This window comes from Oryza sativa, chromosome 9, assembly GCF_034140825.1.
Source record: "Oryza sativa Japonica Group chromosome 9, ASM3414082v1".
NCBI classification, from domain to species: Eukaryota; Viridiplantae; Streptophyta; class Magnoliopsida; order Poales; family Poaceae; genus Oryza; species Oryza sativa.
The window spans coordinates 15,060,265-15,119,317 of record NC_089043.1 but is presented as its reverse complement, the minus strand read 5'-3'; the positions used below and the strand labels follow the sequence as shown (position 1 = coordinate 15,119,317).

General features: G+C 41.4%; 7 protein-coding genes and 1 long non-coding RNA gene across 10 annotated transcripts; 3 read left to right on the top strand and 5 right to left on the bottom strand.

The window, feature by feature from the left end:
• The first annotated feature begins 7,848 nt into the window (after positions 1 to 7,848).
• LOC4346799 (uncharacterized) lies at positions 7,849 to 10,563 on the top strand. The gene is made up of 4 exons (XM_015795756.3): positions 7,849 to 7,998; positions 9,683 to 9,805; positions 9,901 to 10,020; positions 10,100 to 10,563. The coding sequence occupies exons 1-4, from the start codon at positions 7,956 to 7,958 to the stop codon at positions 10,162 to 10,164; spliced, it is 351 nt and encodes a 116-aa protein (XP_015651242.1). The 5' UTR covers positions 7,849 to 7,955; the 3' UTR covers positions 10,165 to 10,563.
• On the bottom strand, positions 10,405 to 12,174 carry LOC4346798 (E3 ubiquitin-protein ligase SIRP1-like). The gene is made up of 3 exons (XM_015795755.3): positions 11,643 to 12,174; positions 11,414 to 11,475; positions 10,405 to 11,244 (listed from the first exon to the last, which is right to left on the bottom strand). Exons 1-3 carry the CDS (start codon positions 11,769 to 11,771, stop codon positions 10,752 to 10,754), a joined length of 684 nt encoding a protein of 227 aa, XP_015651241.1. The 5' UTR covers positions 11,772 to 12,174; the 3' UTR covers positions 10,405 to 10,751.
• Positions 12,175 to 12,536: 362 nt separating this feature from the next.
• Positions 12,537 to 17,453, bottom strand: LOC4346797 (sulfite exporter TauE/SafE family protein 3). 2 transcript variants are annotated; one of them, XM_015757046.3, is made up of 13 exons: positions 17,288 to 17,453; positions 16,855 to 17,128; positions 16,331 to 16,490; positions 15,381 to 15,581; positions 15,230 to 15,294; positions 15,091 to 15,118; positions 14,935 to 15,011; positions 14,749 to 14,835; positions 14,236 to 14,286; positions 13,512 to 13,733; positions 13,341 to 13,434; positions 13,110 to 13,250; positions 12,537 to 13,024 (listed from the first exon to the last, which is right to left on the bottom strand). In XM_015757046.3, the coding sequence occupies exons 2-13, from the start codon at positions 17,086 to 17,088 to the stop codon at positions 12,939 to 12,941; spliced, it is 1,446 nt and encodes a 481-aa protein (XP_015612532.1). In that variant the 5' UTR covers positions 17,089 to 17,128; positions 17,288 to 17,453; the 3' UTR covers positions 12,537 to 12,938. The 2 variants fall into 2 exon arrangements, with proteins under 2 accessions (XP_015612532.1, XP_015612533.1); XM_015757047.3 differs by having other exon boundaries at positions 16,855 to 17,125.
• A 4,478-nt stretch (positions 17,454 to 21,931) lies between these two features.
• LOC107278892 (uncharacterized) lies at positions 21,932 to 25,302 on the bottom strand. Its single transcript, XR_010734991.1, has 4 exons — positions 24,915 to 25,302; positions 24,703 to 24,823; positions 24,005 to 24,240; positions 21,932 to 23,881 (listed from the first exon to the last, which is right to left on the bottom strand). It is a non-coding gene; the product is annotated as an uncharacterized lncRNA (long non-coding RNA).
• Positions 25,303 to 28,306: 3,004 nt separating this feature from the next.
• On the bottom strand, positions 28,307 to 29,197 carry LOC4346796 (uncharacterized). The gene has a single exon (XM_015755413.3). The coding sequence runs from the start codon at positions 29,146 to 29,148 to the stop codon at positions 28,564 to 28,566; it is 585 nt and encodes a 194-aa protein (XP_015610899.1). The 5' UTR covers positions 29,149 to 29,197; the 3' UTR covers positions 28,307 to 28,563.
• A 9,508-nt stretch (positions 29,198 to 38,705) lies between these two features.
• LOC4346795 (acetylserotonin O-methyltransferase 1-like) lies at positions 38,706 to 40,369 on the top strand. 2 transcript variants are annotated; one of them, XM_015755512.3, is made up of 3 exons: positions 38,706 to 39,630; positions 39,732 to 40,042; positions 40,162 to 40,369. In XM_015755512.3, exons 1-2 carry the CDS (start codon positions 38,836 to 38,838, stop codon positions 40,029 to 40,031), a joined length of 1,095 nt encoding a protein of 364 aa, XP_015610998.1. In that variant the 5' UTR covers positions 38,706 to 38,835; the 3' UTR covers positions 40,032 to 40,042; positions 40,162 to 40,369. The 2 variants fall into 2 exon arrangements, with proteins under 2 accessions (XP_015610998.1, NP_001409660.1); NM_001422731.1 differs by having other exon boundaries at positions 38,801 to 39,630; positions 39,732 to 40,366.
• A 5,023-nt stretch (positions 40,370 to 45,392) lies between these two features.
• Positions 45,393 to 46,901, bottom strand: LOC4346794 (uncharacterized). Its single transcript, XM_015755971.3, has one exon. The coding sequence runs from the start codon at positions 46,800 to 46,802 to the stop codon at positions 45,450 to 45,452; it is 1,353 nt and encodes a 450-aa protein (XP_015611457.1). The 5' UTR covers positions 46,803 to 46,901; the 3' UTR covers positions 45,393 to 45,449.
• A 418-nt stretch (positions 46,902 to 47,319) lies between these two features.
• Positions 47,320 to 48,703, top strand: LOC107278907 (uncharacterized). Its single transcript, XM_015755951.3, has one exon. The coding sequence runs from the start codon at positions 47,356 to 47,358 to the stop codon at positions 48,424 to 48,426; it is 1,071 nt and encodes a 356-aa protein (XP_015611437.1). The 5' UTR covers positions 47,320 to 47,355; the 3' UTR covers positions 48,427 to 48,703.
• Positions 48,704 to 59,053: the final 10,350 nt, after the last annotated feature.

Sequence of the window (59,053 nt, the reverse complement as noted above, 5' to 3'; positions counted from 1 at the left end):
CGGATAACCATGCCGTGTGGGTATGGGGTACCCATAATCTCCACAGTAGCCCCTGAGACCTTCACAGTCGAAAAGATAATCTTCTCTCGAACTAGATTACTCCAAATCCGAGTGCTTCAATCATCTTTGCCATGGTCTCCCGAGTACTTTTATCAAATCTGAAGACTGTGGAGGGCTGAAAAATAAAGTCAGGTGCATCGACTAGATGCACCTAACAGGTGTAGCCCTCGACTATATGGTTAATTGAACAAACCAAGCATATAGTCAAGGAATAAATAATCCAACCAACCGAGTGGCTTCGATAATTATAGTCAACCGAGCGACTTGATATTAATATGTAGCATATGCGGTGTGAATCCCTGAATAACATGATCCGAGTGATATACCGACTGCTTTGTAAAATATGATGTAACCTAAAGTTGGCTACATCATTGAAAATTCACATAGCAAAACAGCTATAAAGAAGCTTGTATGTTGTGAATAAAGAAATTTCCAAAGTATTGGGCATACGTCATACGCACACTGTTTTAACATATGTGCTTAAGTCCCTAGAAGATACATGGTTCTACCACACCTAGAAATATATGGCATATGTGGTATAAAATCCGAGTAAATAAACTCATAAAGGATTTACCAACAGCCTGGAAAATGACCAAAATATATAATTAGCCTAAGCCATAATATTGGTCAATAAAAGTGCACACTTACGTGGCAAAAAGCAATGATATTGTATCCAATCAATTGCTTTATGAACCCAAACATCGCCTTGACTTATATAAAAAAGTTAGCGGGGAGCTATATAAAGCATTACTGTTTGGCACCTTTTAAAATGTATTGTACCAACTCCTAAAAAGTTGAGTAACTGTGGTATAAAAGGATTTTAAGGTATTGGGCACATAATCACGCGCACTTTTGCCTAAGCAAAAAGATGCCTAAGTCCCTAAAAGAACGTGACTGGTCACACCTGAAAATATGGGCTGCAGACATATTAGGCCTAGGCCAAAAAATATGCCTTCGACACCCTTTAAAGGATGACGCATGTAACATGCTCCCGAGTAATAAATCTTTCGGGTAATATAGACCAAGTGTAGCTCATATGAATAGCTTCTGATCTGAGTGATTATCCTTTATGGGATACTCCAAAATAGATATAACAATTGAATTCTGACTGGCGCAAGCATTCGGTTGATAACCCATACGGGGAATAATAAATAGTCCAGTCTTTGAGCATAGAAAATAGACCCATGATCATCAAATTCATGTTGAATGTATCCGGAACAAGTCCAAATTGAAGGTATGACACTGGTGTTTGAGGTAGTAAGCCCCTGAGTATATAGCTTGTCCTTCTGTCGTAGTCACAATTGTCCACTGATGGTAGCTGACGCAGTTGGCATAGAGACAAGACGACCAATATAGAGATAATATTGCCCACCAGAGGTGGCAAAAATATTGGTAGTAGTGAAGATAGTGATACCAATCAAAAGTGATGAAGTTGCATAGCCGTGGAGGCGAAGAAACCAGTCGGCAACAGTCAGGTCAGCCAGCAATGAATATGAAGGCGCCCAGCGATAAAGTTGTGTAGCCACAGCAGCGAAATAATCAGTCGGTGACAGACGATGCAGCTGGTGAAGAAGATGAAGATGCCCATTAGTGGCGACATAATAAGCCATCCATGAAGGCGAGGATACCGGTCGGTGGTGACGAAAGCAAGCCAACGGTGAAGATGTAGACACGCATCAAAGGCGATGACGAAATCCACCAATCATGAAGATGAAGAAAATAGTCGGCGACGACAAACGCAACCGACAGTAATGATGATAAGCAGCAATCATAGATGATCAAATATAATGACGAAGTTGCCCATCAATAGCAGTAGAGTGGGCTATATTGAAGAGGCTTGACAGGATGTTGATGAAGATAACGATGTCGGTGATCCAGTCGATAGCAACCGTGAAAGTGAAATAATAAGTCGGCGAAGACATTCATCCATTAGCAACAGAGTTAATGTCAGGGCCAATGAAGCAGAGGTGCTGGTGATGATGTCAGTGACAATAATCCATCAAATTGGTGTTATAGCTGTTGCAGATGCTTCACTTGGAGGAAAGTAGATGATGTTGTCCAACTCGTCGAAACTGAGCTGATTGGTTGATAACTCTGCTCTAAAGTAAAGACGAAGATAATGACTCCTGGAATTGACTCGTTGGCTGATTAATTGATTGCTTCAGCTTGTCGAATTTTGAGAGTCTTGTATTTGTGTAGCCCCCGACTCTTTGGTTAGTTGGGAAACAACTGAACATAGAGTCGAGAACTGTAACTTCTTGTCATCGAGTAGTCATTGCTTGAGTGAAGATAAATATTGAAGATTGGAACACCACTTGTTATAATAAAATAACACGGCATCATATTTGGTGACGTATGCCGAGGTGTCGAAACTCTTATAGTCGTCATGGTTGGTGAAGTAGAGGCAATAGAGTTTGCCGATGCCGAAGATAATAAAAATGAAGTTGCTCCACCATGGTGATAAAATTGCATAGCCGTGATGAAGTGAACACGAGTCGGCGGCAACAGAAGAAAACCGGTAGTGAAGACGCGCAGTTGTGAAGATAAAAGCACCAGTCGGCGGCGGCATAACCAGTCGGCAACGGAAGACGATGATGTCCATCAGTAGTGGTAGCTGTATAAACCAGACGTAGAGGCGAGGGCACTAGTCAGCAGCAGACGAGACGACCGGCGATGAAGACGATAAGGCCAATCAACACTAGCAGAATCATGCAGCCATGGAAGTGAAGAAACCAGTCGGCAGCAGACGTAGGCAACTTGTGTTGAAGATGCTGACGCCTATTAGCGGTGACGGCGATGTAGCCAGCCGTGAAGAAGATAGCATCAGTTGGCGTCATAACAGACCAGCCGTGCAGGCGGTGCACCAGTCGGCGGCGGATGAGGCGGCCGGTCGATGAAGCGGCCGGTCGGTGAAGACGTAGACGCCCAACAACGGCGGCATAATAGGCCAGCCGTGCAGGCGGAAACACCAGTCGGCGGCGGACGAGGCGGCCGGTCGGTGAAGACGTAGACGCCCAACAACTGTGACATAATAGGCCAGCCGTGCAGGCGGAAACACCAGTCGGTGGTGGAGGAGGCGGCCGGTCGGTGAAGATGTAGACGCCCAACAACGGCGGCATAATAGGCCAGCCGTGCAGGCGGAAACACCAGTCGGCGGCGGACGAGGCGGCCGTTTGGTGAAGACGTAGACGCCCAACAACGATGACATAATAGGCCAGCCGTGCAGGCGGAAACACCAGTTGGCGGCGGATGAGGCGGCCGGTCGGTGAAGACGTAGACGCCCAACAACGGTAACATAATAGGCCAGCCGTGCAGGCGGAAACATCAGTCGGCGGCGGACGAGGCAAGCCGGTGGTGATGTTCTGACTGATCCATTCCTGGAGCGTAAGAGATAAGCTTAAAGCCATGAATCCCTTTTATGCATATCTGGATCTGGATCCTGCAGAACAAACATACAGGATGAGTAGTATCTGACATAAATATAATACTCGAGAAAAATTCAAGTATTTTAAAATATTTATAAATATGTATTTCTTCTCTTGTCAATTTTGATTTCCCCGAGCAGATGACTCATTACGTTTAAACACTCTGCCCGACTAGTCATAGCCACCAAGCACCGGGAGTCGGCCTAAGCACTTCCCAAACATGCATATGAGTGACATGAGTTCGTCATTAATGGAACAAAGTTTCACGGGTCGGAGTTTACTACTCAGGTACTTTTGCAATTATTAAGAGCAGAAAATAAATTATCTTATCTCTATGCTTTTGATTTATTCCGAATAATACTTAGCACCTTGCGTTATTCAGTCCATCCAACAAGCCCAGGGTGCTAGGAATCGGCCCAAAGGCAACTATCCATTGGCAAACCAAACGGAAAGCATAGGAAGATGGAACTCCATAACTCGATAGGTACTTTTGTACTCAGAATATGTCTCAAGCAATCAAGATAAATATTATGAAAATTGTTTAAAAAATATGATATAACATCTGTAGCCCCCGACTCACTAGTCAATGGCGAACCAGTTGATGTAGTGAGGCAAAGGAAAAGGCAAAATATCATATAAAGAATAAAATAAATGATGACTTAGCTTTGTCGTATTCCCTCGGTGACAGCAAAAGTAGCCGATGTGGGAACGAAGCAGTCCATCAATGGTGACAAAAACACCAGTCGGCGCTAGTGGAACCAAGCCAGTGGTGTAGATGATGAAGCTCATTAACGGCGGCGAAGTCCGCCAACCGTATAGGCGAAAACACCAGTCAGTGGCAACAGAGGCAGGCCGGTGATGAAGTCGTAGACGTCCAACAGCGGCGGCATAATAGGCCAGCCGTGCAGGCGGAAACACCAGTCGGCGGCGGCGAAGGCCAGCCTGTCGGTGAAGACGTAGACGCCCATGTACGGTGGTGTGACCAACCAACCGTATAGGTGAGGACACCAGTCGACGGACGCCCAACAACGGCAGCATATAATAGGCCAGCCGTGCAGGCGGAAACACTAGTCGGCGGCGACGAAGGCAAGCCGGTCAGTGAAGACGTGGATGCCCAACAACGGCGGCATAATAGGCCAGCCATGTAGGCGGAGACACTAGTCGGCGGCGGCAAAGGCAGGCCGGCGGTGAAGTCGTAGATGCCCAATAGCAGCGGCATAATAGGCCAGCCGTGCAGGCGAAAACACCAGTCGGCGACGGCGAAGGCCAGCCGGTCGGTGAAGACGTAGACTCCCAACAGCGGCGGCATAATAGGCCAGCCGTGCAGGCGGAACCACCAGTCGGCGGCGGCGAAGGTCAGCCGGTCGGTGAAGACGTGGACTCCCATGAACGGTGGTGTGACCAACCAACCGTATAGGCGGAGACACCAGTCGGCAGCAACGGAGGCAGGCCAGTCGGTGAAGATGTTATCTCCATCAGCAATTGTAGCGGCACACACCGACCGTGGAGGCGAAGAAATCAGTCGGCAACGATGAAGGCGGCCGGCGGTACATGTAAAGAGACAGAAGAAATCTCTAATTGGAATCAAGAAAACTAATCTTGCGGATTTATGTCTGCATATACCAATGCATATATGACGCATGCATATATTGTTAATTAGCCAATTAATCTCCTGTGGTATGAACACTTAGATGCATTCACACATGCACATCGTTAGACTGATCCGTGGTCCTGCACATAGATCGCAGGTCGAGTCCGGGTCGAATCCAAGTCGGAGAGAATCAGACTCGGGGCAGCCAGGTACATGCAAAATAAGAAACCACAGATTGAATAGAGATTAGTAGCAGAAACAAATAAAAAAGTGTAGATGATTATGGATATTAATTGATGCACGTATGTATGCATGAAGATCGGTCCCATGTTTGGACTGTGCAGCTCCGGGAGTAGTACGTATGCAAACAAAATCATGGTTAACACCAATGATCCAGATCAGGTAATTTGCAGACGTGGTTTAAGGGCTGCCGGGAGGGTGCACAACGCGATCTGTAGCACGGTGTCCCAACATGCGGCTCTGCATGCACAATGCGCAGCCGCGCCGTAGCATCTCGACGAATTCGCATTGCGAGATCTAGCCATATCGTTGGAACATGAAAATCAGAAATAACAACACGTACATCAATCAGCAATTAGGAATCAACCAAATAATAAAAGCAGATTGGAGCGACAAACTCGTGGGGTCGAAGATTGATTTGATCAGAAGACGGCGCCAACAGCGGCGATGATATATTCCATCACACTTGTCGATAGAAAACTCAGCGCACCCCTACCTGGCACGCCAACTGTCGAAACATGAATTCGGCAATAATAAAAGGGGGTAGCGCACGAGACCTAAAAGTGGATGGATGCGGAGACAAAGAATTTAGACAGGTTCAAGCCATCTCAATGAGAAGTAATACCCTACTCCTGTTTGGGGATTTGAATACCCTACTCCTGTTTGGGGATTTGAATCCGCCGGGTGAATTATAGATCTGACGATCTAGTTGTCTCATGCCCCCTAGAGGGCCTCCTGCCCACCTTATATAGGATGGGGGGCAGGATTACAAGATAAAAACATTATCCAATACGGTATCGGTTTCCTAAATCTACTTTACAATCTTATCAAACCAGGACTTTAGGCCGTTCCGTAATATACAAGGAAACGTAATACCCAAGTCATAATCTGTTACATATTCCATATATATAAGTTATCCCTATAACTAGTCGGATAACCATACCGTGTGGGTATGGGGTACCCATAATCTCCACAATGCCTAGATTCATTAACATCTATATGAATGTGAGCAATACTAGAAAGTCTTACGATATGAAACGGGGGGAGTAGTAATCAGTTAACTACTGAACAACATGTCTAAAAACCAAGTTTGCAGATAAACTATTACCCAATAGAAAATGTAGAAGGGAGCACTATATGCTCTCAGAACTGCAGATCTTCGCTCAATTTGTTCAGCAAGAAGACATTGATATTTCAGAGGAGGCAAATCGGCATGAACAATGCAGAATGGGCAGCCTCAGTCTGTCCTTTGATTTAAATATCAAGAATGCCATTTATTTCCAAACTTTTCAGAAACTTCCCCACCAAATTTCACAAGTTTTCGGGCAAGCACTAAAAGTGTCCATTAGGATTTTTAATCAGGTTAGAAACAGAATTTATCACTAGCATATGGTATGTTTGAGAGTATGTTAGAAGGGCATGCTCGTAAGTGCTTACATGTGGCGTGCATGTGTAACAGTGATGTGTGCGCTTACACGTTTTTTATGTAAAAAAGTTCCAATGTTTTTATGCTTAGCTTTGCATACAATCTATGGTTTCACCTCCCACACGGTGAGCATATAACCACAGGTCCTACAATCTGGTTTTAAATATTTATCACGGTATATATCCACTTCTTAGGCAGCGTTCGAGAGGATTAGAGAGTGAGTTTGTTTGTTTTGTTTTCCGCGCGTATGTTTTCCAAACTACTAAACGTTGTATTTTTTGCAAAAATTTTCTATAGGAAAGTTGCTTTAAAAAATCATATTAATCCATTTTTGAAATTTAAAATAGTTAATACTTAATTAATCATGAGCTAATAGCTCACCTCGTTTTGCGTATCTTCCCAATTTTCTCAATCCCCTTCTCCTCAAACACACCCTTAGTTTTGAACTCTGGTTGTTTTGGGGGAAAATGTAGTATGTCATATTAGTAATGTGCATCATTCATGTCATAATAATCACTAAAGGGTACAATTCACTTTTCTCTTCTCTTAAGAACTTTCTGTAAGATCCATTTTCACCCTAAACTTTGGGCCTTCACGTTGATTTTAGATTAGCTGGACCCTGGGCCATGAGGAGATGGGCTTGGGCGGTGGTTAACGAGTTGGAAATAAGTCTACATTTCGCCCTCAACTCTTGCCCCTAGGCTACGAGCCTAACCGTAAGTACCAGATTGGTACTAGACACGATATCAATGGTTACTAGACCTGGTACCATGCTAAATACTCTCTCTATCAAAAAAAACGAATCTAAAATTAAATGTGATAACATTATATAACGAATTTAGATAGATGTATATCCAAATTTATAATAGAAGAATGTATCACGTTCAGTAGTAGGTTGGTTTTTTTATGTACGGAGGGAGTAGCTTTGTAGTCTTTATATATTTAATATATTTAATTTACCTATGTATTTAAATAGATAATTCACATTTCACAGTAATTTTTTACTGGATTTCACAATAATATTAATCTGCTTCAAACACTACACTAATCTCTACTTTACCACACCCTACAATATATAAAGAAAAAGGAAAAACCCAGTCGCTTTCAGTTCCTTCCTTTCACCGGAAGCCAAGGGAGGCCTCGGCCGGAGGAGCTGAAGCCGCCTCCCCCCAAAAATCCCTTCTTTTCTCGGCTTCGCCACCGCCAGATTCCCATGGGCTGCGCAGGATCCACCCCCATGGGCGCCCCCGAATCCGGTAACCCTCCGCGATCCCGGAACCCCCCCACCTCCCCCACCTGTTCTTCGATTCCTGCTGATGCGTCGCGGGCGCGGCGCTTACGTGTGTGTGTTGTGGGGGGGGGGGGGGGGAATCGGGTTCTTGGTTTCTCGAATCGCGAGGGTGATTGGTTCTTTCTGGGGCGTTTCTTGTTTGCGATTGTGGGGCGTGTTTTGAGCGCCCGCAATGGTGACAGCGGCTCGCGATTGAGTAAATTGGGTCGGATTGTGTGAGGAGGAGAAAAAAAAAAGAAAGGTTTCTTTTATAGAGGGTGAAAAATTGGTTCTTGACTCATGGAATCATGGTGTGCTTGTCGAGATTTGAGTTGTTGATGTCAATCGAGTTAGAGGTTATCCGGTCGAGATGTTTTTGTCCGTAGGTGGTTGTAAAGTCTTCGACTTGATTGGACTAGAGACTGGAGCGATTCTGCAGTGGAACTGGGTGCTATTAGTACTAGCAACTCTTTGGTAGTTGGTGAAAATTTCAGGCTGGAATGTGTGGCGAGATGAATTAAACCTGTCCTCTTTTGTGGGGTTTCTTCTGTTTGTTTGCAATTAAGGATTCTTTTTTCTCCCCATTGCGAATGGTGTGGGTTTCTTGTGCAGTAGGATAATGTTATTAATGCTAAACAACTGTTTGGATAGTGTTATGGGAGGCAACAGCCAACAGGAGACCTGATGTTTGTTTTCGCACCTCTTAATAATGTCGCTGAACAGTTTCTGGTATGGTGATGGTGAATGCAATGATTTGTTTTGAGAATGGGAGAAAGACTTGTGAGTCCATGAACGGCTATTAGATATTAGAATGCCTCTTTATGCATTGCTCTTTGTTATTTTGAGGTGAGGGTTTTGCAGCTTGATGAGATGTATTCAGATGGACGTGCTAGTCGGGGAGAGCGCCATTTTCTTTTGATCGAACCATTGTATTTTTATAGTTTGATTGAGAAGAAACCTGGTACATCAAAGGCGTGATAATAATAATGTATTTCTCCAGTTTGGGTAAAATTGTGATAAATTTTCTTGACTATCTGATGTGTTATGTATGTAACAGTTGATAGAACACAAGTTTTTGCAATTGTCCTACAAGGCTACAATTACTTTCCTGTGATTTAGCGACTTAGCGTTAGAGAAGTACAATGCAGTAATGCAATGTAGCGTACCCCATACATTGGATAGTGCCTCGACATTCTTAGATGCATGGCAATATTACAATACAAATGGCAATATTACAGTACAAATGGTATATTAGAGATATTGAATACACGCTTGAGCATTTCCTGCATCATTGATGACATCAATTTGTAATGTTTAGTTGAAAGACCATATGAAACTGTATGTGTTTCTAGCCTGGTTTGTATAACTGGTTAAATTGTGAGACTCTGGGATTGGATGATTCTGGTCTGTGTTATTTTGTTCCTATCAAGTTATAGTTTGTTTGTTGCCAGCAAATTTGCACTAGCTAATGTGTGTATTTGTGTTAGCCACATAGTAATTTAGTACTTGATAATTGATATGCAACAAGATAATGGTCGAAAGGCATATTTAAGGCAAGCATTGGACTTATATCTTCATATGCATTAATGCATTATCAACTACCTTTGATTAAGATTCCCAAGGGCTTTGATGCCCATCTCATATGGTGACTTTTATTGAATAATATACAGATGCTACTAAAAAAATCAGGAAGCCTAAGCCCTGGAAGCACCCCCAACCGATAACGATGGTCCAGCTCACGAAGATGCGCGAGGAGTTTTGGGACACAGCTCCTCACTATGGTGGTCGGAAAGGTATTACTCACTCTCTTCTTTTTCCTTAGATGCATAACTTTAGCTTCAATCATTATAAGTATATGTAATTCTTACACTTACTAAGCCTTCCTCAGAAATCTGGGATGCCCTGCGTGTTGCGGCAGAGTCTGAAGTGTCCCTTGCACAGGCAATTGTGGAAAGTGCAGCCATAATTGTTTCTAATACTGATCTGACTCTCTGCTATGATGAAAGAGGTTTGATATTCCACCTATTTTGCTATTTTTTATTCCTTAGCATACCTCATATTGTCTAATATTGTTATTAATATTTCAGGTGCGAAGTATGAACTGCCCAAGTATGTCTTGAGTGAACCAACCAACCTGATTCAAGACAGCTGAAGAGCAGACCTACTGATGTAAACAACTGTAAATGAGAACAACCCCTTGAGTGTCCTGGTAGTTGAAGCATGCTTGATAAAAGATTTTAAGCATGTTCTGGGTAACTGTCAGCTTACATTTTGTCTCTTCTTGTTAGGACACAGTTCTCTTCCATCTTGGCCGTTGTCCTCCACCTTAGATAAAGTCTTTACAATATCCCCTGCTGCTGGTGCTACCTTAAACATGGTCTGCTTAGAAATCTTTTATATGAGTTAAAAATCTTAGAATGGTTCTTAGATATTTCATTATCATGATACAAGTTGGAGTAAGATTACAGTATGTGTTTCAGAAGAAATATATGGCACATCTCGCACAATTAGTTTTGCTGCCTTACCTCTAATGCATATGCAGTTGTTCATCCATCCTGTTGTTTGTACTGTTGCAATGCATTACCTGGTTTCACAAAGCAGTTTGACAAGATTGCCAGGTAGAAAATCTTGATGAAATTCGTAGTGGAATATCATGCAAGTGAGTAGCACACCATGATATTAAGACTGGAATACCATTTGTTCATCAGTTCATGTCTTCATGACCTGATGCTGATTCATCTAGTTGTATGGCATGAAGTTTGAGAATGTGACCCGGCTGAAGATCTCCTCCATGGCCCTCATCATCTCCAGCAGGTCCAGATCTACCTCAACCTCTCCAACGCCACTCTGGCTGTTGTCGGAGACGGTGTTCCTCTCGCATAGCGCGAACCGGCACACCGGGCAGTTGCCATGCCCCTTCACCCAGGGGGTGATACACTCTTGGTGAAATATGTGGTTGCAGGGTGTGGCCACCACCTGCTCCCCAGCCAGGAATGTCTCCAAACATATGGTACATGCTTTCTCCTCTTCCGTGTTGTTTGGAGCTGGCTTGGATCTTGCACTCTTTGCATGGTTTCTGCCTCCTCTGTTTGATTCAACCATCTTATGAGGGTCTAAGGACCTATATGCCTGCTTGTTGAGCTGCTCCATCGCCTTCTTGAACTCGGCATCGGTGAGTCCGGGGTCCTCTTGTCTCGGCCTCGGGTTACCGCCACCGTTGATATGGCGGATTCTGAATGGCACATATGTTTGCAATGAGTTACTGTTGAACAGATCATATATGGCTGCTTTGAGCCGAAGTGACAGAGATGATGGTTCCATGGCTCCCTTGCAAAGAGAATGATCACATGTGCAGTGAAGCTCAAATGGAAAAGAGGAACATGAGTCTTGTGATCCTGTACCTGGAGGAAAACACAAAAGGTTCTCTTCTCACCCTTTGCTCCAGTGATCTCCAAGGATAATCCTGGATCAAATTTCAAACAAAAAACATGCTTACAAATACACAGTTGATATGACCACTTCTATCATCCAGCTACTTCTTTCCTTGGAAAAAAAAAGTAAATAAAAGAAACCAGTTGCTGCTTATGAAATCAAAGAGTAGAGTTTTGAGAATTTGATAGCAGTTGCTACCCTGCCATGGTAGAGAGGCCAAGGTGCCCTCCCTCTGGATGGCCAGTGATGGTACAAGCCATACTCATGCTCAGGAGGCTGGGGGCCGTACTCCGGCCCATAGCTCCCGTCCGGCCGGCGGCCGCTCATCTCGCCGGCGACCGGAGTTGCCGGCTGCTCGCCGGAAGAGAATGGATTTTTGCAGGTGTGTGATCGATCAACGAGGTCTATGGAGGTGCAGATATGATTCTTCCTCAGTTTATCAGGTGTGGAGAAGAACCAAGAATCTTGTGCTTTGGTAGAGAGATGCTAAAGGAAAGTGAAGCATCAGGTTCTCCTTGCAGTCTTCATCAGATCAGACAATGTTGATCTTTGGTGGATATCTTTGGATAATGGAGAAACGGCTTTACAAAATGGAAGTGAATGTTATGTGGTGTTCGTTTCTACTAAAGATGATTAATTGAGGAAAGAAAAAACCTATTAGCGTATGATTAATTAAGTTTTAATTATTATAAATTTGAAAAATGAATTTATCTAATATTTTAAATCCACTTCCGTATAGAAATTTATAGATACACCATATAGTAGTTTGAAAAATATGCTAATGGAAATTAAGGTAAAATCTGGATGGAACCAAGATTGATAGATCAAATTTTGGTCCAGTTTACGAGGTCTCCATCGAGCCGTTTCAGGAGCCAGAGTCAGGACCAGGTCTTCACTCTTTCTTGCTTGTTCGTTTTGGGATGGACCAAATTGTTCTTCAATTCAATTCAAACTTTTTTCTTTTTAAGATCAGCACGCAGAAGTGCTCTTTTCCGATTTGCTAGCGTGGCACGCTGAAATTATCTTCCAGGCTCATCGAATAAAGTAATTTACCACAAAACATTGGTACATAAAGTGACAATGACAGCACAGTTATCTGAAGCTCTGATGATCATTACGGTATCTATGCTCCATCTGAAGAATGTGATGAATGTTTTTCACAGCAAAATGCCCATCTAGGAGACTAGGATGATGCAATCTCTGGCAGAACTCTACCTGAGTCAGGAAGATTCATACAATGTGAATATGTGATACATGCTGTACTGGCTTAAACTAAAGACTAGAAAACAGTATATTTGTGCTCCAAAATTGATCTGAATTCTAATCCATGCAGTTTTCCCCTCCAAGCTGTTGCACGACCAAATTCTCTCTGGTCACATGATTGGAAAACCAAATCTTGAAATGCTCCTTCCACATGGTTCTGATGCTGATAGAGAAATGGATTATGGTATTATTAACTTCTTCTAAGCCTGCTTGCTTTTTACGCATGGCTTCCTACGCATCATATTTGCAAAGGTTCTCAAACCCCATGTACTCATGTTGGTTGATCCTATGAATCATGTTTGAGATGCCAACTCCACCTGTGGATAAAAAACATCATACCATGTGAGTCATTGTTCAGGCATCGACATTAGATGAATTACAGTAAGGTATAGAAAATAGTACCTAGAGAAATTGCGCTGACAAAGATCATGAAAGCCAAAATGAAGATGATGAGCGATGCCCGTCCTAACCAATTGATCAACCTCCTGACCACATGCTGGCCAATAATGGCAGCGATGAATGCCACAATGACAAAGTACAAAGCTGAATAAAAGGCCAAGAAATTGATTCAGTTCATGGTTATTTCTGCAAGTTATGCAAGATAGAAAATGTGAACCAAATAGATAGGAGTACCATAGGGCACTGGGAACCGGTTCAACAGGTAGTACTCAACAACAGACATTGAAGATGAGAACATCATTGCAAAGGTGGCTGTTGCACTTGAAACCTGTAGTTCCAGTTAAGATATTATTGCCAAAGCATATATTCTTTCAAGTACTCAACAAAAATGGGGATGGAGTGTACCTGGGGTGGGATGCCAAGTTCCAAGAACAGTGGACCCATGATAAAGCCACCTCCGAGACCTAGCAGACCACCAACGACCCCCGCAGTGATACCGAAGAAGCAGTATATGCAGAGCTGGTGAAATTTCAGTGTAGTCTGTTCATTTCCCTTTGACGATAGAACTCTCTTCCCGCTCATCAGGCCCAGCGCTTCATACATAGTCACTCCAACTGATACTGGGATCTACATCCAACCAGTAGAAAGAATTATCATACTACTCTTCCTAAATGATGTATGGACAATCCATAGAACATCCATCTTTTGCCATAAGCCAGAATAAGTGCAAGTAAACAAAACAAGGGGCTGGTGTGAACACTAGTCCAGCAAGTGGTGTGAAATTCTACTTCATAAAAATATATAGTAAAAGTACCTTAATACCATACAATGTGAAAGATTTTGAATATGTAATTTTGAGTGGTTTCCATTTTTTAGGGATGAATAAGAACATGAGCTTCACATAGAGAATAAAAAAACATAAAACCAGCATACACAAGTCAAGATACATCTCTCGTGAGCTAATCCATAAATGTGAAAAGATCAATATACAAGGCAGTTCAAAAAATCTGATGTCGATCCAACATGTAAAACGATGAATTTTATTGGTTTCAGTTTTCTAGAGGATAAAAACATCAGCATGGATTACTGGTGTAATAAAGGGGTCAGACATGTGAAGTTATTTAAGTACCTGGAGAAGGTTTAAGATCCAGTACCAACTGGAGCAAGTAGCTGTGTAGTTCTGCAAAAATGAAAAAACAACATTAAAGTGTTACTGTTGAATAAATTAGTGCTAATGTCAGTTTTATGCTTGTCTTTTTTTTATTTCACAAAAAAAGTAAGGCTTTCCCTAGTGGTTTAACAAAATAGCAACATGGTGGAATTAATTGTATATATTGATTTGACGACCCATATTATTTATGGATTATGATAATCCTAAAAGGATGCTCTTTCACCTCACACCTTTATTGTGACATTACATGAATAGATAGATAAATGATCATGACATCATTATGCTGCAAACACAGAATATAAAGAATGCTTGGCCAGAAAGGGTAAAAAGAAGCAGAGAAAATATTAGGATTTAGGAGTAACTTGAAATATGTGCAAATTTGCAGGTGAACACTTGGTGAGAAACTGAAAAACTAGATGAAGTTGACACTGATTACTATCTTTGTGTGCAGCTTTGTGTTAAAACAATCACCTTTGTGACCTGAAGAACAAGGAATGCCATCCACACAAATGCAAGAAGGCCAAACTCCTTCCAGTAAATGTTCTTCATAAGTGATGCCTGAAATGAAATATTGGAGAAATTCAAACTTAAATTCTTTATGATTATGGTTCCAAGAATGCAGGGGATCATGTGTATCAACATCAGATTTTAATTTACCGCTTCATCTGATGGCCTTTTTGCATCAGCTACAGCGCCTGGTCCAGTAGGAAGTGGTGCATATTCTGGTTCTTCACCTGAAAGGTTGGAAAATATAAGCAACAGACTTTGCATTTTGTGACAGACGAGCAGCACTATGATTTCGAGCTCTCTTACTGGTTTGCTCCAATCGTTTTGCAGCCTCCTGGAAGAAATGGAAATAGTCCCATTAGTACACCAGAAATGAAATAAAAGCCGGGAAAATTGAGAGTCATTGTTTACAAAGATGGCAAGTCAATCGAAAAAAATCAATTACCCTTTTGATTATTGTCTCTTTCTTCCATGTCTCAACACCCTTCAGAAAAGCTTTAGTTGATGTGCCTGTGGTTTAGTACGGAGATGCAAACTGAGGTTATCAGTGAGGAACTAGATGTGCAATGGTAGACGCATTGGAATGAATTGAGTACCTAGGAAAAGGATAATAAGGAGAACTGTGACCAGCCAGTCAGGGAATAAAACATTGAAAATAACACCAATGCTGATCCCAAGCATTAGCATAGGCTGGATCAGCAGGGCTAGGTCATAGTCAATCACTGGCATGTCCAACGTAGGATGTTTAAGCTTGAGATTGTAGTAGACAGTTGAGACAGCTGCACCCATGATCATACCTGTCCCGAAGAGTATAATGTCTCATTAAAATTAGCAATTACAATATGTAGTAGTGAGAAAGCAGGTCAAAAACCAGATTTTACTTGAATTGTACTGAACCAAGTAACAGTACAAAGTAAAAAATCCCAAAGAAAAATTATCTATACCCCAAAATGGAGAAGCACCTTTCATCCACAATACAGAGAAGCTAACCAGAAAGTTATTATTTTAATATATAAAGAAAAGTAGAAAATAAATCCAAGAAATGAAGTCACAGAACTGCATATACACTTTTAGTCCCTTTAGACGTTCATGGATATTCCGTATTTTAGATTTGCATATCAATACTTCAAAGTGCAATTGCTGCACAACCTTTTCATCTTTGTATATTCCCTATTTATGGTTATAAATATACACTACTCGTACTTTGATATACAAGGGAAAATGAGGAATCCATGTACACATGAATCTAGGACTAGCAACCACCACAACAACCTGCCTAGTACAAAAACGGAGAAGGAAATAACACCAACTGCCACTGCTAGGACATATAATTAAGCATCCCAATTTTTCAGTCTTTCACTTTGCAAAGGCATAAACAGACCAAAAAGTGGACAAACAAGATACCGTAAAAAATGCAGACTAAGGTACACGTGAATCACCAAAAAACAAGCTTAAGAAATCAATTTGTTGGGACAATACGAACTGTTTCCTTTCAGATTTCAGAGCATAAACAGGTGCACACAAGAGAGTGGTGTTAGATCCTCACATTTTGATATTGCAGTAGATGACTTTGGATCAAACCCAATGATCAAAGTCAGCATTGGCACAAAGATCCCACCACCTCCAACGCCGCCCACACTCCCGAATGCCGCGCCGAAGAATCCGATCAGTGATCCCAGCACTATTTGCCATCCTAATTCCATTTCCTATAGACAACACTAATATATCACCAAATTGACACAATATGTCCGAAAACATTAAAAACCAATTGCAAAAGTACACAATCACAAAAGGTACAATCTGAAGCTTAAACTACCTGAGAAGACTTAACCAATTGCAAAATAATTCAGTTTTAACATGCATGACTCAAGCTGAATCCCATTGTACCCACAAAACTCAGCAAACACATCCCAGTGAAACAAACATAAAGAAGTACTACTAAAAAGTATCCCATCCCCCTCAATTAACAAAACAGTTCATGAGTTCAAAGCAAAATAGTGAAGCAGAATCTGAATGCTAATTTACAAAAAAAAAAGCTCCAAGAAAAAGGTGTGGTCTGTCTGTATTTACCGGCCAAACGTGGTGGTACGAGTTGCCATCAGTCTGCCACAAGAAATTGGCCACCTTCCGAAGGATGCCCACTTCCTCCGGCGTCGCCGCCACCACCGCCGCCGCCGCCGCGGCGCCGCCGCCGGCGGCCGAGGTCACCGAGAAGGCTCTCCTATCGGCGGCCACGGCGGCGGCGGCCGCGCACGCGACGCCGAGCGCCGCAATGGCGTGCCACTGCCATGTCCTCCTCCCCATCCCTCTCCCTCTCCAATTCCGCACCGCCCTTCGCTCTCTGCTGCTCCAAAGACACAGAATTTTTGCAAGAAAAAAAAGATTCAGAGCTTGTCCCCTTTTCTTGCCGCAAGAGAGAGAACAAGAATTCAGAAATCACGGAATCAAAACGCTTTCTTTTTTTTTTCTTCTTCTCTCGCGGTTTCGGATTTGGGAGACGTACAAGGGCAGCGAGCGAGCGGGTTTCTTGGGAAATCTTGGCGTGCACAGGACGAGGAAAAACCGCGGAAGAAACCGGGGTAAGAGAGTCGATGAGACGCTCTCAGAACCGGATGAAATGCAAGAACAATGGCAGAAGAGAGATGAGAGAGAGAAGCAGATGAACGTGTGAAGGGAGGAGGCGATGAACTCGGTGCCAAATTTAGAGAGGGATGGCACTTTTCGCACATGGACACTGAACTCTCACGATATTGTGGAAGATGGCCCCGTTGAAATCTGCATTTGTTTTTTTATTGCTATTTGTTTCTTCTTCACACACAAAAATCTGCACAAGTTGCGGCCATGTAGTAGTATCATGTTTAGAATTTTTTGGGTCACACTCCGAATGATATTTCTTGGTAATTTTCAGAATATAAAAACTTGCTGCCTTAGATTGAATTTTAATATTTGTGCAAGTTGTATTTGGAAATTGGGAACTAGAATAATTGTAGCATTACCTTGCGGTTTATGACTTCATGAGAGGGGAAAAAAAATGAATCCTTGCTATATCTTTTCACTTCCAAGTTTCTGGATGAAAATGGATAGTACTCCGTATTTGTTATAATCACAAACTTTTTTAGACTTGCTGACTTGCTTAGATTGATTGATGCTTATTCTAGTTCTACTAGTACATATAAAAGCAAGCTTGTCTTGTCTTGACGTGGGAGTAGGACCTACTAAAAAGTTTAGGGATCTTTTAATTGGTAGAGTAAAGCTCAAAATGACGTGCTAGTAACTTCAGGAGAGACCTAAACAGATGCTTCTAAGTAAAGGCTACCTTGTGAAAAAAAATTGATTTTCTATTGTGCTAGTAATTAGTAAATAAATGGTTCATGTAGTAAAAGAACTGAACACTTTGGTACTCCCTCAGTCCCATTTTAAATGCAGTTGTAGGTTCATGTGTTCAATGTTTGACCGTCCGTCTTATTTAATTTTTTATGATTAGTATTTTTATTGTCATTAGATAATAAAATATGAATATTATTTTAAACGTAACTTATTTTTTAAAATTTTTTATAAATTTTTTAAATAAGACGGATGGTTAAACGTTGGATACGAAAATCTACGACTACACTTAAAATAACACGAATGGAGCAATGTAGATGTAGCCTGGTAGGTGAATGAAATATCTATAACCAGATCAAGCCCCAACCTTAATTCAGACTCCATAGAAACGGCGACAACTTTTTTAACTGAAAAAAATAGCATCACATGCGCCCATGTCAAACCCATATGGTTTTTAAAGTCATAAAAATAAACTAATTTTTTGAACTCAATTAACTAATTTTTAAAAGCACGTAAGTACAGGTAGTTCTACTACTGGAGAACTTGCAGTGTTCAATGAACAACACAGCGCTGGAAGTTGTACAACTGATTAAGAACAAACCGTGAAACTTGGAACGTTGCACGTCCATGCAGTTTGCTACAGTTAAACGACTAAAAAACAATAAGGAATTGACAAACATTTAAGAGCATGTATAACATTAATTAATAGCAGACTCTTAGGTTGTCTACTACATAAATTTGTTTATGTATATGAAACAGAAGAAATGATGGAGAAACATCGTTGTTGAGCTTAATATGAACTCTTAGCCTTTTATGAAGAAGATTTCGCTATATGGTGAATATAAAAAAGAAAAGAAAGATAATAAAATATCATTTTGACATATATGTGTGGTTGCAATTTTTATTGTCTCTATCTTTAACATACCCTAACAACTAAATCTGTGCCAAAAATAAATATATGGTGAACATATACATGCAGCCTGAGTATACAACACTAAGATATGCGCCTTAGGGCATCCACAATATAATGTGCATCTAAAGTGGGTAATAAGAAATAAAATACTATTACTACCAGGTTATATACATTGTGGGAGTAGTAAGTAACTAATACCAAGTAATATGCTTACTACTTCATAAGGAATGAACAAATGATTTCTCTCATCTTTCTCTCGTGGTTAATGATTGTAGGGTCTAGCTTACTACTCACTTTTGTTCTTTCACCATTGTGGTTACAGCAATATCTAATACTTACTAATGTAGGGTCCACCTTTATTCACAAAGTAGGTAGTAAATATTGGTGATGCCCTTTTGTGTCTGCTACTTCTGTTTGTTTGACAATGCTAATATCAGAAAGTGGAGAATATCACAGCAGCACTATTTTTAATTGGGCTCCGCTGAAAGAATGTTCTCTTTCTCAAATGGACAAAAGCAAAAGGTTTTAGAGGGCACTGTTGTTCAAGGACACTTGGCATGTATCATCTCTGTGGCAGCAGATTGTTTCCAACCTTTGCTATGCATTGCTGTGCTTGTGCTTGTCTCTCTCCGGTATGGGAGATGGATTCTTCAGTGCTATCTTTTCTTCCCTCCCTCTTTCCCTTTTTCCAATTCAAGTTGATGTAGATATATCACAAAAAGTAAGCAACAATATCTGATGTCCTTTATTTGGTTGTAGCCTTTTGTTTTGCTGATAAATTCTTGGTTCTTTAGTTTTGTGCTATAGTACAAATGCATTTTTCATGGTGGATCAACAAGTCGGAATTTATGCGGTGGTCGAGAGTAATCTCAGTTGCTTGAGTTCAATAAAAACTTTCTTTTATCTAAAAAAATTATTAACAAGCCAGAACATGACAAACTATATTCTTTCACATTAGAAAACTAAACAAAATAATCAGTTGACTAGTATAACCATGATTTCATAAACTAGCTAGCATGTCACCCGGATCTCACAAATTTATTTTTTCTGGTTGTTAATATTTTTGCAGCAGTGATGAGGTTCCACCATTTGGCCGTTTCCCCATATGTATCCCTCAAAGTCATGTTGATGCCCTCACTCACCGCTCATCACCATTTGGACGGCTGCTAAAGAAGACAAGATTGTGAGGCTGAGGCCACACCTCACATGTTGTGTCTGTCTTGTTGTCAGCATGAACGACCATGCTAATTAACTTTAGCAGCCGATTTAATTTTGAAATTTTTTTTTTGAAAATTAATATAACTTTAGCAGTCATAGTAAGTTAATTTTCAAAAGAAAAAATCCGATTTAATTTTGTCTCTTTTTTTTTCTTTTGCACAACATGCACTCACACCTCTGAGAAAGTGTGAAATCCCTAGACCCAAGCATTGTAGAGTACTGGACCTCAACCATCTACTTGGCTATAGTCCTAAAAACTTGGCAACAGACGGGTTGTGTCATCCATTCATTTAGGTGCATCCAGACAACTGTTGACGAATACCAAAATGTGATGTCACATTCACTGAAAAACTCGTAATTTATTTATGAGTACATAGTAAATTTCAATGAACCTGAGTTCGTGTTGTAGAAAAGATGGCTATCGCAACTCTTACAAACAAAGCTATCAACCGTTTGATTTTACTGTAGAAAAAATCATAGAAAATCTAGATTTACCCACAAGTCCACAACATGTCACGTTAGCCTTTTCAAGAGTTCTATAAGGAAAAAAAACTGTACACAATATTATCCTTTTCCTATAGAAAACACAATAGTTTGACACATTAACATATCCTTGGATTTTTATGATCTTAAGGTTTTATAAACCCACACTGTTAACTAATTTAAATTTAAGAGTTAATTGCACTTTGGGCTAGGTATTTTTACCAAAATTTCAATTTGGACAAGGGGTAAAGTTATCTTATCACTTTGGATTATATAAATTTACAATAGTTTCAAATTGGACCACCCTTCTTCTCCATCTCTTCTCTTTCCTCATTTTTTCTATTAAGCACCTGCGCCATGGATCTTAAGGATGAATAGATGATCAAGCATAACACTGGGATCCCTTCTCTCTCTGCTCTGTTCCCGAGCTTGAGGAGCTAACAAAATCAAGCCTCATGATCGCTGGCTGCTGTAGCTGCTGCATGCAAGCTCAATAGAGTGACTTGTTCTAAGCTCACATGATTTTTTAATAAAGGAAAAAAAGTAGAAGTCAACCAGCTAAATCAAGGAGTTAAGAAATCATGGTTAGATGGAATATTGATTGGTTTATTGTGCTGCTGATAAGCTTGCTAATGAAATCAAGGAGTGGCAAACAAAAAAGTGGTCCAATGTACAATAGAGGGTAAGAAATCCTGGACCAAAGTGAAAACATTAGAAATAACCTAGTCCAAAATGAAACTCAGGCAATAATAACTGGCCAAAAGTAAAATTTACTCTTAATTTAATATTGTAGCACAATAGAAAATATCTACTCCCTCTATCCCAAACTATAGCAATTTTGGTTATGAATCTAGACAAACCTTATCCAAATTCATATGTTCAGTTTGAAGCTAAAAATTACATATGTGAGAACGGAGGAAGTAACTTAGGTAGGTATGGCATTTAGTTGATGGATTTAATAACCTCATAAATTTCGGATACAAGTTTAGAATTTCATATTTAGAATTTCATAGTTCAGTAGCTGAAAGAAAAAATAGTTACTAGAGTAGTATGGTTTTATAGAACTATAGTACATATAGTTATATGTAGCATGTCAAAACCCTTATAATCGTAAGTAACTTGTACCAAAATATATGGAGCTATTGTAAAATTTTCTATTTATTTCTGCAGGATCTCTCTAATAAAAAATGTTGGGTGATCTTAGTACGTACGGACTACAGGCCCTTGCACAGCATCAAATTTACATCTTGCCAAGTTGCCACTAAACTTGATCTCATTTGATATCAAAGTACGTGGATCTCCTACATGTTCTCGAAAAACAAATTTGTTGGAGATCTCACAGCCAAGCATTTTAGCATTGCATCTGCTTGAAGCTCACATCAGCGTCAGCAACAGGATAGCACAGGCCGGAGAGCCTATGGGGCGCACAGTGCAACCAGAATGCTGCCAAGATCCCTCTCCAATCGACAATGAAAGCCAGCAGGCACAATGCATCACATCACCTCACTGGTCCATGTGATCTTTCTGATAATCAGATTAGGTTACACGTAAAAGAGAAACTAAACAGGGACAAAACTGTCAGTTCACTTCTGCTCCCTATCTGATCTACTACTCCTCTATCCCATTTGTGGGTTCCAGTGTCTAACGTTTGACCATCCATCTCATTTAAAAATTTCTTGTAATTAGTATTTTCATTGTTATTAAATGATAAAACATGAATAGTACCTTATACGTAACTTATTTTTAATTTTTTTCATAAAATTTTTCAAATAAAATGAACGGTCAAATGTCAAGCACTGAAACCCACAACTGTACTTCAAATGGGATAGAGGGAGTACTATCCAAAATAAGTTTACTTTTAGCCTCAATCATTTGTCCCAAAATAAGTTCATTTCTATCCTCTCGTATACACTCTCGGTCCGCAAAAACCTATTCCTTTAATACCTCTGGCTTACTCTCACCTACCCACTTAAGAATACTACTTTTTATTAATGTAGGGTACTTTGGTTCCTCTATCTTGTTTTTAGCATCTAAGATAAAAAAATGAAGTTATTTTGAGTTGAAGGAAGTAACAAGGGAATAAGGCTCCAGTCATGGGAGCCGTCCATCAGGCTCGCACAAAGTTTCTTGGACTTGCCTTAAGAATGCCAGAATCCAGATGCAGAGTTTTATACGTTGATGCTATTCAGATCAAAACTCAGGCTGTGTTTAGTTCACTCTCAACTACACTAAACTACCAACTTTCCATCATATCACATTCAAAACTTTTCTACACACCTAAACTTTAAACTTTTTTTTCAAACTTCCAACTTTCCGCATACTTTCAACTTTTTTCAGCTTTTTTCAGGAAAACACACCCTCAGAGAAGTTTGGCAATGGAGTTCAGTCTGGCCAGGATCCAGATCGAATTCTCTTGTACATCCTCTCAGCGGCCACATGCAAGTCTCAATCCCGAGAAGTCATGCTCTGATCTGCGAGGAGTTTTTTAAAAAAACAGCACATGGTACACATGGTGCAGGTACTAGTATAGCAGATAGGAATAACTCGGACAAATCTGAGAAAGAAGATACCCTTTCCACCGTTCCACCTACTCCTTCCAACTGTACGGACAAAATATGCAACTGGAACCATTGAATGCTGAGGGGTGGGCTAGCAACTTAGCCTCGTCCTTTGGCATATTGGAGAAAAAAAGCGAAACGGCATATTTGCAATTAAAAAATAATTTGTGAATAAAACTTTTATACACGTGTTCTTAACGATATAAAAGCAAAGGCTGAAAATAAATTACGATAAAAAACCCCAAAATCAACTTTATATTTAAGGTTGAAAATTTAAATTTTAGCTGATAAGTATAAACATAAGCGAAAAGATAAGGCTGTTAGTACTCCTCCCATAATATAGCACCTTTTGGCTATAAATTTGAATACACAATTATTCATATTCATAACTAAAAATACTTATATTTTAGGATAAAAGTAGTAGCATATAACCGTATAAGGGCTTATTCGGTTAATCCCCAAAAGGAAGTGATTAGAGGAAGTTAAGGGGGATAATTCCTCACCAAATTCCAAGGAAGTGATTAGAGGAAGTTAAGGGGGATAATTCCTCACCGAATTCCCTTGGCCTTGAGATTAACCGAACAAGGCTTATATCCATCATCTGTCAAGATAATTGAGACAATTGATCAAGCTGAGTTCATAACAATTATTTAAGAGCACAAATGAATGGATTAGATATTATAAAAGTTGAATAGTTGGTTTATAAAAGTTATCAAAGAAATACCTGATGAAGAAAGTTTTCAGGAAAATCATATTGTATAGAAGCGTGAAAAGCGTGCCTGCCATAATCCATATTCGGTAAGTGGAAAAGAACAGGACCTAAAGTTAAGGGATTTTCATGACCTTGCATCGGATCAGACCACATAGAAGTACTATTCCAGAGAAGATCGCGCCCTGCTGGAGAAGGACAAAACAACGACTCAGTACCATGCTGGCAAGGTACTGCTCTGCTAGACATCACTGCAATATGAAAGTTTGCATATGCTTGCTCAGCATTGTCTGAATTAAGCAAAATTTTCACATGGTTGAACTATGAAACAAATTGCACAGTTTTCTGTCCGACGCAGGGTTCCTTCAATCCTTATCTACAGAATAAGCGAAGCTCAAACTTCTAGTTTTCTTGGAAAGAGACATGAAGATGAAAACACAGGCTGGGGATCTGACATTTTATTACCAATGGGGCACGCTAGTAAGTATCCCATTCAGCAACTAGGCAGTACTAGTACTCCGCATTTACAGACATATGCACAGCCCACATGCCATGTTCATTTTGTTTCAAATGAACACAGATCTCCAGAAACTAAGCCAGCCATTAATGATGTAATACGACCAGATTAGCTGCAAGTTGCCATCTAAACGCATGCAGGCTTACCAGTGATTGCATATTTTGCTTTTCCTACTGAATAAGTAATATAAACATACCTTGAGAAGTCGTAGGACCCTCTCCAGCAAGGAGTATGACAACTTGACAATTAGATGTAGATCCAATCTTTGAGGACTTTCCTTTCCTTGTAGGGACATTGCGTAGTAGTTGTACTAGTACCTATCATCAAATACAGTCTACAGACAATGAGATATAAGTCTTTTCAGGGTAATGAATCATTCACTCATGGCATGACTGAGATATTCCATACCTTTCATGGAGGATTCTCTTTCCTGATTCCCGCTGTTATGCATGGCTTCACATGATGATAATGGTTGCTTTCAGTCACAAGCCAAACAAAGAACAGAGAGAGACCCAGAAGGAACAGCATCAACAGTTGCGTGCCAAAATTCATTTGCACCACAAGCTTTACAGCCATTCCTTTCGAATTTGCAGCATATCTTGGTCGCATGCAAGGAGTTCCATTCTTCTTCATGGTGGAATGCTATTTGGATAGCGTGGCGCTGGGGATCCAGATGAAGATCATGCCTCAAAATATACATTTGGTAGAAACAAATTGGGAGTACGTACTAGTGATAGCAGAGGCATTCAACATCTTCAATTTGCCCCTAACCATTCCATTTCTCGATGGCAGCAAGATGTACTTCCATTCCAATCCAGAAGCTTTGCCAATATTAGCTGCATTACAACCAAAAAAGGGGGAAGAATGACTACACCAATCATCCAATGTTTGTATCTCAAGAACTTTATTTTCTACTCCCTCCGTATTTTAATGTATGACGCCATTGTTTTTTACCAACGTTTAACCATTCGTTTTATTCAAAAATTTTATGCAAATATGAAAATATTTATGACATGCTTAAAGAACATTTAATGATGAATCAAGTCACAACAAAATAAATGATAATAACATAAATTTTTTGAATAAGATGAATGGTCAAATGTTAGATAAAAAGTCAATGGCGTCATACATTAAAATATGGAGGTAGTAGTTACTAACATAGTAAAAATCCTAATGAAAAATATTACAAGAAACCTGATATCTTTAGGGGGCAAAAAAAAAATAAAAGCAGCCATAACCTATGTGTTATGATGATAAAATGTATTCTTTGAACGTTTACACAGGATTCTGGGATCCAACAGTCATGGCAACAGAGGCCCTTTGCCAGGTACCTGAAAGGTCAAATAATAACCACTGGTATCAAATTTTGTCTAAAGAAAAGCAAGGACACTCATATGTCCTACCATGTGCCTCATTGGCAGTGACACTTGTAATGCCTCTCAGCAAGGGAGAAAAACACAGAGACTGATCGCTCTTGTTGGTGCATTTACTTTGATAGAGATACCTACAACTGCAATGATGTAGGCTCATTTTTCTGTGCAGTAATATTTTCTCCCATGTGAAACTGTTAGTATGCTTCATGTGATAGCATCAGTACTTGATAAGGACCTGAAATGTCATCATTTTGCTTATCTGTTAGGAGGGACAAATGGCCAACCTGTTGTACTTTTGTTGTTAAAAATAACAATTAACGAGTCCCAGGATCTTATGTTTGTCAATGTACTCCCTCCATTCTAAATTGATCTACATATTTCATAGGTACATCAAGACCAAGAAAAGCTAATAACTCTCTCATACTATATTTACTCTAGCAACAAACTCAATGCATGCACCATCCCCACTATTTCCTAGCCAATAGCAAATTAAGATATTGCATGTGGGTTATAAATACTTGTGTGCATGTAGATCCATTTACTCCAGTGCACAAATAACGAATAGACCTAATGAATGAATACAAATATGTAGATCATTTAGGAATAACCTCAGAAAGACTATATGTAGATCAATTTGGAATGGAGAAAGACTATATGTAGATCAATTTGGAATGGAGGGAGTACCTTGTAAGTCATAAGTATAGGCAATGTAAGCATGCCAGGTCTAGCTTTATGTGGATTACAAACAGGGCAACAGGTTCCACTGAAAGAGCCAAATTTTGATATGCCTCTCAAGTTTCAAGTCTCAACCTAAGTAATGAGAGATATGAAAGTCCTAGAGTGTCATCATATTATGAAGTATTTTATCTTTCTTCTACATCATTTACAAATCCCTGCTAGATGTATGGACTAGCTAAAACTATTTTGCGTACTAGTGCTGCTAAAACTATTTTGCTTACTAGTGCAGCCTGGGTGTTAGTAAGATTGCACATATAAACTGATTTGAGGGAAGCAATAAACATGGCCAATTATCCATATCAGGTCAGAAATGATGGCACTGGATATTGCCAACAAAATGATTCATGCACATACAAAAGATCCAGTTAGCACGATCTATGTTCTCAATCAGTTGAGGGCCCAAGGAGTCCTATGCACCCAACAGCCCTTGTGCTATAAATATGTAGACCATGAAGCAACGAAATCCAAGAAAACTAATGGCTCCTTCTGAATATCTTACCGTATTCACATATCAGCAGCAATGTCCAGCCAAAGGTATTTCTGCTTTATGAAAGCCACAAGTAGTATTGCTATATTCCATTTAGGTCAACAAATACTGTCCAGTTTTCTTCATTTGTATAAACACAATAAATAGTAATAGTACAACACAATATGCATAGCTAATTTTAGATGAAAATTGGATTATTTTGTGCTTAGGTTCAAAAATTGTTAGCGAAATGCTGTATTGATGTTGCAGGCCAAGACCCAAATATGTGGGCTGCATGAGGACTTCTAGTCTAGACCAAAACCAATATGGTACTAAACTTAAATTAGTACTACAAACTTGGTCATGGGAGCTACCAGAAGGGCTGCAAAGCTATATTGATTGAACAAAAAGAAGGGGCAGGGACGCTATTGGTATAGAATCATTAGGGTGAAAACACCTAACTCTGAGCTTCTGTAGTGCTCCATATTTAGACAGAGGCAGCTGATCATTCATCAGTCAGTGAATTGCAGACAGCTACCCCTCACATTGATATGTTGCACAAAAAAGTAACTGATTGTGATCGAGTTACCATGTAAAGTCAATGCAAAATTCTTCAAGTTATTCCACTAGTTAATCTGGATATTTTTGTACTGTAAAGAGAAAATATTGCTTGCTTTTCTTTTTTCAGACATTCCAAGCTTTCACATATTCCATGACTGAACTTCAGCAAAGACATGTGCTTCAGTAACTGTTCTTACTCCAGTGATAAAATGTGCTCTCAACACAAGCAACGTATTCAAGGTTTCCAGCTTACCATTTACTTTGACCAAATAATGCTACGCCAATATGTCAGCACACTAAGCCGTTAACATTCTTAAAGATCTTACACTTCTCATGTAAAATCTCTTACAAGATCTGTTTGCATCAGCAACTGCGAATTTCCGTAACAAATCATTTCCAACACAACATTAATATAACGTATTCCTCTTTTAGGTGTACGATATTCACAACAGAGATTTAGAGCTTTTCGTCGACATTGAATAAAACTTTACTGAATTGGTTGGAAAATAAGTTTAACAACGTTCTTGCAGTCGATTGTAATGCCAAAAATAATTTTGTGCAAGATTCTCTTAGTTCTTCGTATCAATTTAAACACAAACCTAAGATCAGTTGCATTTTTAGCTTTTCAAAACTCAATTAGTCACTAAGTTGAAGACATATCCTGCAGGGGAACAACAACATCCATCCGTAATAAGCAATTCGTAATCTACAGATCATAATAGAAACATAACTTCATCTGATCTAAAACCCAAGCATCACATTACATAATAACAAAACAACAAGTACAAGAAAACGATCTCGTAGTGGATTTAGAGACTCTTTGCTTGAACAAAACAAACTGAAATAGAAAAAAAAAAAAGGTAGCTCACATCTTTGCTCAAGCTATGCTCGAAGGTAGTAGTAGAGTTACCAATCGAGCTCACGCGAAATCTTCCACCAAGATCGCCTTCTCCACAGCCACCACCACCTCCACCTTCTCCTCCTCCTTCTCCTTCCCTTCTTCTCCATTGCCTTCTCCGCGATCCGAATCAGCGATTCCTTCCCGGATCCCCTCGACGCAGCCATTGTCAGAACCAAGCTTCTCGCCCCGCTCCTCCCCGACCACCACAACCCTATCCTCCTCGTCCCCGCGCCCTCCGACGACCACCTCGTCTCCGCCCTCACCGGCTCCGCCGCCGACCACCACGACCTCGTCGGCGCCGCTCCCGCGGTCGCCTCCCACCCCGACGAGGGCATCCGGGATGTCCCCGCACGTCGGGCCCGAGTCTTCCACGCATCCCCCGGCGCCGCCGCCACGCGGCGGGAGGAGGAGGTCCTCGTCGTCGTCGTCGTCGTCGTCGGAGAGGGAGAAATGGGCGAGGCGGGACGAGACGGCCATGGCGGCGAGGGAGAAGGCCTCGGCGATGGACTCCGGCGGGAGGGCGCAGTCCTCGAGCCCCGCGTCCTCCAGCCGCGGCGGCCGGACGGGCTCGCCGCCGGCGAGGAGCTCGCCTTCGTCGGCCATCTGTAGCGGCGGTTTCGAGAAGTAACCACCGGCTAGTAGAGTCGGCGACGAAGGGGCCTTCGTGGGTTTGTATAATTAAAGGCCTAGCCCGTGGGAAGTGGGCTTCCAATCGGCCCAGGCAGCCCGCAGTAGAATTTCTTTTCTTTTCTTTTTTAGAAAAACTAGAAAAAATGCCCGTGCGTTGCAACGAGTTAAAAGCAATTTCAATTATATATGGACTGTGGTGGATAAATAGTTGAATATGACATTTGTTTCTCTTTTTCTTTATCTACTCTAAAATTTATCTACTCTAAAATGTATACGTTTTGGTTGTGAGCGTATTGGTAGAGACCAAAGATATACACATTTATTAAAAGTAGGGTCAAATACAAACTCATATCCCTATCCTCTCCACACGGTCAATTTTTTTTACCTCATCTATCTTTAGTCCTCTCTACAGAGCTACACACCGAGTTGCACGGCGAGCGGAGGTGTGAATGCAAAGCAACTAAGGTTATGTTCGGGAGGAGGGGCCCTCCTCTCCGGCACACAAAACGAAACATAAATTAGCGCATAATTAATTAAGTATTAGTTTTAAAATTTTTTTAAAATAAATTAATATTATTTTGTTAAAACAATTTCCCTACATATTTTATTAAAAAAGTACCGTTTAGCTGTTTGAGCGTGTGGCCGAAAAATGAGAGAGATAAAGTTATGAACAATGAATCTCAAACATCGAACCCTAGGTTCGTAACTAATTCCTCATGCACAAAAAACGATGTAGCTCATTAGCACATGATTAATAAAGTATTATCTTAAAAACCTGAAAAATGGATTATTATGATTTTTTTTATAAAAACATCATTTAATAAAATGCATTATTACGATTTTTTGTTTAAAAAATATTCTATAGATTTTCTTTAAAAATACAGCGTTTAATTGATCGGAGAACGTGCGCAGAAAAACTAAAGAGCATAAGTTTTGAGAAAGGAGAGTGTTGAACGCACGCTACTGAGGCCATCGCCTATTGGTATCTAAGACCTATTAAATAGATGGTACTAAAACTTCCCTATCAGATTGGATGTTTGGACACTAATTATAGATATTAAACATAAACTATTAATAAAACTCATTCTATAATCCTGAATTAATTCGCAAAACGAATCTATTGAGGCTAATTAATCTATAATTAGGCTATGTGATGCTACAGTAAACATACGCTAATTATAGATTAATTAGGTTTAAAAAAATTGTCACGTAAATTAGCTCTCATTTATGTAATTAGTTTTATAATTAGTCTATATTTAATACTCCAAATTCATCCGATATGATATGGACTAAAGTTTAGTCCCTGGATCCAAACACCCCTAATTAATTCCTCCGTCCATAAAACTGCATGTTCCACTGCCCCCAGAGCTGTCAAAAGAAGTGTCATTTTAGCAATTCATAGAGAAGTGGTGGGGCCAATTTATTTCGTGGATACCGAGTTTTGATTTTTTTTTCCCTACCATGATTGCGTCTCGCGTCAATTCAGTCGGTATGGATGGATAAGAGCCACACGTGTCCGCTCTCTCTCTCCTTATCTCTTCCTTCTCTTCTCGCTCTCCATCTCCACCGCTGCTCCCCTTCTCTCGGCGCTCCCTCCTTCTCCTCCACCGCTAGGCGAGCGCAACCCTAGCGACAGCGCAGGCAGGGGCTCGTCGTCTCCTCTCTTTCTTCTCTTCTTCTCCCCTCGGCTCTCTCGCACCCTCCCCTCGCCTTTCTCACGCGTCGGCGGCGGCCTGGCGGTGGAGGCGGTGGTGGCGGCGGCGGGAGGGAAGGCGACATCCCGGCGGCGGCTCCCTCCGCAGGAGGGGAGGCGGGGGCGGCGGCGGCGCCTCCCCTCCGCCAGATCTAGCCGGGAGTGGCGGCCCGGCAGGAGGGGAGGCGGGGGCGGCGGGCGGTGGTAGAGGGAAGGCGACGGCCCCGGGGGGCGGCGGGCGGTGGTGGAGGGAAGGCGACGGCCCGGCGGCGGCGAACGGGAGCGGAAGCAAAACTCTTGTGTTCATGTGTGTTCTTTTGTTCATCTTTTGTGTTCATGTTGTGTTCTTGAAGTGAAAGTGAAATTGCTTGATGAGTAATGGATTTGTGCGAATTTTATTCCTTTTCTTTTTCTGGGATTATTGGTCGGTGTAGTTCTTGTATTTGAAAGGGATGATTGCTTGATTGGGCTTTTAATCTATCTTTGATTTTGTGATTTGCCCGCCGTACGCGATTAGGATTTTGAATCCATCTCTGATTCTTTTGTGCATTGGCCAGCCTACGCGATGAACTAATACGGATACAGCAGGGACGACGTATGAAAATTTGTGGCAAAAACATCTTAAACTTTTATAATTGGTAAAGATATACAAATACAGACACGCACAAAACACATGTACGCTCATCTTATGAATGCTTACACGCGCACTCACCTTATCCTTATGAACACCTCTAAAAAGCTATATCAATATATCTTACAATTGATGAAATCTTCACAAGCGTCTACAACAAATGTGAATAATCATGTGAATAATCATGTCAAGTTTAGGAATAATAAACGTATCCGAATATATTCAATGTTAGACTCGTTTTGCCGCATATTTTGAATAAAATATGATGGTGATATATAGTTCAAATGTACAAAAGAGATTGACTATAAATCACAATTGCTTTGTTGGTAGTGATCAGACCACACATCCTAAGAAATGAAATGCGGAGCCCACTGTCATTAGCAGTACTACTACGTTAATCGTAAGCGTACGCTGATTTCTTTTAGCAGGTCATGTGGATTAACCCGTCCATGCGTACGTGGGCTTATCAAGGAGGTTAATTCGTGAATGTCATCACCGTTTAGTTCACGTAAAAATTAAAAGTTTGGTTAAAATTGAAACAATGTGATGGAAAAGTTAAAAGTTTGTGTGTATAAAAGTTTTGATGTGATGGAAAAGTTAAAAGTTTGTGTGTATAAAAGTTTTGATGTGATAGAAAAGTTGAAAGTTAAAAGAAAAAAATTTGAAACTCGGCCTTACGCTGGAAGCTCTCGGAGGTTCGTTTCCATCGTCGCTGCCTAAGACACAGACCCCGGCTGAAGGGAGGAGACTAAGAGAACAGATGGAGACTCTAGAGAAACAGAGCGACACTGGTTATGTATAGTTCCACGCTAAAATTGAAAGTTTGAAGAAATTAAAATGATATGATGGAATAATTGAAAGTTTAAATAAAACAAAAAGTTAAAATCTAAACAGGGCCACTGTCATCATGGGCAGCTTGCGGGCGCGTAGTGAAAAATAAACATCCCCGTGTCATCGAGCCGATGTTATAGGTCGAGATAGATCGTGCTACGTGGTGATCGAGTAGGATGAATAAATTCCCCTGTTGGTAAACCAGTTGTTCCGATGGATTATCGGAGTATCTCTTTTCTTCATATCGATTGGGACACTATGAAACTATACTTGGTATCAAATTATCTCACCTGTTGTATAAATATTTTTTTTATGTCCGACCACTATTATTGGTGATAAGATTGTTAGAGTTTGTGTACACAGTCGGTTATAGTTTAGGACTTGAAGTTGTAATAGGTGTAGGACTAGAGTAAGAGTCAGACTCTATCCTAGGATCTCTCGGGGCGTGCCTGTTGTAACCGCATGGCTACTTAGCATAGCGAGAGGGAGCGGCTGCCGGCGTTGACTAGCCGTGAGTCGTTGTAACTCTGATACGCTGTAATATGCTGGATCGGGGAGGAGCACACGTAATCAATGCCCCGGAGATGTAGGCCTCGGCTGAACTCCGTTATCAAATATCGTGCCTCGGTGTCGTCATCGTGTTTAAATCTCCTATGACGTTTTCTTCCGCCTTTGTTTCCGATGTAATTTCGGGGCCGGTTTTATAATAAGTGGTATCAGAGCCTGCGGGAGATCCATGGTAGAGGTGCAAGGGAGGTGCTTCACGCCGTGACGACTACACAGGGTGTCCAGGGACGGACATGGACGGAAGGTTGAGCACGGCAGCGATCAACGGAATTTGATCGGTGGAATCGGACACTTCAGGCGGCGATCTGAAACGTTCGATGGCTGCAATCAACAGGGAGACGACCAGACGTGGTGCTCGGGTTGATGGCGGTAGAAGCGATTGGCGATCAAATCGGTGGGTCGGACACTCTAGGCGGGTGGCTCGGACTTTCCTGTGAGCTACTTTTAACGAGGAGACGGTCAGACGTGATACTCAGGGTTGATTGAAGCTGGAGGCGATCGGCGTTCTCGATCGGTGGAATCGAACACTCTGGACGGGGTGGCCTAGGCCTTTCGATGAGCTGCGTTCGACAGGGAGATGGCTAGACGTAGCACTTGGGTCGTTTGGCGGCTGGGAAGACGACATGGCGATTTGTCGGCTTCGGCTCACAGCTAGATTGGCAGGTGGTCAATTGGAGGTCGGAGCGGATTTGTTGGCGACGAAGACCGAGTGGCAGGAACACGGCTTGATGTGGTCGTCGTGTAGGTGCCAGCGGGTTTCGACGCAGGCTGGCTCCTGTGATTGGAGGCGGCGGCTTTCGCGGGGAGCAGTGGTGTCGGTTGCTTCGGGGAGAAGTTGCGGCGGAGCTCTGAGGCGGAGGCAGTGTCGACTGTGTGCGTTGCGGCGAGTCGGCGACATGGTGCAGTGTGAACACGGGCAGGCCAAACAACGTTACATGCATTAGTTTGCATTGGAACTTGTGCAAGGTCTGTTGGATGTGCATGCATCATATGTATCGTGCGTGTACAGGACTCCATGCAGGGATGTTCACGTAGATGCACGTACGGGGACAGCTTACCAAGTCGGAGTCAGCTTGTGGCCATGGGAAGCGGAGGCAAGAAGCGATTCGGCTGTGACCAAGTTGCATTCGGAGAGCTTCTCAAACGGCATGAAGTGGGACTCGACGGATATAGTGAGCTGGTGTTTCCCGTGCAACAGCGGGTGAAAATCGTTGAGGGCGTTAACAGGCTGTTTGGCAGTACAGGATATATCCAGAATCTGCGGGGTTTACATGATGGGGGATATATGAAATCTGTATAACTGAAGGAGAAAAGTAAACGCTATGGTGGTAATTTATTTGGGTGATTCAAGGCAACAGTGAATTTTCTCAGATTATCAGGAATGCAGTCTACGGATGCCGGAGAAGCGTGGATGTTGGATTTATTAGCTCGGTTCATAAGACGACAAGGAAGAAAGGGTTCTCTTCATGTCTGGTGAGTTTGATTTATCTATTTGGTGATGACATCGGGTTATCTGGCCATGGATTAGATCAAGTCAAATTTAAGACGGAAGATGGAGGTGAACATAGTCTTCGGGGAGTCTATGATGTGACAGCTAGGGAGAAATTCAATTTCGCTTGGCAAGACGACTGTGGTGATATGAGAGAAGGTGGAGCATTGTTGCAGGTGGAGTCAAGAGGAAGAAATTACAAGGATAGCAGGAGTCTCTTGTTTAACGGTGAGCCTGGTGGAGGCTTGTCGGGGCGGCTCGGCGTGAGTGGCGAAAAAGGATCAACTCAAGTCCTGGTACACGAAGGTTCGAGCAAGTAACAGATTCGGATTGGCGTGGTATATTCGCCAAGGTGGAGTTTGTTAGAGTTTGTGTCGAATATGTGTACACAATCGGTTACAGTTTAGGACTTGGAGTTGTAATAGGTGTAGGACTAGAGTAGGAGTCGGACTCTATCCTAGGATCTCTCATAAATAGAGGGGCGTGCCTGTTGTAACCGCATGGTGACTTAGCATAGCGAGAGGGAGCGGCTGCCGGCGTTGACCGGCCGTGAGTCATTGTAACTCTGATACGCTGTAATATGCTGGATCGGGGAGGAGCACCCGTAATCAGTGCCCCGGAGATGTAGGCCTCGGCTGAACTCCGTTATCAAATATCGTGCCTCGGTGTCGTCATCGTGATTGAATCTCCTATGGCGTTTTCTTCCGCGTTTATTTTCGATGTGATTTCGGGGCCGGTTTTATAACAAAGATTGCCTTTTTCTTCTCAAAGTTGCAAAATTGGGTATATCTGATATGTTGATTGGACTATCCACGTATTTTTATAATAAAATTACATGTTTTCATGGTGTACATTCCGTGAGAAAGTCCCAAATTCCTATGAAAAGAAATACCATCCATACAATATAAGCAAGCTGCAACGAGGATTGGAGGTTAAAAATACATCATCCACATTACATTACTTCTGACACCGATGAGACTGGACCATACATATTGGCTAAAGTTGACAAAACTATTGCCATCAGATATGACTATCATAAAAGAAAAATGCAAGATAAAATTATGACCGAGTGTCGACAAGATCAGATCGCTATATTATTAATACGTCCAAACATATAGGAATGGATACACCGTTCTTGGGCACCACATATATATGTCTATGACAAAAATGCTAGATAAAATTATGGCTGAGTGTTGATAAGACCATGTCGCTAGATTATTAATGCGTCCAAACAGATAGTAATGGATACACCGTTGTTAGGCACCGATGAGAAAAAAAACCACAAATCCACATTGTTAGGTATCGATGAGGAAAAACAACCACAAATCCACGTAAAAAAGCTGGAATACATGAGTGGGAACTGAAGATCCCCTTCATCACGGCACCTTTTCTATACACTGATGTAATAATAACGTATTGTGCCCAGGTTCGGTGAAACAAAGCCACTCATTCTATCATACTCAACATTAAATCTGCACCATCCTTAAACACCTTCCATGAACAAATAATTTTGAAGATAATGACACAAGTACAAACTTAATCGGAGATATTCTATAAGCTTGTCCCGTGGATGTAATTAATTAGTAGCCACATAGGCACCAGGAATTAACGAACTACACAGTATCCTATCAAGATATCCTCTCCATTAAGCATCTTCGTGAAAGCAAAAGACGAACTCATGTGAAAACATATTGTATTTGTAAAACATTGATGTTAATGAATAATTATTAATAAAATAAACGGTTTCTCTACTTCTGTGTGTTCATTGTTTTCTACTTCTGTGTGTTCATTGTTTTGTTTTCATCAAACAGTTTATGCCCAACTCGAATTTGGATTTGGATTCAACTCCTTTATACATAATGTTGCTATATATTAAAAGTTTATATCTATATGTCTATATGCATATATCTATATGTCTATATAGTTTATACACACGAATACCTATAAAGCAGAATTAATTTTTATTTAGTTAATATTGTTGTTTTCTTTTCATAAACTTATTTTCTGAATTTGTTTTTAAAAAACCCATCTACATGGGTTGGGCTCACATGCGCTGGGAGGCTCCGCTAGGAGTCAAGAGGGAGAATCTGGATATACACTATGTCTTAGATTCAAATTTAGAAGTTGGATTTTTTTGGACGGAATCAGATAACTATGTAGCCTTGTCCATTCTTATTTCTTCGTACTGAATTAGGTTCACTTCATAATCAGTTTCCTTTCCTTGTCGGTAACACGTGGGTGGATGTATAAGGTGCGGATTCCATAGAGTTTGTGCACAAATCTACCACTAGCTAGTATAGATGATTGGTAGTACTTCTGGAAAAAAAAAGCTACTTCCTTAGTTTCACAATGTAAATCATTCTAACATTTTTCACGTTTATATTTATGTTAATGAATCTATATAGATTTAGAAAGTAGCTTACATTGTGGAAAATGCTAGAATACCTTACGTTGTGAAACGGAGGAAGTATAAATGATTAAATTTGATACTCCTACTAATAAGAGAAAGGTATTTAAGGACAACAAAAAAAATACTACCACACATTTTTTCTCCGAGTGATTTACATCACTGCTACAGTGCTACGTCCTATGATTACAGCATGTTAATTATGACCCAGCACTGATACCAGGACGAAACGCGTGATATTTTGAGAATGAAATAAAATTTTCTTATACACAAATATACTATGTTGATAAATGCAATTAACAATTACTATAAAAAGTATAGTTTTTACGAGAGTGATTCCCCATTTCAATTTTAAATAAAGTTTCCCTATTTTTACTTTTAATAATAGAATTTATTTCGGTGTTTTTTAACAAACTATAACTATATAACTAATTGAAAAAAATTATAGAGGTTGCAATATGTAAAAGGAAAACCACTTAGAACAGTAGTCTAAATACAGAGATATCACTACACATTCATCTATGTATAGTTGACGATGAACTACATAGTAGCTTTTTTAGTGACTCACAAGTTATAGGCAATCTTTTAGCCTTATCGCTTATGCTTATACTTATTATCTAAAATTTGAATTTTCAACATTAAATTTGAAGTTGATTTTGGGGTTTTTCATCGAATTTTATTTTTCAGCATTTGCTTTTAGGTCGCTAAGAACGTGTATATAAAAATTTTAATCACAAATTATTTTTCGTTTGCAAATATACCATTTGGCTTATTCAAGCCAAACGATGGGGCCATTTATCTTCCTCAAAGCAGGAAACCTAATATCCAAAATCAGCATACGATTGCGGTGCCGATCGAATTTCGTCTCACATCAGTGTTGGTGACCAACATCAAACCGAAATGGAACATATCATTGGAGTGTAATTAAGTTGTAAATTAGTCATTCACCCAAATCTTACCACCGCCACCGCCATCAAGCTAACATATGTTCCAAATAATGGCCACTACAACACGAAGAAGAAGATCCTCCAAAGCAACGCCTCCACTAAGGACTGTCATGAGATGCTGTCGCCACTAGTCCGGTAAATCGAATCAAGGTTTTCACTTGGAGACCAAAAGTGGAGGGATAGAAAGATGTGATGATGTGAAAGGGCATATAGCCTAGTGGTTGCAGTGACCTGAGTAGCACCCCAAGGTTCTGAGTTCAAATCTCTATAGGAGCGAATTTCATATTGGGTTATTTAAGTGCTAAGTTTAATGTTTAATAGGCTAAGTTTCTAATTTTAAAAGGCTGCATATATTCGGTTGGATATAGAGGCCGGATAAAAAAAATACCCTTCTTAAAAGCAAAAGAAAGATGTGATGATGCCTCCTAGAAAGAAAAGCACTCGGGGGCATTGGCCTAGCCAGGAGGCCAGTAAGGAGCAGTGAGACTGAGAAGCCAAGTCCGCCTCTAGCCATTGCATCGCCATCGCCCATGCGTGACTCTCCCGGGACCATACCATGAGAAGCCTGAAGCCCCACGCTATCGCCCATTCGCCCCTTCGATCTTTTATTTTTCCTTCGGCTGCTTCCGGCCCGTACCTCTGGATAGAGCTTTCGACGACGGTCTATCCAATCAACAATTATCCTAATTATCCTAACAAAAAAAACCAGTAAAGTAGTAGACATTCACTAAAGCTGCATATTAGTGTTTTATTTTCACCGGTTAATATTTTTGTTCTTTACAGACTCTTCATTCATTTGTGGATATGATACTCGAGGCAGTCCAGCTATAGGCTATAGCCCTTACAATTCTTAAACCAATATGACATAATTAGCCAACTAATCACAAGGCAGTCCAGTTAATTGAACAGATAAACTTACACCAAATGGGCAAATGCTGAAATGCTACTACTTACTTGGGCATGGCTGCCATGCCACAAGAGAAAAGCAGCCACAGATAATGACTAAACTTGCACATCTACTTATCTTATTTAAGAGCCCTAGCTCCCACCATAAGCTAGCAGTAGCACATATAGTACTGCACGAAGAACTACACCATGGCGCAAAATGTCCAAGAAAATGAGCAGGTGATGAGCACGGAGGACTTGCTCCAAGCTCAGATCGAGCTCTACCACCACTGCTTGGCCTTCATCAAGTCCATGGCACTTAGGGCCGCCACTGACCTGCGTATTCCCGACGCCATCCACTGCAACGGCGGCGCTGCCACCTTAACTGACCTCGCCGCCCATGTCGGGCTGCACCCGACGAAGCTCTCCCACCTTCGGCGGCTCATGCGCGTGCTCACTCTCTCCGGCATCTTTACCGTCCATGACGGCGACGGCGAGGCCACCTACACGCTCACCCGAGTCTCTCGCCTTCTCCTCAGCGACGGCGTCGAGAGAACTCACGGCCTCTCGCAAATGGTGCGCGTGTTTGTGAACCCGGTCGCCGTGGCTTCGCAGTTCAGCTTACACGAGTGGTTCACTGTCGAGAAGGCGGCCGCCGTGTCACTGTTCGAGGTGGCGCACGGCTGCACCCGTTGGGAAATGATAGCAAACGATTCCAAAGACGGCAGCATGTTCAATGCCGGCATGGTAGAGGATAGCAGTGTCGCCATGGATATCATCTTGAGGAAGAGCAGCAACGTTTTCCGGGGCATCAACTCGCTTGTTGATGTAGGCGGTGGCTATGGCGCCGTAGCTGCAGCCGTAGTGAGGGCATTCCCTGACATCAAGTGCACGGTGTTAGATCTTCCTCACATCGTCGCCAAGGCTCCCAGTAACAACAACATCCAGTTTGTCGGCGGTGATCTTTTTGAGTTCATTCCAGCAGCCGATGTTGTGCTACTTAAGGTACATCCATACAAGTAACTTTTTCGATATAGTAGTTTTAACTAGTAAGTGGCTTGTTTAATAATTTGGAAATTTTGTCTTAATTTTGCATGTGATTTCAGTGTATTTTGCACTGTTGGCAACATGATGACTGTGTCAAGATTATGCGGCGGTGCAAGGAGGCAATCTCAGCGAGGGATGCTGGAGGAAAGGTAATACTCATCGAGGTGGTTGTTGGGATTGGATCAAACGAAACTGTTCCCAAGGAGATGCAACTTCTCTTTGATGTTTTCATGATGTACACCGATGGCATCGAGCGGGAGGAGCATGAATGGAAGAAGATTTTCTTGGAGGCTGGATTTAGTGACTACAAAATCATACCGGTGCTGGGTGTTCGATCAATCATTGAGGTTTACCCTTGATGCTCCTAGAGGTGTACATGTGCATCTCACCATGTGACCTACTCTAGTTCAAATAATTGAACAAAATGCATAATATGTTACTTAAAAACCGATCGGTTTGATGTTAGTATTTTGATTTCCTTTTATTCAGGAGTCAGTAGTGCGCACGATCACACCAAGGCCACTGTTCTCATTTTCCTATGTATGAGCTACAATACGCACGCCGTTGGATGGCACGGCTTATGCGCATCGTGGCTCAAGTCTCGGGCATGTTGTTAGCCCAAAATTTCCATTCCTATATTCAACATAATAAGAGGAAGAGAAAACCGAAAAGCTGCAAGGCAGTTCGCAGCACCAAATCTATCTCGCTATGCTCTGTTTTGTGTTCATGTGTGTTCCTCTCTTCTGGAAGTGGTATCAAAGCGAGCAAAATGGCAATGCTTAGATAGGATAATCATTACTTGGGGAGGTGTTGATGAAAATCCGTGCTTGGCTGATGGTGTCAGAACTGTGTTGGTGCGAACTAAGTCGATGAACTCAACGGCCTAGGAGATCTGTTTAGCTCCAGTGTAGGTCCAAAGGTTGATGAGATGCGGGCGTGCCTGTCAGTTTGATCCTGTAACTGACAAGATATACAAATAGCAGAACAATAAGCCAATCAGCTGATAAGCCAATGGAGTAATTCCAGTCGATGCCAATACCAGCCGATAGCGATAGGATTTTGAGCTATCAGTTATATGGTTGCTGTAGAATCTGATACTAGGTGTAAATGAAGACAATCGGCTAATGATAGTGTAACAACACAATAATATAATCTAGTAGAAACTAATTGGCTAACAGTATGATAGAATAAGCACTGATCTGAAGGTGAAAATATACATCGACTAGAAGTCCGATGTCATCAAATCCAAACGATTAGATAAACAGTGAAACCTTTGTTGCGATCGGCTAAATCCAACTTGTATGTAATCCTTATAAGCCAATGCAATGTCCAGATAACTCATCGGCTGAAACCTAAATGAAACCCTTATTGGCAATAAAAAAGGAGGCTAGAGGTTATGGTTCTAACCATGAGTAGAGCTGATGCAGCGCAAAGTATGAAAATAAACATAATATTTACACAATCAAGCCCTTGACTGATTTTCAGAGTGATAGATATCTTAGCTAATCTAATCTGGTAAAACAATTTAGCCGATACCGACATAAACCCAAAAATGAATCTTAGCCGATACAAGTAAATTGAACTACCAAACTAGATTAACTAAGATACATGATAGATAGGTGCTTACATTGACCATTTTGTAATTATAAAACTGCTCTATGATATACAGCTCACTGCCAGCATCGGAAACTATATAAAATATATTATAATGTATGACTTAACAAAATAACTAAAACGAATATTGAAGACGTAAGATTTTTTAAAAAACTATAAAGGTGAGGACCACGTTAGTAAAAAAAACAATATAAAATATGAAGAGAGGGGATTGGAACCTTGATTGTGTGGGTAGAAACAAAAGAACCACACCAACTAGCCCAGACCTCTAATGCTATCACAAAGGGTCTGCGCAAAATATTCTATCATATGAGGAGGTTAGCATCACTTGTGTTGGTGAGATGTTTACCATAATACCATCGTAATCAGTACTAACAAAGCGGTTTATATTTACAATTAGTTTCTGGCACGGTATATTTTAAAATAAGTTTTCTTAAATAGGTTAATTTACCAAATTTTCAGGGGTAAGGAGAAGGCCTCATGGATGGTGGCCATCTTTATTAGTGTGACGGCTTTGAGATGGTATCGGCTAGTAGAGTTTGTCATAATGTGGCTGTAGTACGCAAGCTTCATGGCTTTTTCCTAAGAGAAAACTGGGTAACGGCCCAGCCTCACCTATAGGTGGCCAAATGGGCTGCCTGGCCCGGCTTGGACCAGACACGACCAACCTGGGCCGAGGTTAGTCGGGCCGACACGGCCCGACCTATATGCCTAGTCGGGCCATGCCTACCCACGAGCTGCACCCATGGCCTAGGCACGGCTGAATAAGACTCGGGCTATGCCAGGCCGGCCTGAAGGCACGACAGCTCATCATGTTTTTCTATAAAATAAGTCTATTTTTTTCCTCGTCTAGAGATATGTGTCTTTTATGGCTGTAATAGATCTATTTTGTATCTCTCTTCTCATTTGTCATGCCTCAAATGGCTGAATTAAGTCTATGGGATTCATCAACTATTTTTCTTTGACAGTGTCGTGCCGGGCTGGCCCACCGTGCCGAGGAAGCAGCCTAGGCATGGCCCGGCTATCGGGACGGGCCAGCAAGGACCCAACCCTAGTCAAGCCGTGTCGTGCTTGGGCTGGGCCAAATTCCCATGCCTTGGGCCAGGCTATCGGGCCTCGGGCCATATGGCCAACTATACCCTGGCTTTGTGGGCTTCGAACTGGCCCATCCAGTCCTGTGGTAGTCCATGCCTATGTTAGAACATAAAAATATTTTTGAATGAATTCTATGAAAACCAAACTAAATTTAAAAAAAAAAGCAAAATTTCATACGTTTGAAAGGAGGTCCTAAAATTCCAGTAGAACAACAATTTCTAAACTTAACGACATTATGCATCGTCACAGATACAGATGTGAGAGCAACGACCTCGGCCTCGTCTTTTCACAACGAGTTACACAAGCTCGCAGCATAGGCTGCCATGGCAGCTCACAAGGATAAACAGCCAGCTCACCTCTGTTTCAGGTTATAAGACGCTCTGTTTCAGGTTAACATGCTCTGGCTTGCTGACGAATGATAGCTACTCCCTCCGTTTCAGGTTAGACGTTTTGACTTTTGTCAAAGTCAAAACTACTCTAAGTTTGACTAATTTTATAGAAAAAAGTAGTAATATTTTTAACCCAAGACTAATATATTATAAAAATTTATTCAATTATAGATTTGATGAAACTATGCTGGTGTTGTAAATATTACTACTTTTTTTTTATAGAGTTAGTTAAAGTTAGAGTAGTTTGACTTTGGCTAAAGTAAAAACATCTTATAACCTGCAGTAGCATCTTAACTTCCCCGTGCACAGTGCACACATGTGACATGTGAGTAAGTTTTAAGGAGACTGAAACAAGTTGCGGAGCCATTTGCTCTTAAACTAATTGCTCTGTTTCACGTTAAGATATTTTGGGTTTGAGATGCACTTGATAGTCACTAGTACATAACTCCTTTAACACTAACGGCCTTTGCCGTGTCAGGGGCTTGCGGGCCGTCACCACATCGTCATCTCAAACAGGCCGTAAAAAACACCGACGAAGATATTGTCGCGCAGATATAATCCGTATGCATGTTTCTAGAGCCCATCGCTGATGATACCTACCAGAGACCAGCTTATATTTAGGCCCGATTGAAATTATCTTTGTAATCTTTATTGGGCCCTAACATATCACTAATGAGTCTCATCGTTGACGGGCATTAAACTAGACCCGATTGAGATAATATAAAAGCCCGTCACTAATGTTCGTCATCGGTGATGGGCTTAGTTTTATGCCCGATTGAGATAAATGAGTATCCGTCACCGATGTCCGTTCAGTGGCCGTTTTTGATGTCTATTGCACCCTATATAAACTCCAAACCCCTAGGGAATGGTTATCCCACTATTCATTATTTTGGTGGGAGTTTGAGGGGGGCAGTTTTTGTCTTTTTTTTCTAAGAAAAAAAGAAAATTCATAAAAGTAAGTGAAATATACTAATCAATTTCCATTAATTTAGTAATTCTTATCTTACGAAATGTTTATCTAATATTTTGTTTACTTTTGCAGCGATGGATCGAAATTGAATGTATGGAAGAACTGTGCGACGCCATAGCAAAGAGTATAGAAATGGCGTAATGAATTTTATAAACACCTTGGAGGAGGATAGGAAAAGAAGAAACAATGTGTCGACATTTGATGTCGCGATTCCGGTATTTGCATAGTATGGGGATTGTTGGTACTAGGGTATACGCGAGACTGAGGTAAAAGAGACAAAGACGAGGATTTTTATACAGGTTCGGGCCCCTAAATTGTCAGGTAATAACCTTACATCCTGTTGGCCGAAGCCGGTCGTTGCTCTTATTCACCATAATCACACCAGTACAATATTTGGGGTAACCTATCTAACTGTTGTCGACATGGCGGTCTGAAGGTCTGACTCGTAGTCGACAACAGGGTAGTCTTCCTCCTCGAATCCGTGCCCGGCGAGATCAGAGATAACGCTTTCGTCTCTCCTGACAGTATCCGGAGACACCGTAGGGGACTAGCCGTGCTTATCCCTGAAGTCGATATCCGGCGTCTTGTCTTGGTGTATGTAGGCTTATATGTTGATCTTTTGTCTTGATCTATTGTTCCGTAGATTGTGGTGGTGTTGATTGTCTTGATTGTCTCCCCTCTCCTCCTAGGGGGTCTTGTATTTATACCCATAGGTGTCCCCTTGTCCAAGTAGAACTAGGGAAACTAATATGGATACAATCCGAGTAGTACTTGTCGTTTCCATATAGAACTCTGGTTGTCTTTCCTTATCCGGAACTCCTCCTATATCCGCAGGTTGTTTCCGTATAGGACATGGTATGTGGTGGGTCCTGCCGAGATTTAGTCAACTACTATTAGGTATGTAGTATCCATAACCCTGATACAATGATTTTTTTTTATATATGTTGATTTTACGGTTATATATGTTAATTTTTATATATGTGGTTTAGTGAAGTTTATATGTTATGATTTGGTGATTTACCCATTAGTGAATTATTAGCATAAGTTTGATTTTTATTTTTATTTTTTAGACTTTTTATTTTTTTCAATTTTACTAATAGACCCTTCCAAAAAGTTAATATCTAAAAGAACTTTAATTATTAAGTGTTTCGATTGTTTACCAACAACTACAAAATTAATATAATATGTAAGTAGTGGTCACGGCTACTTAAGTGTTTCGGATAGGTTCTTAGCCGTGCGCGTAGCGCTGAGATGTTATAGTTTAGTGCCATCGGAGTTGACACTAAGAAAACGGTTTATTTTTACAATTAGTTTTCGACACAGCCTATTTTAAAAATAAGTTTTTTAAAAAGGTCAATTTACCAAATTTTCAGGGGTAAGGGAGAAGGCCTCATGGATGGCGGCCATCTGTGGTACTGTGGTCACGGCTTTCAGATGAGTAGAATCTGTGACAATTGGATGTAGCACGTAGGCTTCGTGGCTCTCTGCTAAGAGAAAACTGGGTAAGGGCCCAGCCTCACCCAGGCTTTGTGGGCTTCCAACTGGCCCAGGCATTGTTGTGGCAGCCCAATCCTCCATTAGAACATAAAATTTTTGAGTGAATTCTATTAAACCTGAACTAAATTCTAAAAAAATCACGCAAATCACACAAGTTTGAAAGGAGGTCTTCAAATTCCAGTATAGAACATTAACTTCTAAAGTTAAGAACATTAAGCATCGTCACAAATACATATGTGAGAGCAACGACCTCGGCCCCGTCTCTCACAACGCGTTACACAAGCTCGCAGCGTAGGCCGCCATGGCAGCTCACAAGGGTAAACAGCCACGCTTACCTCCTTGCATTCAGCTATCTCCATGGTCTCAAGGTCGACGGAGAACATCCAAGTCATCCCTTCCACCGGAGCTAACACAACCGATCCGGCGGTCGCCGCCGCGACAACCATGGCGGCGCCGCCGCGTCCAGCCTTGTACCCAGCCAATCCCATGGTGGACTCCTCTAACCTGAGACTCTTCTGAAGCACCCACTCGCCGTTGCTATGCTGACCCCGCCATGTCGCGAACACCCTTACGACATTTTCCTCATCCAAACATACAACACGCAACTTGCCATCGTTGTCACCATTGCCACCATCAACGATCGCTCGGAGCCCCGAAGCTCGGACACTGCCCGGTAAGCGGAGGACCTCGAACTCAGTCCTCCACTTGTCGAGGACTAGCAAGGTGTCATCACCTCCAACGGCCCAGAACACGGCGCCCGCCGCGTGGCCGAGAAGGCGCGCGTGTTCAGAGCCCCGGAGATGTATGCCGTGCTTGGCCATGTTCCAGGACGGTTTGAACATGTACCAGCAGGCGCTGCGTGGCCTCGGTTTCCAGCTGTTGCTTCCGTTCGGGTCGAACACACAGGCCCTGACGGTGCCCATGCCATCGGACACGCCGCTGTACTCGATGTACACCACGCAAATCACCCGTAAGCTTGACATGATGCTGCTCCTGTTGCTGGTGCTGCTCGTGGGGTAGCTTTGCAGGAACACGCCGAGGCAGCGCTGGTGCTTCATCTCCTCCATGCGAGGGATCAGTTTGTACCGCCGCGTCACCGGCTCGCAGACGACGAGGTCGGGGAAGAGGCCGCGGCGGTGGCCGCGGCGCCGTGTCGAGCTGGTTGCGGCGAGGAGGAGGATGCTGCTGTGGCTGTCCACGAGGTCCCAGGAGGAGCGGCCGCCGGGGAGGAAGTCGAGGGAGAAGTGGCGGCGCGCGTCGACGCCGAGCGCGACAGCGGACGAGGAGGGGACGAAGGTGATCAGCCGGCTGCTGCGGCCGCGGCCGTCGGCCCGGCGGCGAGAATAATGGTAGTGGCCGGCAACCGGATTCGGGAGCCGGCGATCCATATGAAACGGAAAGTTGTCGTTGGCGACTATGCGGCGCCATCGCTTGCACGTCGCTGCGGCGCGGGTGAGCCAGACCGGCGACGCGACGCGGACGAGGATGTGCTCGAGGAGCTTGTCGGGGAGGTCACCCAGCGTCGTCGGCGACACGGCCGGCGACTTCGACTTCCTCCTCACCATTGCCTTTCCTCTACTAGTCTTGTTGCTGCAACCTTTCTCCTTTGGCGCCACAGGAAGCACTCGGGGGTACAGTTAGTTTTCTGTTTTTGGGATGCGAATGTCTCTGCAAAATGTACCACCCACTCGTTACATATAAGATTCTCATATCTCTGTAAATTATTGCACGCATACATATATTGTATTGTAACAGCAAAGAAGTGGAGCGCCCTCCAAGCATACGAATACGAGGTCAACACGCTTCTAGCTTGCTGACGAATGATATCTAGCATCTTAACTTCCCCTGTGCACCCATGTTTTTTTTTTTTAATGAATCCCTGTGCACCCATGTGACATGTGAGTAAGTTTTAAGGAGACTAGAAACAAGCTGCGGAGCCATTTGCTCTTAAACTAATTGCTCTGTTTCACGCTATAGAAGACTTGGCGGGCGCGGCACGCTCAGAGATAGGCCGACCCAGTCAAGAGCCAGCAGAGATCGTCGTTAGCACCTTCAAATCGAAGCAGAGCTCGCGCCCTCACCAACCACACAATCAACCGGCCGATTCGATTCTTTCCCATGGCGCGCCGCCGCGGCCGGCGCGCGGACAAGGCTAACTGCAGGGTGCCGAGGAAGGCGAAGGTCGTCCCCGCCGCTGCCACATCCGTGGACGACGTCCCCGACCACCTTCTCGAGGACATCCTCCTCCGCCTCGGCCCCTCCTCCGCCTGCCTCGTCCGCGCGGCGTACGCGTGCAAGCGGTGGCGCCGCGTCGTCACGGCCGCGGGCTTCCTCGACGCCTTCCGCGCGCTCCACGGCGCGCACCACCACCGCGTCGCCGGGTACTACCACACCCTCACGCGGCGCTACCAGGGTATCCTTTGTCCGGCCGACTTCACTGGATACCGATGCATCGGCGTCTTCTTGCTCGGCGGCGGCGGCGGCGGTGACATCAGCCTGTCCAACTTCAGGGTCATCTGCGCGCTCTACGATCTCTACTGGTTAAACAACCGCCACATTGGCGTGCAATTGGCCTGCGTGTTCTCCTCAGGCAGCCATGGCGGCGGGTGGCGGCTACCGAAGAGCGCCGTCGCGGATGACATCCAGCTCACAGAAAGGTTCAACTCCATCAGCTTCGTGGGGCGCGCCGGTGGCTGCTTCTACTGGGGAATCGACGACGACGACGACGAAGACGGTGCCATGCTCGTCCTCGACGAGACAACCACGGAATTCTCGCTGGTGACGTTCCCGGACAGTATCCGTGAGAACTACCACATGACGACGTTCCGGATCATCGCCGGCGGCGACGGCGCCATGCGTGTTCTCCGCGTGATAGGCAACGACCTCAAGGTGTTCACGCAGCTGGCGGGCGACGGCGAGTGGGTGCTGGAGAAGCTCGTGCGGTTGCCGGAGGCGACGCGGGGATTGCCGGGGCACGAGGAGAGGTACTTCGAGCAGAACGAGGCCATGATCGTCGCGGCGAACGCGGCGTACGTGCTCCTGACGCCGTCGGTGGAGAAGACGTGGCTCTTCTCCGTTGAGCTGGAGACGATGGTGGTGGAGCGGCAGCATGAGAGGAACAAGTATGCGGGGGTGGCTTACCCGTACGAGTTGCCATTGCTGCGGGCTTTGCACGCCGGTGGCAGATGAGAATAACGACTTGGCAACATGGTGTTGCACGATGATATGGAATGACATTGTTTGGTTTGATATCAACCGTTCGTGCACGATTATTCATCGGCTGCACTCCGTGTGGAGGTATTGTATAGCTGATCTCAGGCGGAGTGACATCTTGAACGTGTCAGGACATTTTCTCTCCTAGGCACTGTTTAGTTACAGGGGTGAAAAGTTCTGGTATGTCACATCGGATATACGGACACACATTTAAAGTATTAAACATAATTTAATAACAAAACAAATTACAGATTTCACATATAAACTGCGAGACGAATTTATTAAGCATAATTAATTCGTCATTAGCAATTGTTTACTGAAGCACCATATTATCAAATCATGGCACAATTGGGTTAATTTAAAATATTCGTCTCGTATTTTACACGCAATATGTGTAATTAGTTTCTTTTTTTTATCTATATTTAATACTCCATGCATGTGTCCAAACATTTGATGTGATAGGGTGAAAAGTTTTTGCGTGGGAACTAAACAGGGCCCTAGCACAAAACATGTAGCAGCTAGCGGGTCGGCTTACCTAACCGCCTAGGAAGAATCAACTTTCAATAGTGGTTGAAAGCCCGGTTGTGAAAATTGTGTATTTTCTCTAGCCTGTGGTTGATGGCAGCTAGCTTAGCCACCTATAGAAACTTATTCTGACCGCCAGCAAGAAATCCGTTTTGTAGTAGTGACTGTCGCCCTGACATCTCTCATGAATTTCCCACACTGTTGCCTCCTTGCTCAACGCTGTGTTGGGGGAGGGAGGCAGCCAGAGCTGGCCTCTTCGATGCCGCCTTCTACACTCAAAAGCAATGGCGATTCTAGCAGGTAGGCTCCATCAGGGTCTAGCCTACCCTCCAATTTTTACGAAAGAAATTTCAACTACATGGCAAAACCATCGGGAGAAATCATGGCGGCTTTTGTTGGGGAAGAAGATGAACAGCGGCAACGCTCAACATCGAGAAAGAAGGCCGGGAAGCTTACTTGTCAGCTATCGTATTGGCCTAGAACTGGATCAATGGTTAAATAGACTAGTGTCAATAGGGCCTAGCGATTGGGAGATATGCTCTTGCAAGGCCGCGACTCGGCGAGCTCAGGACGTTAAGCGCACTCCGCCGCGTGCCTCCTAGCACTCTAGGAGTCGCTTTAGAGCGTTCGTCGCGTTACTCAGCCATGGAAGCTTAATTTGCGGCTAAAAGATGATGAAGAACAGCGAGGTGTAGGGATTATTCATGCCGTGGGATAGCTGTGGTGGATGCCACAGCATGTCACAAGGGTGGGTCCGCCCCTCCCACTAAGGCCAACAATGTTGGGGAGGAGATGAGGAGAGAATAACCTTGTTTTTTTTTTGCAGAAATGAGGAGGATAGTGTTGATCTAGGTTTTCATACATCTCAAATAATGATTTTGGGCTAGAAAATATCAGAAGTATTGGAAATTAATCTCTCTTTTTTCTTAAAAGAAAATTCGCCGATAAGTATAGTTTGATGGCAAAAAATGAGACTATATGTGCACTTATTTGTTATTCAGTCTCGAGCTTTCACATCTAAGTTTCCTAGCCACATATGTCTCTCCCGTGACCAAATGGAGAAGGCGGATCCAAGCTTAGACACTCGTACCTCATCAGAATTTGTCAGCATCATCGGTACTGGCCCACACTGGTTGTGCCCCGTGCAACCATGGGAGAGGGAGGAAAGAGAGCTCGTCTCGGCAGCCATGGAGCGAGCCCCTAGCTCTGTGCCGCGCCACCGCTAGGCTCATGGTCGAGTAGTTTCCGTTGAGCTCACAACCAGGGTTTGAAATTTCACTGGCAAGCTCATATCTCGACCGAAATATTTGGTTTTTAAAATTTTTTGTGAATTTCAAATAATTTCAGCCAAAAAATTCGAAATTTCGGAAATTTCGGTGCCCCCAGCAGAAATAGCAATTTCGAAATTTAAAACCCTACCACTACAAGAAATATGACATTCTATGACGAATTCCTCGTGACATCGGAGCTATTCGTTATTAGCTCATTCTATTTTATAATCTTTAGTATAAGATGGGGTGGCTTAGTGATGAAAATAAGGCCTTTGTCGTTAATACCAACTTGAAATAGTCATAAAGTATTTTAATGGGACATTGTGACGAATATTAATTTATCATAAAGGGCATAAAGTAAGCGTCACAAATTTATGATAATGTTGGCTTGTCATGAGTTTTTTTTCAACTAGAAAGGAAGCCCGCGCAGATGCACGGGCAATTTATTTATTATTTATATAAAGAATATTAAAGAATACATATCTCACCATATTCACTATAATAACAATAGGTTACCTTATAATTGTAAAAAAAGAAATATTTATATTGTGAAAAAAACTATTGACTTTGATATATATATTATTCCATTCATATGTAAACTCACATAACATATGAGTTAATATATTTTTGTTTTGAATTTTTTCCCTCTTTTGCCTATGCTATGCATGTTCATTTAATATATGATGGAATAATCTATATCGTCAAAATTATTTATGATAATTGTTAAATGATGATAATGACATAACTAAAAGGGATATAATATGGTTCCATGTAACATTTTTTATTATACGTATGTATGTTTTTTCGTGAATAGTAGTCTCTCGTATGTATGTACTTTTTTCTTCTCCTTTTTTTTGACAAATATGCCAAAATTTATCACCCAGGGTAGTGTGCTTATGTGTATTTATATGTGTGTACACGCATTCATATATGCACTCACGATTGCCTTTACATTATTAGTAAAATAATACTTTCAAAAAAATTGGCGAGATGGCATGAAGTGGCACTGTGACGATGTGCCTTCTTCGATAACCTCGCTAGGAGTGGTCACAATATATATGCACAATTGAAGGAAAACTTTAGAGCTGCAGAGAGAGAGAGAGAGAGAGAAAACTACTCGATAGGGCTGATCGTATACTACTCAATGGTGCTGATCGTATACACACTCTTCTACTTCTTTTTTGTTTTTGCCATCTCTTGTATATGTATGTACACAAAGCGGGATTGGTCTTGTTAAGGAGCGAGGGATTACTTGAATAGATTAATCTAATGGTTGAAAATAATGGATCTATCACCTATAAAAAAATGGATCCACCGGCTCTAAGTGTAAATTAATAGCTAGATGTTTTGCTTTTTCTTCAAACTTTTCTTAGATTTTCTTTATTTATTAAAGTGTCACATGGCATCTTAGTAGTGCAAGAATGCCAGTAGTCATAGTCACAATGGATTATTTGAATAGATCTAATCTAATGGTTAAAAATAATAAATTCAATGTTTTAAGTGTAAATTAATGGCTAAATGTTTTACTTTTTTAATTAATTTTTCCTAATATATTAGAACGTGTGTCATCTTACTAGTGTATGTAGGTGTGTAGGAATGCTACTACGCGTAGTCACAATCTACTTGCTATTGTTTGTTGTGGCTTCGTGGTATGTCTGCTTAACTATCATTTTTGTTGCCCACTTAGTATTATCATTTATCCTTGGCAGTTGATAACACGTGTTCCCATTTAATGTCAGCTAATTATTAGATGCAATGTGCGCAGATGCCTCGTAAACAATATAACTTGACGATTGGTGGATAGTATTTTGTATATAGAATTTATATACATAGAGATTATAGTAGGGGCATACGACTGATATATTTGGATATTCATAATTGACAAAGTATATTATGTATTGCATATTAAGCATTAATTCTAGTAGTACATGAGTAATAAATTTAAGATTGAGTTATAAACTGCTTATCGAATAGGCTACTCACTTATTTGTGATGAGCATGTTCCCCAAACTACTGAACGATGCGTATTATACAAATACTTTCTATATAAAGGTTTTAAAATAAATAAATAAATCCATGTACGTACTACATACCTACAGGACGGAAGGGAGGGACGTGGCCCACGTGGGCCTTTCAATTTTTTAATAACAAAAATAAATCTAATTGGCCCTGGTTGTGAACTTGTGATATGGAATTGAATTATTTATTTCCGTTTTTCATCTAATCCAAACCAGAAAGAAAAAAAAGAAAAAGAAGTATGGTGGGAATGTGGGATGATACGTACGTACAAACGTACATGCAGTACACGGACCAAGGGATATTTTAAGAGAGATAAATTGATTTGGTAATTTTGTAAGATAGATCTAATGGTTAAAAATAATGGGTCTATCAGATTAAAAGTAAATTAATGGCTATATGTTTTGCTTTTTACTTAGAATTTTTAGTATTTATCAAAACGCCATGTGGTGATCTAGGAAAGTTTTTAGCAGCGTCACGTGGCGGCTTGAGAGCGTTTGTAGGAAGTTTAATGGACTTTCAGTATATAATAAACGTACGTACAAACGTACATGCAGTACACGGACCAAGGGATATTTTAAGAGAGATAAATTGATTTGGTAATTTTGTTAAGATAGATCTAATGGTTAAAAATAATGGGTCTACCAGATTAAAAGTAAATTAATGGCTAGATGTTTTGCTTTTTACTTAGAATTTTTATGATTTATCAAAACGCCATGTGACGATCTAGGAGAGTTTTTGGCAGCGTCACGTGGCGGTTTAAGAGCGTTTGTAGAAAGTTTAATGGATTTTTAGTATATAATAGAAATAGATAATAGATAGATAGATAGATAGATAGATAGATAATAGATAGATAGATAGATGTTTTTTGAAAAGAAAGAATGATTTGTTAGGGCGGTTCTCCTAGCAGCCCACCCACCATTTATCCCATCCCTGCCGCCCTAGCTCTATCTTACAACGCGACGGCCTAGTACAAAAATTAGGTAAAATGACGTCCTAGGCAGGGCTCAAACTTCAAACCTCTTGGTCACCTTCCAACAATCTACAATCTTTCCACTAGGCTGACAACCCAGTATATTTCATGGTTTCCTATTTATTTAGATAATATTCAAAAAACACATTATCAAAATTCATGTCACTCATTTTCTTTTTCATAGCACGCGATACACAGACAAAATGTTTGCCCAAAGTAATTCACTTTCTCTTTGTCAGATTGGTAAAAGTCATACATAACCAAAACCAAGTAGAAATTTGCGGATCTGAAGCTCACGGCCCCTCGATCGTCACCGGATCTGAAGCTCGAGACCGTCGGTGAGGAGGTGAGCTCGAGAGCGTCAGCGTGAACCGGCCCGACGTCGACCCCTCATTCTTCTTATTCGCCTCCTCGTCCTCTCTACTACCTCGTCCTCTCTACTTCCTCGTCATCCCGAGAGGGAGAGATGGCTTCGATTTGTGCTCATCGAAGCTCATCGGTTGCGTGTGGATGAGGAAAGGCAATCGGCTGTTGAGGAAGAGAAGGAGCTGCGAAGGGAAGGAGGCACGACGCTGGCCACGACCATGGATGAGGTAGATAAGTTGTGTTTCTCATCGGCTGGGTGACTATGCGCCATTGTTGACGTGGGAGGAGAGAAGATCAGTTGACCTGTAATTTGGGTATAAATATAACCGGAGACCATGTAAACAAAAAGAGAGAGTTCAATAACACTATCGGCGCATCGCCACCTTTTCAATTTTCGTTACTTTCGATGAGTTCTTGCTTCAAGTTGGACTGCATCAGTTTCGATCTTCGATAAGAAATAAAACTTGTTATGGCGGCTTGCGTTCTCGGGATTAGTGCTTACATCTTCATCACACTCTAATCTTGTTTATGTAAATCTTTGAGTTATCATATATGTTATATAATCTTTATTAATATTGTCATCTAACCTTGAATCGGCTGACATCTGCTATCAGAAAGTGACCGATAGGGTTAGATGCCAACGTTGATCTAGGTTATATACCATATCCGTCATCTCTAAGAGGTTTTCATCGACTTGCCTAGATCTTTTGTTTCTCATTATGCTTAATGCTGCATCGGTTAGGTTCGATCTATTAAGTAATATCTAGAAGCATAATATCTAGCTTGTTTTATGATCATCGATAGAGATAGTATCGGGGTTTTAGCCGATCTTACCTCATTCAGTTATCGTGTTATCTATATGTTTACTTGATATACTAAATCTGCCATTTATATTAAGATCTTAGTGCATTAAAATATATTAAGCCTTCCATTTGGTGTATTTTGCTTGTTTTAATATCGTAATATAGAGAGGTATCAGAGCATTACCCGATACATATTAGATCTATCTTCATCGGCTAAGTTATGAGTATATATAATCCCTATCTTGAAGTACTTTTGGATACAAGTGATTTATACTGTCTCGGCATGCTGTCCGATCTATCCCAATCACTTGATTTAAACATATTTCAAGACATAGATAATATATTACTGATATCTATAGCCGATCGAGTAGATTTAATCTTATCTTGCTTTATTCTTCATTGCCGATCGAATTCAAGATGATATCGGCTCAAGGATAAATGATATGTCATCGGCCATTAGCCCATCGGCTATCGTTTATGGATTTAACCTTGTTTATTTCCTTCTTTGTTTCTTGTTAGTTACAGGATCAAACCAATTGGTACGTCTTTGAACCCAAGAGCAAAATTTAGGACCTACACTGGAGTTAAGTAGATCTCTCAGGCCAGTGTGTGTTTTTTTGCATCAACAAACGGTTGTAGTGATCGTTGCTAGAGTTTGTGTCGAATACAGTGGCGAATCCAGAACAAAGATTACTCGGGGTCCAATATATATATAAATTATCTAGTTATTGGTTGATATACTAATTAACATAGTATAAATTAAGCTAGGATTGAAAAATTTACCCGGGATCCTATGACCCCGGGTACTACTATGTAGGAACGCCCCTGGTCGAATATGTGTATGTAGTCGGTTATAGTTTAGGACTTCGAGCTGTACTAGGTATAGAAATAGAGTAAATGTCGGACTCTATCCTAGGATCTCTCTTAAATAGAGAGGCGTACCTGTTGTAACCGTATGGCGACTATAATGTAGCGTAGACATGCAAGGAGACGGTGGCGGTATGGCCATGGACTCGTAGCGGCTACGAGCTATATTGGTTGAGGAGGAGCGCTCATAATCAGAGCCCCGGGGATATAGGCCAGGTTCGGCTGAACGTCGTTAACAAATATCGTATGTTCATGTGTCGTCATCTGGTATGCATTAGGTGATCAATGACTGAAGCGATATAGAAGGTTAGTCGTCGTTCCGCTATATCTACTAACTTATGTAACAATCGTCACCTTTATAACCTCCAGGTATGGCGAAGATTGCACCAAGTGTGACAGTAACAATCAGCACCGACCCAACGCCCAGAGTTTGTGTTGAATATGTCATTTTCTCTGATTCCGTCTTTTCATCTGATTGCTTTTGTCGTTGTTCCAGAAAGAGATCCATCCGACGACCAGTACTTGCATTGCATGCTATTAGTGCCCTCGCAATCTGTAGTTCAGGGTTCTGCAAAGCAAATATACGGTTCAGTATTAATTCAGTCTTAGTACTATTTATTATTTCTTAGTTTCTACTAGAAACAAAGGGGAAACTATTTTAAACTCTCGAAAAGATATCCCCACGTTGTTTGTATGTGTTATAAAATATTTTAAGAAAAATCAATAAGATAGGTTAATATGTGATAAATCACTCCACAAACATGTAAGGTCAAATTTAACTTTTCCAAGTTGCAAAAAAAAATTGACTATGAATATATGTTAACTAGACAGTTTAATTTGTTTTTTTTTTGCAACATCTAGAAGTTAAATTTTAACTTACATTTTTCTGAAGTGATTTATCATACACTAATCTATCTTGTTGAATTTTTTATTTTTTTCATAACTATTTTGATGACATGCAAATAACAAGCAGATATCCCATCGAGAGTTTAAAATCCACTCCCGAAACAAAGGCTGAATCAAAAAAGATTGAGAAGTTTATTACCGAGTCATAGAAAGTCCCTCTTGGAATATTACTCTGCGATACATCCAAAGGACTCTGCCCCTTATTGTTTGGTATGTTTAACTTTACTTCCGTGTTCCTCAATAGAGAACAAAAACTTTTGATATGCGCAAGCTGCACTACTACATGCATAGCTGTGCTGCCATCATTGTCTTGCAAATTCAAAATCCAGGCCAAAGATGGAATACTGGAAGCATGCGCAACTATATCTGACTTCTTCCTTTCAACAGCAACATGAAGGAAAGTCCTTCCCTTAGAATCACGGAAACCAGCGATCTCAGGTCGCTCCTTAATCAAATAGGCGACTGCAAGCTTGCTATCTGAATAGACAGCAACGTGTATAGGTATAATCCTTCAGAATCTGGCTGGTATAGCTGCAGGAACGAGTGATTCTGAATTGGGAATAATATCTCCAGGTCTTCCTCTCCGAAAAAGTGATGCGGCAAAGTGAAGTGGCGTGCTTCCATTTTTGTCCGCCTGTTTTGTGAGGTCCTTATTCCAATTCAGTAACATTTGAGTCATATCTGCATAGGTCTTTTTGTCCTCCTAATGATTCTGATCTTCAGTTTTATGAGGATAATATTGCTGATATTCCCCAAGTTTCTCTTTTGGAGAATGAAGCTTTAACTCAGGAGTTTACTGAAAAAGGAGATTAAGGAGGCCATTTTTCAAATGGAACATAGCAGAGCACCGGGTCCTGATGGATTTCCTGCTGAGTTTTATCAAGTATTTTGGAATGTTATTAAATTTGACTTGTTAGAGCTTTTTAAAGATTTTCACAGTGGGTGTTTGCCTTTATTCTTTTGCCCAAGTGCATAGAGGCTATGAAAATCCAACAATATAGGCCTATATGTTACTTAATGTTAGTTTTAAGATTTTTAACAAGGTTGCTACTAATCGAATTATGGGTGTCGCTCAAAAGGTAATTAGCCCTACTCAAACTGCTTTTATTCCTGGGAGGAATATTATAGAAGGAGTGGTTATTTTACATGAGACGTTGCATGAATTACATCGTAAAGATAAAATCGGGGTAATACTCAAGATTGATTTTGAAAAAGCCTATGATAAAGTTAAATGGTCTTTTGTACAACGGACACTGAGAATGAAGGGCTTCTCTCCTAAATGGTGTGAATAGATAGCTTCTTGAATTTTTATTCAAGGTGGTCATGTTGGTATAAAAATCAATGATTAAATTGGTAACAATTTTCAAACGTATAAAGGCCTTAGGCAAGGGAATCCTTTCTCTCCAATCCTTTTTAATATAGTAGCTGATATGCTTGCTTTATTAATTAAGAGGGCTAAAGAGGCGGGTCTCTTGAAAGGGGTAATTCCGCACTTAGTAGATGATGTTTTATTTATTTTGCAATCTGCAGATGATACCATTATCTTTTTGGAGCATGATTTGCAACAGGTAAAGAATCTGAAATTGATCTTATCTATATTTGAAAAGTTATCTGGCTTAAAAATAAATTTCACAAAAGTGAATTATTTTATTTTAGTCAGGCAAAGGAGTGTTATGATCAATATTCTATATCTTTGGTTATAAGTTAGGCTCTTTTCCTATTAAGTATCTAGGAATTCCAATGCATTTTATGAAGTTCTCTAATAAAGATTGGAAAGTTATTGAAGAAAGAATTGAGAAAAAACTTAGTAGTTGGAAAAGTAAGCACCTGTCTGTTGGGGGTAGATTGGTTTTGATTAATTCTGTTGTCTCGAGTTTAGCTATGTTTATGATATCTTTCTTTGAGATGCCAAAAGGGGTTCTTCAAAAAATTGATTATTATAGATCACGGTTCTTTTGGCAGGGGGTGATCATAAGAAAAAGTATAGGCTTACTAGATGGGATATTATTTGCCAACCCAAGGACCGGGGGGGGGGGCGCCTTGGGATACATAATTTGGAAATACAAAATAAATGTTTCTTGAGTAAATGGTTGTATAAGCTAATAAATGAGGAAGGGGTTTGGCAAGACTTATTGAAGAGGAAGTATCTTTATAATAAGTCTATAACCCAAGTTGAAAACAAACAAGGTGATTCTTATTTTTGTCAGGGCTCATGAAAGTCAAGAGTACGTTTTTAGATATGGGTTCTTGGATTGTTAATGATGGGGAACAAATTAGATTTTGGGAAGATAAATGGCTAGGCAACTTGGCCTTGAATGATAAATATCCATCTTTATATGCTATTGTCCGAAGGAGATCGTCTTCTATTGCTACTGTCATGGGTTCTGTTCCACTTAATGTTGCTTTCAGAAGAGCTTTAGTTCGTCAGAATCTTGCATATCGGCATGAGTTGTGCGCTTCTATTGTGCATATCCAGTTGAATCGTTCTTCTGATTGTTTTAGATGGAACTATCATCAGAACGGTAGGTTCTCGGTAATATTAATGTACCTAGATTTAATTAATAATGTCTATGTTGAGAGAAATAAGTGTATTTGGAAGCTTAAGATGTCACTTAAGATTAAGATCTTTATGTGGTACTTGCTTAAAGGGGTTGTGTTAACTAAGGACAATTTGGTGAGAAGGAATTTGGAATGACAGCTTAAGGTGTTGCTTTTGTATGAATAATGAGTCTATTCAACATCTCTTTATGGATTGTCATTATGCAAAATTCATATGGAGAGCAGTTCAGTTTTCTTTTGGTTTTAACCTTCCAATTAGTATATCTCATATTTTTGATAGGTGGCTTTTGAGGTTGACAAGAAAAAGAGTAAACTGA

Coding starts and splice junctions, on each gene's coding strand:
- LOC4346799 (XM_015795756.3), top strand. CDS start 7,956: ATGGGCTGCGCAGGATCCACCCCCATGGGCGCCCCCGAATCCG. Junction 9,806..9,900: donor TCACTATGGTGGTCGGAAAG/GTATTACTCACT, acceptor AGCCTTCCTCAG/AAATCTGGGATGCCCTGCGT. Junction 10,021..10,099: donor TCTCTGCTATGATGAAAGAG/GTTTGATATTCC, acceptor TTAATATTTCAG/GTGCGAAGTATGAACTGCCC.
- LOC4346798 (XM_015795755.3), bottom strand. CDS start 11,771: ATGAGCGGCCGCCGGCCGGACGGGAGCTATGGGCCGGAGTACGGCCCC. Junction 11,476..11,642: donor GGCCTCTCTACCATGGCAGG/GTAGCAACTGCT, acceptor AATTTGATCCAG/GATTATCCTTGGAGATCACT. Junction 11,245..11,413: donor CCTTTTGTGTTTTCCTCCAG/GTACAGGATCAC, acceptor TGTGCCATTCAG/AATCCGCCATATCAACGGTG.
- LOC4346797 (XM_015757046.3), bottom strand. CDS start 17,088: ATGGGGAGGAGGACATGGCAGTGGCACGCCATTGCGGCGCTCGGCGTC. Junction 14,287..14,748: donor TTGTTCTTCAGGTCACAAAG/GTGATTGTTTTA, acceptor TCATTTTTGCAG/AACTACACAGCTACTTGCTC. Junction 13,025..13,109: donor TGTCAGCGCAATTTCTCTAG/GTACTATTTTCT, acceptor TTTTATCCACAG/GTGGAGTTGGCATCTCAAAC.
- LOC4346796 (XM_015755413.3), bottom strand. CDS start 29,148: ATGGCCGACGAAGGCGAGCTCCTCGCCGGCGGCGAGCCCGTCCGGCCG.
- LOC4346795 (XM_015755512.3), top strand. CDS start 38,836: ATGGCGCAAAATGTCCAAGAAAATGAGCAGGTGATGAGCACGGAGGAC. Junction 39,631..39,731: donor CCGATGTTGTGCTACTTAAG/GTACATCCATAC, acceptor ATGTGATTTCAG/TGTATTTTGCACTGTTGGCA.
- LOC4346794 (XM_015755971.3), bottom strand. CDS start 46,802: ATGGTGAGGAGGAAGTCGAAGTCGCCGGCCGTGTCGCCGACGACGCTG.
- LOC107278907 (XM_015755951.3), top strand. CDS start 47,356: ATGGCGCGCCGCCGCGGCCGGCGCGCGGACAAGGCTAACTGCAGGGTG.